Genomic DNA, 72,089 nt, shown 5'->3' with positions numbered 1-72,089 from the left:
TTTGGGGGCAACCCTCACCCACCATGGAGCATCACTTGGTGCATACCTATCCTCGCAGGAGAGCACATCTATCTAAGAGAGTTGTCTAAGAAACTTGCACTATAGATGGCCATTAAATCTCATGGAGCACACAACTTGACTGCACGTGTTACAATCGGACTCCAATCGGAGCAGTACATGTACTCACCGTAAAGTATTGAGCAACACATTGTTGTCAACTTTGGGATGTCTATGGGAGCTCTCTCTAAGATGTGTTTGGCTCAACATTTTGGAATATACCTTGAGATATTTGGGACTCTTCTATTGTTACCTATTACTCCATATTTGGTGCTTGTGCATTCTCTATTGTGCACACGAACTTTGAAGTCGTTGGATGAAGCATTTCCTTTTTAGGTTCTCGAGATTCTTCTGTTGTATATGTCATTTCTGCCACATGGGGAAACTAGCTAGGTGTTTAAGTTTGTCTGACATGGTATAAAATCCAAGCTACCTATCTCAAGATCCATGGGATGATGGTGTGCTTGGAAGAAGATCTGAGATCATAGGGTTTCAAAGGAGGGTGAGATCTAAAGCCAAGAGACGTATGCCTTGGCGATCAAGCCATCCAGCTAGAGATTGACTTTGACAACCAAAAGAGGAGGGTAGCTTTCTCACTTTGTTGAATACAAGGGATTGCAAAGAGAGAACAATCCCCCAGGGATAGAGACACCGACACTTGCATTGAGAAAGCCCAATCTGAAAGCATTCAGAAGCTTGTTCCATGAGTAGAGATGCAGCTGTCCTCATTGCAAATCCCTTGATCACTAGTGACGTTTTAATTCAGTACATGCCACCACAAATATTCCTTCACATATTTGCATCTACAGTTGTCTCTGTGTGCATGTTTGCATCACATTCAGATCGAACATATCTGAAAAGTTTACTTCCCCCCTTGGTCTGATTCCTGCGTGCACTTGCCGTGCCACTTATTCTCTTCATTGTTTATTTATTCTGATGTTTCTATTGTTCCTTTTCATTGCCAAGAAAGAACCTTTTATCTTGCCCTAACGTTCCCTACTGATGCGTAATATAGTATTATGTGTTACTGGTAAGACACAGATCCCTTTAACCCCTCCAGAATTCTATTGCCTTCATAGCTTTTCCAAGTGCAAGTAAGCTATCATTCCCCAATTAAAGGCATCTCTATGTCAATAGGATGTATTTTTTTCCCAAAAACAAAATGTTCTTCCCTGCACTAGCTCATCTAATTTCAACATATCACTGAATAAATCCTGTAAGGGTTTGCTAAACTTCCATATAATATGGCAAATAAAAAATAAATGGTAGTTACAATGATCAAGCATGTAAGCTACAAGGTAGTGCTCAGATTGATCGTCCAATCTAAAAATTATGAGAATTTAGACCCAGAACAATGCCTCAGGCAGCTTTTTCCTTGGGCCTCTCCAGACTAAAAAACAGCTGGAAGACCCAGGATGCGACCAATGATCCAGTTAGAGGTGCAAGCCAATAGACAAATAAATGCTCCAGACTACGATGGCTGTCATTGGCATAAGCCCATCCAAAAGCCTGCAAAAGTATCCACCCACAAGGCATCATGGACATGAATTTTCCATGTACTACACATAAACAACCCAACATCTGCATATTCTCAATACAACAAGCATACATCATAATATTATCTGTTTGTCAGGGTATGAAAAGGTTGGGATAATAAAACTCTTACATTGACAGGGTTCATCGCTGGCCCTGTGTAGCCTGATCCAAGTAAGATCAATGGGACCGTTGACAGTATGATTACCCAGTTCTTTAAGAATGGGCTCTTCGGTCCCTTTAAGATTGCGACTAGAACAACAAAAGTGATTATGAAGGTCAAAATAAATTCTGCCATTATTCCTCTATAGAAATCTACCATCAGCTCAGGCCCACGCAGTAAATGACTGTATGATGGAGGCATCAGTTTTTTTGCTGCTAAAATTCCTCCCACAGCTCCCACAGTCTACAAAAGGTACAAACGAGTCTTTAATAACAAATTCTCTTACATGAGAACTTAGAGAGTTAACATTGTGAATCTATCTGTAATAAGAACTTTCAGCAGGAATTTTAGCACAGAAATTAAGCAATCAGCATTCCCGCAAAGAGAGGCTTCAGAAAGGTGCTCTAAAACTCCAAATACAAAGTGTTATACCCTTTTCATCAAGACAGCATTTAAACCTGTCTTTGGAGTTCTTTTATTTCCTGTTCTTTTATCAAAATGAACTATCTGTTGAGAGCACAGAACTGCATCACACTTTATGTCCAGGCCCTTACCCTATTTAGATATCCAAGTTCTAGGCTTCTTTCCTAGCAAAGAATTCTAATATCATAATGCTTCTTGTTCTTAGCTCACTAATGTTCTAGCTTTCTTCTAGTATTCAATTCCAGCTCTCCCTTCCTTGGCTAGCCATGTAATTTTAAAGTGATTCTAAATCTTACCACTGCTTGATGAGGTGCAATGCAAAGGCAGGAACGTGACTGAAGGTGGTGGTGCCAACGGGTGCTACCGTGGATGGACATATGTACGAGGATGGTTTGCTTGTGCAGGACCAGATCTGGAGGAGCAGGAGCCACTGGTTGAAAAGCTAGGAACCGAAATCGACACCGGATTGTGCTAGAGAGTTTCATCATGGGAGCTACTGAGGCAACGTCATCGACATGTTGGCATTGGGCCGAGATGTGTCAGTGAGAGGGGGTGTTGGAAAGGCCACCTCCGCATCTGTAAGCCCCCAAATGAGGAGAAAGAAAGAAAGAAAGGAAATTTATTAAACTCTTCGGAAGACCGGTGGGTCTATGAGATTGTGAAAATCCTAGTACAAACGAGTTGTGAGGGTGGAGCTACTAAACGAGCATCCACACCAATGCAGAATGCAAAAAATGCAGAGTGGTACAACATAGTGATGTCGGTGGTCGACTATATATCAATCTCATCATCATCATCATCCTCATCATCAGGACATCAGGGTGGATGAGGCAATGGAGGCATGAAATCAGTGATAGAGTGCTATCGGCCACTCACGGGTGCAGCCCTGTGACGTCTCTTGGTCATAGCTCTACGCCTAACAAGGGCTACAGTAAGCCTTGTCGGCCAGGCTCCGACTCTAGAAAGTGAAGATCCAGAGTCATTTAGTGGCTCAAAAACTATGGAAATTGACAACAAGAACGGAGGCGAAGCCGGAGGATGTGGTGGACAACAAGGGGAGGATACTCATACCAATAGATGGAGAGGAGCTCGAAGCATGGAAAGATAGAGATGCCCATGCCCTGGCATTGACCATAGGGACTACAACGGACTCTGTACTTCCTCACATCAAGACGACCGACACGTTAGTGAAGGCGTGGGCCATTCTGAAGCATCTATACGAGACAAATAACACATCCCAAATCTTGCTTCTTCAACCGGGGAGTCATAAAACTTTGTGAAGGTGAAGGACAAATTGGAGTGCTTGGAATCTTCCACGTGCGTGGTTGTTGATACTGACAAGAGGGTGGATTCCATGGAAAGCCCTAGGGTTTCATGTTCAGATGGTTGCTGTAATTCGAGGGCTTCTAGGGTGTGCCCACCTAGAGAGAGGTGTAGTATTGATGTCCTTTCTCATTGCATTTTTGCAGGTTGTTTGGAAGTTTTGCCAAGGCACATTGATAGGGCAAGTTAGGCTGAAGTTAAGCCTAGAAACGGGTTGGATTAAGCTTGGTAAAAGGCCACATTTGGGGCAGTAACAATTAAACATTCCAAGTTTGGGCCAAAAATGCATGCCAACACCCTAAACAAGGTCCGGTCAACCAACCTGACCAAAGTAAGTTTCGGAGCGACCAAAACCAGGAAGGGAGTGGATTGCAAGGCTGGCGAGGTGAAGCTTGGATTGGAGCTTCGCTCTAAGCTTCCATGGTAATGAAGTTTTTTGCTGATGGCGATCTCACACACAGAGAAGAGGCAAAGAAATGGATAGAGGACTATGATGGGAGAGATGAGAAGGAGAAGGAGGTGTGTGTCACTTTCTCATTGCTTTGCATGCAATTGTTTTCTCCCTCATTGTGGCTTTCTTGAAAGTTTGTTGTTCGATTTGAAACATCCCCCCCCTTCCTCTCTCTCTCTCTCTCTCTCTCTCTCTCACCAGGGATTATCGTCGACTAGTCCGTCGCAAGAAGCTAGCCTTCCTGCGCCAGAATGAGGATACACTACTGAACATTCTGTTTAGTAGCAACTCCAAGGATTTCTGGAGGAAATTCCTAGAACGCCGATCCCCCTCCCCCCTCACGAACACTTCCCTCTGGCACACCTACGCACGCACACTCTATGAAATCCCTGATCAGCCCTCTCCCGACCTCTCAGCCACCCCACGCCCCAATTCTTGTATCCTCTTTACAACCCAGGGAGTCACCCACGCAGCGCATAAGCTTCATAATGGTCGAGCTAAGGATCATGAGGGCCTATGCATAGAGTTTGTTGCCTATGGCATCAAAACTCTAGCCCCCATCCTGGCAACGCTGTTCAATGAAGCTGTCTGCCAAGGGTTCCCCAGAGCCTGGACCCTGAACACTATCATACCCATCCACAAAGCAGGAGATCCCATGGATCCATGGAATTACAGGACCATCATGGTTGGACATGTTATGTCCAAGATCTATGCATCAGTGTTAGATGGCGAGGTCAGTGCTCGCGCAGAGATACAGGGGCTCAGGGCTTCCGGATAGGCCGGCTTCAGGACGGATCACTCGACTTACGATCACATTTTTACACTTAGAGGGATCATTGAGGAGGCCAGACACAGGAGACAGAGAGTATATTGTTGCTTTGTGGATTTCCGCAAGGCATTCGACACCGTTCCCCGCGCCCGACTCATCAGACGTCTGCAGGAGTTAGGCTACGACTCGGTGATTATCTGGGCAGTAGTAGCTCTCTATGAGCGGGTGACGGGGCAGGTCAGGATTGGCACCAGCTGGACCCCAGAGATCACGAGCACTATCGAAGTCAAACAAGGATGTCCCTTGTCACCGACTCTATTTGGCCTCTACATCGACGAGCTCGAGACCACCATCAGGACACTCGGAGGTGCAGGCTGCTCTCTTGCGGAGACTGCCATCCAGATTCTCCTATACACAGACGATGTAGTACTACTATCCTCTTCTGCTACTGGTCTTCAGTGACACTTGGATGGACTTCAGGCCTTCTGTGATACACATGACTTGAAGGTCAACCTTGGGAAAACCAAGGTGATGATCTTCAACACTTCTAGACCCGCTATGCACCGAGAGCAGTTCCTCTTCCCCGGCGACCCTGTTGAGATAGTTGACTCCTACACATACTTGGGCGTTGTCTTCTCAGGCCCGATCTTCACGATGCGCCCGGCCATGTAGGCCAGGATCAGCCGGGGATACGCCGCTCTTGCTAGGCTGGAGCGACAGTGCTACCACTCCCACTTCCAGGACCCGCGGACCAAGTCTCTCCTTTTTGATTCTTTGGTCCGCCCAGCAGGCATGTATGGTAGCCCTTGGTGGGGAGTCGACCTTTTAGACACAGAGTGGGCTCGAGTTGAGCGCCTGCAGATACTGATGTTTGCTCGGATGATCCGTAGCAAACCATCAGTAACACACCAGATCATTCTAGCAGAGTTCGGCGCCTCACCCCTACAGCTTGATGAGGCTTTTCAGGCTATCACCTACCTCCACAGAGTCAGGGATTTTGGCTCCTCCACTGACGGTCACCTCCGCCTACCTTGGTTAGCCCTATTCTCCTCTATGGCCTTATCCGCCGTTGATGGGGACCAGCGATGCTGGTATAGTCGTCTTTCCAGTTGGTTTACCCGACTGGGCCTCGACTTAGACCGGTTGCCTCCTTTTCAGTATAGCCTCGACGCTTCACCATCTCCTCTCTCCCCCACGGACCAGGAGATCAACCGGCTCATTCGGGCGGATCTGCTCCAGCTCCACACCTGGCGGACATGGTTTCTTCACTCCGAGCTTCCTGTGAAGCTCGACTTCTACCGTCGACACTGCCTCCAGATCTCACAAGAGGGCTTCATCACACCTCCGGGTTACACACAACTTCATCTAACATGCGCTTCGGATCTCCCTCGGTCAGTTTAGGGTCTCGTCACACCGATTACGGATCGAGAGTGGACGCGCAAAGGGTATCCGGCGAGAGGACCGCCTTTGCCCACTTTGCGACTTACAGGAGATCGAGTCGGAGGAGCATTTTGCTTTCAGATGTCCTATCTATTATGCCATTCGAGGCCGATACCACTGCCTCATCCGCAACGGATTCGGCTCCCTCCCACACATGCTACAATTCCCGGATCAGCGGTGCCTAGCCGCTTTCTTACATGAAATGACCCACCACCGAGATACTTCTCTCCGAGCACGACGACACGAGCAGCACACACAGCGTGAGGACACCCAGCGGCCTATCACTGACTTCTTTCAGTCACAGGATACCTCTTCTCAGTCTAGCCGACGACGCGGACGTGAGCGAGAGCCAGAGCCACGACAGCTACGTCAGCGGACAGACTATCACATCCAGGTCCATGACATCTTGTCTCTGCTCTCGGCCCGCCCCACTGGGGTTACCGTTGCCCTCATCCACAGGGCCACCCGCCGCCCCCGACGACAGAGCTCGACTAGGCCGCGTGACGTCACAGGCCAATCATCTATCGCAGGGTTTTTTCCAACTTCCCATTTGATGGCCCCTCTATGATTGGTCTCTGACGATCACCACCTGCACATGTATACTGTATCTCCTCCCTCTGCCCCGTTTTTTTTGTGCCCCCCCTTCTTCTTCTTTGTATCATCTGGAGGTAGACACAAATTTTTTGTATCAGGACTAGACACATAGTCCTTCATAACCTCTTTTTTGTAGAAACGGTTGGTTGGCCCATTTTGAGACCACCACCGTTATGCTCATTGTATCAGTTATCTTTAGTCTCATAGACCTTCACGGTCTCCCGAAGACTTTAATAAACTTTCTTTCTTTCTTTCTCTCTCTCTAACCAACCATACAGGTCGGTTTAGTCGGTCAGGTCAGCAGGGCTCTACCCCCTACAAATAGGGCCCCCTTGTATGATACTTGTCTCATGTATGTTGCCTCAATGACACATATGCCCTCAACATATCCTCTAAAATCTGGTTGACTCTCTCCATCTGACCATCTGTTTCAGGATGATCCCCACTACTCATTCCCAACTCAGTCCTTAGTGTCTCAAATACCGCTGTCCAAAATTGACCGGTAAATCTGACATCTCTGTCTGACACTATGGATCTAGGCAATCCATGCAGACGAAATATATGTCTAATAAACAAATCCGCCACTTGCAAGGCACTAACAGACTCTCTAGTCGGAATGAAGTGAGCCATCTTGGTTAGACGATCAACCACCACAAGGATAGAATCATATCCACTGTCACCACAATGTAAATATCCTAAGTCAAAGTACAGTTGACCATTTATTTGATCATAATTAAAGTGTTTTATATGTGTTAATTATGGTCAAATAGTTCTTTTAATGGTCAAGGGATTGACTATGGTCAAAGATACTTGACTCTATTCAAGTAAACCTGACTTCGGTCAAGGAGACTTGGTTTATTACCAAGAGGGTTAACTGCGGTTAACCAGAGAACTACAGAGCTGACTACGGTCAGAGAGTGTTGACTTCGGTCAACAAGACTTGGCATGCGCCAAGAGGGTTAACCCCGGTTAACCAAGATGTGCCAACTTCGGTTGGAGAGACTTGGCTATAATTAAGGCGCCTCGACCCTTGGTCAAAGCTCCTTAATTATAATCAAGAGTGTTGACTCCGGTTAACTAGAGAATAAATATATATTTTTATATTTGTTTAGGTATGCACATGTGTTCAGTGGGGACGCCCACCGTGACTAGAATTAGTCCACAGTGTGTTATTTGCATGCAAAGCGCTAACAATTAATGGGTGCCATGGTGGTGCGCTTTAATTAATTGTTGCAGGTACTAGGAAGAGTTATTTTTTCCTAAGCGCTATGGGAGCCTGACAAGCATCTAGGAGGCAGTTCGTGTGACCAAGTGCTTTGAAGACTCCAGAGTGGCCCTTAGTGGCACGTAATAGGACTTAGTCTAGATTTTAGACAAGTGACATGTTGCCAATTTGAAATGAGCTTGAAGCTCTTGTAAGGATTCACGTTTTTGGATTTTTGTATGGGCAGCTCTATGCTGAACTGTGTACTCGAAAACCTTCGGGGGGGTCCAGCCCGACGTTTTGTCCTGGGCCGTAGTGCATCTACAGAGAGAGGGAGTGAGAGAGAGCTTATGAAAGTGTAATTGCTGTCTTTTATGAGCTGTAATTGCTGTCTTTTATGAGCGAGTAGGTTACATCCACCTTGTGTCGTAGGCAGCCCCACAATAAAGTCCATGGAAATGCTCTCCCACTTACTTAGTGGTATCTCTAAGGGCTGTAAAAGTCCAGGTGGCTTCACTCGCTCGGCCTTGCTTACCTGACACAAAAAACACCGTGTCACATATTCATGAATATGCTTTTTCATCTTTGGCCAAAAGAAATCTCGCTTCACGAGATCATGTGTCTTCTCGACTCCTGGATGTCCCGCACATGGGCTATCGTGGCACAGTCGAATGACTCTCTGCCTGAGATCATTCTAACTAGGTACTACAACCTTGCCATTTCTTTTCAACATACCATCCCTTATGGTATATCTTGCATATGTTTGGCCTTTTCTCGATGCCAGATCATCCTTTTCTTCCCCGGGTCTAGACACATGAGCTTTAGGCCATAAGCTTTGGACAAACTCGTCCACCTTTTGAGTTTCTCTAATCTAGGTCATTAGAGCACTCTCTAATACCGTAAAACTCATATTGTGCATAATGCGAGACAACGCATCAGCAACCTTATTATCCTTCCCTCTTCGGTACCGAATCGTCAAATTAAACTCATGCATGAGCTCTGCCCACCTAGCTTGGCGGCCCCTCAAGTCAAGTTGTTTACAAAAATGTTTCAGAGTATCATGATCCACATCCACATAAAACTCTGAACCATACAAATAATGCCTCCATGTTTTCAAAGCATGGATAACAGCATATCACTCCAACTCATGAGTTGGCCAATTCCTCTGAGAGGGAGAAAGCTTCTTGCTTTCAAAGGCTACTGGCCTTCCCTCTTGAAGGAGAACTCCTCTTACCGCAATGCCACTTGCATCGGTTTCCAGGAACAACGGTTTCTGGGGATCAACTATTTTTAACAATGGTCCTGTGACCACAGCTTGTTTTATGGTGTTAAAACTTTCTTGTTGACTCTGTCTCCATATAAAAGGTACTTTATCTCAGGTCAGATCAGTCAATGGCGATACTATTTCGGAATATCCTTTGATATGCCTTCGATAAAATTGGACAAATCCCAAGAACGATCGCAAAGCAGTCAGACTCTGAGGGATTGGCCAAGTCAGTATCGCAGCCACTTTCTTTGGATCCATTTCTACCCCCTCTGGAGTAATTATGAATCCCAAATATTCAAGCCTAACCATACACAGTACAGTTTTCTTTTTATTTACATAAAGACTGGCTTTCCTCAAAGTACTGAACACTATTCTTAAGTGTTCACGATGCTCAATAATACTTTTACTGAACACTAGAATATCGTCAATAAAATGTACTGCAAACTTTCCGATATACGGACATAGTAAATCGTTCATAAGCATGACGAATGTAGCTGGAGCATTCGTAAGTCCGAAGGGCATTACCAAAAACTCATAATGACCAAACCTGCTTCTGAAAGCGGTTATATGCACATCCTCGGTCCTAATCCGGATCTGATGGTAGCCACACGTAAGATCTATCTTGCTGAAAATCACGGCTCCATGTAATGCATCTAGCAAATCATCAATCCGAGCCATCGGATACCTGTGCTTAATAGTGATATTATTCAATGCTCTGTAATCTATACAGAGGCGAAACGTATCATCCTTTTTCTTCTTTAATATCACTAGCGAAGCAAAAGGTGAGAAACTTGGTTGAATCTGCCCCAACTTGAGGTATTCTTCCAATTGTCTATGCACCTCCGCCTCTTCAGTAAAACTCATTCTATAGGGAGGTCTATTTACAGGTTCTGCCCCCGGGATCAATTCAATCTTATGTTGAACATTCCGCTCTGGAGGTAACCCATAAGGTAACTCATCCCTGAAACATTCAGAGAACTCCTCTGCTATAAGATTAGCCATCTTGGCCATCTCACCACTTTGCGCAACATCAGTGCTAGCCGAAGAATCATCAACCGGCTCTACCGATGCTGTACAAAGGAATAAAAACTCTTCTTGAGCTTTTCGGATTTCCATCCGGTCCCTGAGGTATATCTTTTTCACCTCGTAAGACATAAAGCACATCATTCATCTTGAATTGATATACGTGCTTTTTCCAATCAATGGCTGGATTCTTCCTAGAATGCCACGCCATACCCAGGGCTATATCTGCATGAGCAAGCTTAGTCATTTTAAAATCAAGCTTCTCAGCATAGTCCTGAATACGAAGCTCCAACTGGGTAACCCTTTGGTCCCATATTTCAGTTGAACTTTCATCTGCCATCCTGATTGTATACGCATAGTCAGATGGGCTAATCTTTAACTTCAGCCTTTTCACGAGCTTGGAGTTAATCACATTGTGCGTTGACGCCGAGTCAAACAACACAATGACATCATGATTGGCCACTTGCCCTTTCATCTTAATTAACTCCGTATCATTAAAGGCTGTATACCCCGTTGCTACGGGCCTAGATAGGATGTTATCAGGTGCACTCGTTACTAGCTTAGCAACAGACACACATAACAAACAAGGTCCTGACCTCTGAGAAGATCCCGCTAGCTGAATCTGCATCTGTTCCGCTCTGGGACTTCCCTCCATTTCCACGTCGCATTTTGAGACTACCATCTCAGCCATCCAACGATCCTTATTTCGTGGACAATCCTTCCACTGATGAGGCTGAAGGCAACTAAAACACAAGCCTTCTCTCCTCGTTTTTTCTCTTTGCTCTAGGTTTGAGGGAGACTTAGACCAAGCCCGGGCTGCTGCCATTGGTGTTACTTTCCTCTTCACTCCAATGGTGGTACTTGATTTAGGAGTTTCAGCTGGTTTCACCTGCTTGGCTTGACCACTCGGCTGAGAACCACTCCCTTTACTAATCCACTTCTTCTTAAACCCATATTTCTTCTGGTACCCATACTAGGTTCTGACCTACACAAACCCACTTGGCCTGCTGCCCTTGGCATCTTCATAGTTCACGGCTATGGCTATTGCATCATCCAACGTGTTCGCATACTTAGCCCGAACTTCCATTTTAATCCGATCATTCAATCCAAATATGAAATCTTTCACTTGGATTTATTGAGGTAGGGGTTCATCAATCTTCATTACGCTCTCTCAAAACTTATCAGTATATTCTGCCACTAACAAATTTCTCTGACGAAGGTTTCTATACTGATCCCAAGCTCGGGATGCTTCGTCAGGAGGTAAGAATTGTTTCCTAAATTCCCTTTTGAACCCCTCCCAGGTAGTGAATGCAATACCATCTTTCTGTTGTTTAATCCACCACCAATCCGCTGCCTCACTAAACATGTGGGTGGCCTCGCGGATTTTCTTGATATCATTTCTGATTTCACAAATGGCGAACGCCTCGTCCCATTTGTGTAACCAGGCCTCAATGACATCAATGACATCAAAACTACGGCCATTCATCAGACCAGAATACTTTTCCAGCCTATAATTGGCAATATTAGGTACTTTAGTCTTCCTAGGCTCGACCGTATGGATACTAGACTCCGGTTCCATTGAAGCCTTTCCTTTCTCATCTCGACAAGGTCTGGCAGACATACTGTGTATCACTCTTCTAAGTTCAGACTGCCCTGCATTTGCCTGTAACTGTTGCGTTAATAACTGATGCAAGGCATCCTCAAGTAATGCAATCCTGCCAGATAAGGTGTGAACTATTGGGCGCGACACCTGCTGAGTCGACCGGACTCCTGACTCTACACGGACCATCCTGGAAGCTCCTTCTTCTGCTTCCATTCAGGCAATGGGTGTTTTGAATTTATTTTTATTTTTTTTATAAACACCGCTAGAACACTGTATTTACAAAATGACAAAATTCAGTGTACTGGCACTCTGACACAATTCCCTATTCTAGGGAATACCTGCAATCCCACATGCACCCTGACTAGGCATTTGACCCATGCATAACCTAAATACCGCTTTTTCCTACACTAGGGAAATTCCTGCAAATCAACTCTGACTGAAGCACACAGGCATAGTCTCAAAGACTGTCCACAAAATCTTTTTTTTTTTTTTTGAAGAAGCAAAAAAAAATTCCCAAGTCTGCTACAACTACTAACACATCTATGGCATCTTCTCCTTCATGCAACCTGGCAACCCACGAAAACCTAATCTGTTTCTAACAAAACAGAAATGACAAAAACAAAGGGGAAAATGGGTAAAGTGCTCCCTGGTCTATGAATTCGATGTTAAGGAATCCCAATCAGATCGTGATTTCTCTCACTCTTGCTTTTTCACCGACCGTCCCAAAATTTGTGTGGCTTATCAACCATCGCATATCCCGCGCCTACACTCTCTGGCTACGTGGCTGACTGGCTCGTAATAAATTTCGACCTGCTTCCCTAACGGACTCATAGCCATAGCCCTCCAAGGTCACGTAGACAGCTCATCGACCGGACCAAATCCGTTCTATGGTGCCTTTGGTAAACCATGTAGCTTCATAGCGATCAGGAGGTTCCGGTCGATCTCTTTGTGAATTAGCCAACGGAAGAACAGCTTGCGAAAGGCGGCTACTCTATCCACTGGTTCCCGTAGGAGTGAGCTAAATTTTAATTCCAAGTTATTTGCGTAGGCCAGGAGAGCATCGATGCTGAGACCCAAATATTCGCCCACGCTTGTGATTCATGCGCAACACCGCTTATCGCATCGAAGGGCTTCACTATTGGCCATCCCGCAAGACTGCCATCGACCCCTCTCTTGGCACTGCACAAATACTACCGTCGACCCCGCCTGTCATAAATTTCATAGCTTGGCGAATTCGGCCGTCCGTGCGCTCTTGCCGCCCAGCCTGAACGCTAACCTCTTCATACGTAATCCCCTCGTCCACCTGAGCTCTGATACCAACTGTTACATACATTTCCTACTTACTTTAGCAGATCACGGGAGTAGCACCACATAATATCCTCCCAGCTAAATCCTGTTGAAGCGTGAGAGCTCTGAGAGAAATCGAAATCTGCAAAATCACGTAAGGTTCATTCTCCTTCTCTCACTAACTCCAACAAGCCCCATCTCCCTATATGGATCTAGATGCCACATGTCATCATCATAGGGCCTTTCCTAATGCATCTTTTCACCCCTCTCTTGGGATACTTTAATTTCCTATGCCCCTAGGCACATTGCTCGCATTAGGCCCTTAGCCTTAGATCCACCTAGTCTAATGCTATCAGCCCTCACCTAGGACCCTGACATTAATTTCCTCTCGATCATTTACATGAAGCGCAAACAGATATATTATAAACATACATCCTTTAAGGGAAATGTCGACTGATTCTTCCGAGGTCATGCTACCCGGCTAGAGCGTAACAGTGGCTGGCCAAGTCGGCCCAACCAGGGCCACCGACCAGGGCCAACCCTGGTCGGTTTATGAGGCCCATGTGGTTGGCCACCAGATAGGGTACCGACCCTGCTGGTCGGTCATCTGAAGGGGCCTGGGCAGAGCCTATAAAAGGCCCACTTCTCCATTCAGCCCAGCATCCAGTGCGAAACTGAAAGCCCCTCTCCAAGGCTGTGTTCAGCACTCAGATCTGGGGCAGTTTGTGAGAGAGAGAGTCCATCAGTTTTCTCCAGCACTCTGCTGTGTTTTGTACTGCTCCCTTGGAGCTATTTTCTGTCCACCATCCGGTGGATAAATATACTCTCTCTCTCTCCGTCTACATTTATTTCTGAGTGTGTGTTACTTGCATCTGTGATCATCTATCTGAGTTGAGTGTGTAAGAGTTGGAGAGATCTTGGGTGGAGGTTTGAGTGATTCATTCCCTCCTATTTTCTGACATGGTATTAGAGCCATAGGCTCTCAACTCTTCTTCATCAAAGCACTCTCTGAAGGAAGGAGTCCCTTGGCAGAAAGGCGATTCTGTTTTCAGCTCAGGCTAGCATAGGAGGTCAGTACATCTTTTTTGCTTCAGTTTTTTTTCAGTTTGCTATTCACCGAGATGGATCAGCGTTTAGAAGCCTCTACACCCACTGCTCGTCCTTCCTCCTCCTCCAGTCATCTTCCTTCTTCATTCATTCCCAATTTTGGTGAAGCTGAAAAGCTCGATGGGACGAACTATCCAATTTGGCACGGAAGCCTTAGCAATGCTAGTTGGCACGACGGCAGATGCTGTGATTCCTCATATCCAGTTGGCAGAGACGTCTTCAGAGGCGTGGGCCATACTGAAGGAGCTGTATGAAACCGATAATACAGCCCGTATCATTACTCTTCAGCATCAACTTTATAATCTTGATATGAATGAGGGTGATAGTGTGCATGACCATCTGACAAAGGTGAAAGTCGTGCCGAACCAGCTCATAGCGGTTGGTCAGAAGGTGGACTCGAGTCAATTGGCGTTGCTCACACTCCACAAGTTGCCACGGAGTTTCAAAAGTTTTGTGACTACGGTCACTGTGGGTCAACGGACTAAGCCAACCACTTTTGAGGAGCTTGGCCCACTCCTGCTTCAGGGGGAGGCTCGAGAGAAACTCTTTACGCAAACCGACGAGAAGGCATTAGTGGCCAAAGACAAGCCTGGAAAAGGCAAGCCAAAGGAGTTCAAGAAGTCAGAGGACGCTGACCCAAAGAAGAAAATGAAGTGCTTTTACTGTGAAAAGCTTGGCCACTCCGCCAAATTGCCGAAAGAAGAAGGCAAATCAGAAGCGGAAGAGAGAAGCCAGGAACAAAGAAGAGCCTAAGAATGATTTTGCCAATGTGACAACTGGGCAGTTGTTTTAAATCAGTGAACATTGTTCAGCGTATGCAGTCAGTTAAGGAAAAGAGGGTTGGTATGTTGACAGCAGTGCTTCAAAGCACATGTCTAACAGAAAGACTTGGTTCAAAACCATGGAAAGTACACACCCGGATTCCAAAGTTTCTATCGGGGATAGCCGGACATGTCCTGTGAAGGGCATTGGTAGCATTCCTTTCATTACAACCATAGGTGAGGAGAAGAATCTCTCTGGAGTACTTTATGTACCCAACCTTTGCAAGAACTTACTGTCTGTAAGTCAGATGGACAAGAACAACATGTCAGTTCTCTTTGAAGACGGCAAGGTCACCGTGACATCCAAAGCAAATGGACAGATGGTGGCCCAAGGAGTTGAAGAAAATGGACTTTACCGCCTCAGTTTAATGTTGGTTCATGAAGACAACGGAAAGTCCAAGCTTTGGCATGAGCGCTTCGGTCACGTCAGCTATGGAACCTTGGCTGAAATGTCAAAATTGAAGATGGTGGATGCACTTCCACCTATTACAGGGAATGATGGTGTCTGTAGGGTAGGGCTTGTCTAGAAAGCAAGCAGCACAGGGACAAGTTCCCACAAGAGGCCTCGTTTCGGGCTAGCAAACCACTTGAGTTGGTTCATGCCGATTGTGGCCCAATGTCTACAGCATCGTGGGTAGGATCCAGGTACGCACTTCTCTTTGTGGATGATTTCAGTAGAATGACCTGGGTGTATTGTTTGGCTAAAAAGTCACAGGCTTTCGAGAAGTTCAAGGACTGGAAGGCCAGAGTTGAAAAGGAGACAAGGGAGGATGTCAAGACGCTCCGTACAGACAGGGGGGGAGAATTAACCACAAATGAGTTCAACACATTTTGTCGCAAGCATGGGATCAAGCGACAACTCACCACAACACATACTTCTCAGCAAAACGGGGTAGCTGAGAGGAAGCATAGAACCACCACGGAGACAGGGCTTGCTATGCTCCGAGACAGGAACCTTTCTAAAGCCTATTGGAGTGAAGCTATCAATACAGCCGTACACATTCTCAACAGGACCAAGACGAAGGCCGTCAAGGACAAGACTCCATATGAGGCATTTTATGGTAAGAAGCCCTCTCTCACTCATCTTCGCATTTTTGGTTCTAACGCATGGGTGCATGTACACAAGGAAGACAGGAACAAGCTTGATTCTCGGAGCAGAAAATGTATCTTTGTTGGGTATAGCGAAGAATCCAAGGCCTATCAACTCTTCGACCCAGTAAAGACGCAGATCCTTATCAGTCGGGATGTTGTCTTCGAGGAAAAGGAACTTGAACCCTAGGAGGAGCCTCAGATTGAGGAGGAGGAGATTGTTCAACCCCCGAACCCACCCCGCCCCGGGTTGACCATCCAAGAGGTGGCGAAATCAGAAGCTAATGTTCCACAAGGTACTGAGGAAGAGCACGCTGTTCCAGAAGCAGTTTCAGTTCCTCCTCCCACTGAGAAGCAGAAGAGGTTGCCCCAATGGTACCTAAGAACATTGGAAGACTCTTGGGTCACCGAAATACTTGAGAGTAGTGTTGGGGTAAGTATGATCAAGGGCTTGCTCTATGGTGCATGTGTGCATCTAGGGGAGTCACATGTGTGTTTGTGTGTGTTGTAAAGGCACATCAAGTGCTATGATGTGTCTAGTGTGTGACCTAAGTGATGATGTAAGACAGGCAATCCCACTGATGTAGGGATTGATTCCCACTGATGTAGGGGCTGATTGCCACTATGTAGGGAAGGTATTACCTTCTCCCCCTTTCTATAAGAGAGAGTCCTCTCTCTCTCAATCATAATAGAGATCTACCATCTTTCTTTCATTGTGCTCTCACACCTCTTGCAAGATGCATCTATTCTATCCTACGGGATCCTACATTTGGTATCAGAGCTCTAGGTTCTAGATCTAGCCTAGCCTAGCATTAGATGCTATCTCTAGCATAAACTACAAGTTTCTTCATCTTCTCCATTTTCCTCTTCTTCCCCAAATCTTTGAGAGCTCTATTTTCTCTGCCTACAAACGACCATTGCCCAAACCCTTTGAGCTGCAAACTCCTCACGTATGAGCGAACTTCCAGCTGCAAGTATTTAGGGAAATTTCGTCTGTATGCGCAATGCCAACACTCACACTCCTCGACGAACTTTCGTGCAATTCCGCCTCTGTACCTACCTATCTGCAAATTCCTCTGAGCCCGTGCTGGACGACACTAAGGGCAAGCTGCTGCTGAAATCTGAGCTCATTTGGACAAGGAATGGAGGCGCAACAGACGAAAAACCAGTCGGTCAACAGACGAAAAACCAGTCGGTCTTCTCAAGCTTGGCTATGGTGACCTGACGCAACATTGCGCCCCTCCTTGCTGGTAGCCCTTCTCTGGTATAAGTCCCTTCTTCCTGCATAAAAATCCCCTTGAATAGAGCTATGAGCTGTGAGAATTGCACCCTCCAAGTTCTGGTCTCTGTTTTGGACAGTTTTGACAATGTTGAGAGTTTGATGCTACATTAGATGCTACTTTAGCATTTCTGATGTTTTAAAGTGTTGAATAGCTTCAGTACAACTGTGGCTACAGCTTTGCTTTAAGTTGCTACACCTGGATTTGCTTGGAATGCTTTCATTTAGCCACCTCTATGAAGCATGCAAATGAAAGCATCATTTCCATTATGTTTTGTAGTATGGAATTTGGTTGCAAGCCTTTGCTACTCTAAATGCTTGTATTTTGAAGCTCTTCAACTCTTTCTAGCCTTGTAAGAGGGTAGACACTGCCCATTTTGGGTTTTAGACCCTCTCATGGCTACCATCTTGAATATGGATAAGTTCAATGGTAAAGGCTTTCACACATGGCAGATGAAGATTAAGTTTGCATTGATGAGGGAAAACCTCTGGGGGCTTGTCAAACCGGCTTCAACTTCTTCTTCAACAGCCTCTAATGCTGGAGAATCCTCAGCTCCGCCGACACGCCCAGCAAGAGATCCTGCTAGAGAGGAGAAAGCCTATGGCATCATTGCTCTTGGCTTAGGAGATGACTATATTCATCACATCTCTGATTTAGAGTCTCCTTCTGAAGCTTGGCAATGACATTATTTTTGGTGCTAGCTCTCACATCTCAAAATTGTCACTTAAGATTGCTTTCTTTGAATTGAAGATGGTTAGTGACACTCCCTTGGCTGCCCATGTCAATTACATGCGGAGTCTCATGACTCAACTTGCTTCTATCAACTCTCCAATCACTACAGATGATGCAATGGCAGTATTGCTCAAAAGTATGCCTGAAGATTATGATCATGTTGTTACCACTCTGAAAAATCTTCCTAATCCTACTCTTGAAGGTCTTATTACTGCTCTTCAAGAAGAAGAAAGGCACATGGAACTCCGGAGAGGCAATGACACAGCCTACCAGAGAGGCAATGACACAGCCTATGCCATAAAAATTCAGAAGGGCAAGTCTTCACCTTGCAAACATTGTGGGAAGACTAATCACCGCTCAAAAGATTGCTTCAAGATCAATCCATGCAAACATTGTGGCAAAACAATCACCATGAAAAGTATTGTAAAGCTAAAGGAAGAAACTACAAAGTCAGAAACTGCCAATCTACTTTCATTTGTGATGAGTCTCCACATGATGAAGACTATGCTTTTTAGGCACTTTGTCTTTTTTGTTTATCATCACTTGGTCAAATTTTGAAGTTCTCTGCCTGGAGTAGTACTCCAAAAAGAATATGTTATGTAAATCACCTCTGGTCACCATATGATGTAGGCCATGTGATATGTGTTTTGACTATCCCATTTCTGTGAACCTCACACCCTTGGGAACCCTTGCTAGCATGAGATCCTAGCCATAGATTAATCCTTGACCACCATGAGATGGCTTGAGAAACTATGAGACTAGATGTATCCTTGACACTGCAAGAGGCAACCCCTTGAGGGGGGGTTTGTTGGGATAAGTATGATCAAGGGCTTGCTCTATGGTGCATGTGTGCATCTAGGGGAGTCACATGTGTGTTTGTGTGTGTTGTAAAGGCACATCAAGTGCTATGATGTGTCTAGTGTAAGTGATGATGTAAGACAAAGGCAATCCCACTGATGTAGGGATTGATTCCCACTGATGTAGGGGCTGATTGCCACTATGTAGGGAAGGTATTACCTTCTCCCCCTTTCTATAAGAGAGAGTCCTCTCTCTCACAATCATAATAGAGATCTACCATCTTTCTTTCATTGTGCTCTCACACCTCTTGCAAGATGCATCTATTCTATCCTACAGGATCCTACAAGTAGCAGTTCCGGATTGCGTCAGTCCCAACGTCTTCAAAAGATCCCATCCGTGAATTTTGTGTTGGTGGCTTAGCTTGAAGAGCCAAGGACCTTCGAGGAGGCGAAGGACAAATCCAGAATGGCAGGCTGCCATGCAGGTAGAGATGGATGCTATCCTAAAGAACAATACCTGGGACTTAGTGGCCAGGCCCCCGCGACGGAAAGTCATCAGCACTAAGTGGGTATACAAACTTAAATACAAATCAGACGGCAACTTGGATAAGTACAAAGTAAGGTTAGTGGTCAAAGGTTTTGCTCAAACTGAAGGCATGGATTTTGATGAAACTTTTGCTCCCACAGCTCGCATGGTTACTATCCGGACAGTGATTGCCCTTGCTGCCCAATTCCAGTGGCCTATTTTTCAAATGGACGTGAAGTCCGCATTCCTTAATGGAAGAAGGGGTTGCGATTGGCACTCATCCTCTATGTTGATGATCTTATCTTGACAGGTGACCATGTCAAGAAGATTTCTCATGTCAAGGAGCTACTCATGTCTGAGTTTGAGATGACTGACCTTGGGTTATTACACTACTTCCTTGGGATAGAAGTAAAGCACGCCAAAGACAGGATCTTCATTTCAGAGGAGAAATATTGCAAAGAACTTCTGAAGAGATTTCAAATGGAGGATTGTAGGATAGCAGTAACTCCCATGGAGGTCGGGCTCAAGCTAAGTGTTCACGACACATCCCAGCCGGTCGATACTCCTTTGTATTGACAATTGGTAGGAAGTTTGCTTTACCTTACCAATACTCGACCTGATATTCGTTATGCAGTTCGACTATTATGCCAGTTCTCTGCTTCTCCCAGGAAGAAACATTGGGATGCAGGTTTACACGTGCTAAGGTATCTAAAGGGTACTTGCACCTATGGGATCATCTATACCAAAGGCATCGAACTAGGCGGGTTCTATGACAGTGATTGGGCGGGTGATGTTGACACCAGAAGATCAACAACAGGGTATTGCTTCTTACTTGCATCTGGTGCCATCTCTTGGCTGAGTAAGAAGCAACCCACAGTGGCCCTTTCATCTACAGACGCAGAGTACAGAGCCGTGTGTACAGCAGCTTGTGAGACACTGTGGTTGAGGTGGATTCTGGAAGACATGGACGTGTGTCAGGAGACCGCAACAGTGCTGATGTGCGACAATCAGAGTTTTGCATAGCCATTGCCAAGAATCCATTGTACCATGCGCGGACCAAGCACATTGAAGTTCATTACCACTTTGTTCGAGAACTCATCATCGACGATGTGATCGAGCTCATGTACTGCCCGACCACCGACAACTTGTCCGACCTCTTCACGAAGGCACTCCCTCGAGAACAAATGGAGCACCTCATCAAACGTATGGGGATTGGCCCATAGTTGTGACATTGAGGGGGGTGTTAGATTCTCACTGTGCCCACCTGTGAGCCCCCGATTTGAGGGGACAAGGGGCAGTGAGAGGTAGGAGGGCTGGGAGAGAGACTCAGGCCAGAACCGGAGGGAGGATACCATGGCAAATATAGGCGACCAGCACATGGGCTGGTCGCAGTCTGCAACAGCAGGAATAAAAGGGGCTCTAGGCCTCACATGGAGGCACCAGGAGCAGCACTGACTGGCTGCCCAGGGCGACCTTATATAAGGGCCTGTGGCTGGCCAAGTCGGCCCAACCAGGGCCACTGACCAGGGCCAACCCTGGTCAGTTTATGAGGCCCATGTGGTCGGCCACCAGACAGGGTACTGACCCTGCTGGTCGGTCATCTGAAGGGGCCTGGGCAGAGCCTATAAAAGGCCCACTTCTCCATTCAGCCCAGCATCCAGTGCGAAACTGAAAGCCCCTCTCGAAGGCTGTGTTCAGCACTCAGATCTGGGGCAGTTTGTGTGAGAGAGAGTCCATCAGTTTTCTCCAGCACTCTGCTGTGTTTTGTACTGCTCCCTTGGAGTTATTTTCTGCCCACCATCCGGTGGATGAATATACTCTCTCTCTCTCTCCGTCTACATTTATTTCTGAGTGTGTGTTACTTGCATCTGTGATCATCTATCTGAGTTGAGTGTGTAAGAGTTGGAGAGATCTTGGGTGGAAGTTTGAGTGATTCATTCCCTCCTATTTTCTAACACTGCCCCCATCCTGGGCATCTACAAGTTCCATTTACAGGCCCGGTTCAATCAATACAGTAGATGCAGTTAGGGTTCTGCATCAGAGCAGTCCCTTTCCTTCTTCAGCACTCAGTTCAGCAGGAAGGATTTGGTCCCTCTATACATTAGCTCCATTCAGCAGGAAGGATTTGGCCAGACATTATTTCAGTATTATTTTCCTCTTTGGAGGCCCATTGTATTCCTCCCTCTGATTCTCACACTCTCTCCACACTTCCACTTCTGTTTTGAGTGCATTATTCTATCAGTTCAGATAGCAGTGAGCAGGAGAGAAAGCGAGTTAGGCTATCTCCCTGTTACATTGGTATCAGAGCTCCAAATTTTCTTTCCTGAGATAAGGAGGGTTAGTTTAGTGACAGCCCCATTGTTTTATGGTATGGACAAGATCTGGAAAGGACACCATGAGTACAAGTGAGAAGTCCAACAATGGTGGGGATGAGGGGTTTGTTTTCCCAGGGTCCACCACCACATAATCCTGCAGAGGCTCCGATGTCTGCCATGATGGCCATGATGCAGACTACGATGCAAATGCAGTAGCAAAAGTCCGAGGGTCTTTAACTGCATGGTTCAGCTCTAGGAGAGGCGGGACCACCAGAGACCACAAGAGAGCAGCTTGGGAGGCGAAAGAATAACGCGATCATGAGGCTTTGTAAGCAAAAGAACTCTGAGATTGAGAGGCTCTTGAATCAAAATAACGCGGAGATCGTGAGGCTCAAGATGCCAAGGAGCTCTGACAGCTCAAGGCCTAGGAAGCCAAGGAACATCAAGATCAGGCACAGTCGGCCAGAGACTGCGAGGCTCGAGAGGCCAGAGAGCTCAGAGAGCATACCGCTTGGGAGAAGGAAGAACAGGAGTGTACTGCTTGGGAGGAGAAGAAAGAACACGATTGGCAACTCCTCATTTCTCTACTCCAACCACATGGAGAGGAAGGAAGGGAGTCCAACATCCCGTCACCTATGAAGCTCAACTTTATTCAGTACAACGGTAAGCAAGAAACTTTAGTCTTGACTACGAACGACAACGAGCGGTGAGTTCTAGCATCAATACACCTCACAAGCAAGGCGGTCACTTGGTGGGCTCAAGTGGTGGTAGGACCACTATGATGCAGATGAGGAGATACCTCTTTATGGACGGACGGAGTTCATGAAAGATATTAGAGAACAGTTCCTACCACCTCAATACTTGGACAGCTTCAGAGTCAGTTCTATGAGCTACGCCAGGGGGACACAGAGATGGTGAATGGTTACACCAACTTCACTCAGGTGTTCATATGGTTGCGATTGGAGGAAATCAGAGGCTGAGCAAGTTTCTCCATGGGCTGCGTTCAGACATCCAGTAGTATGTTCGTAGTTTCAGGCCACGGGATTGTGAGAGTACATATGAGCTTGCTCGGAATTTCAAGCTCATGCACAAGGGTGAAGGATCCAAGCAGGTCAACAGTAAGAAGTCCCAAGATTCCACGCCAAGTGATGGTGGGAATGGGCAATAGAAGAAGAGCTGGAAGACTAAGGATAGCACCAGCTATGGTGGGTACTTGGATGCAGCAACACGAGCAACCTATGCCAAAGAGAGCCGATGCTTCCATTATCATGCTACAGGTCACAAGAAAGAAGATTGCCCACACTACTAGAAGCTTCGAGCAACTTCAACTCCTATGTGGACAGCCTCATTGGTCATCGACTAGCTTGAAGATAAGCAGAAGGGAAGGCCTCGTCAGTGTCTCAACGTGTTTCAGTTTTATGGCCAGATTGGTGGTCAAAAGATCCTCATCCTTGCAGATTCGGGAAGCTCCAAGGACATCCTTTCCACCAAAGCAGCTAAGAAGGCCCAGTTGCTCTTACGCCGACCGATTCCATTGCCTTGAGGAATGGCGCATTTTCGAGGCAGCAGATAGAGAGCAACATGCAGGTCTCTTCAGCCACTCTGAAGATCTCAAGGTGGGTAGACAATCGGCCACTCAAGGTCCCACCTACACAGGCAGCCGATATCATCTTGGGGACATGATGGTTGGGCCTGTTTGAAGTTCGACTAGATTATCAGAACCAAGGCTTGGATGTCAAGATCCCAGGCCATGGATCCAAGTTCATTTCTTGGCTTAGAGGTGTTCCACCTTGACCTTTGATTTCAGTAGTTTAGAGGGCTCGAGAGTCACGACCCAACAAGATAGTACTACAGCAGGACCAGGATGTCTCCCTCACGATGAATCTTCCTCCGTCCCTCGTCCCTATCACCAATATGCACAGAATATAATCACATTGAGCATCTTCTTGGGTCATTACCCTGCAGTAAGTATCCTTACCAAAAGTTGAGGAAGAGTGTTGGATTCAGTTCCGTCAGGACATGACTCATGAGCCACGTATTCACTTCCATCAGATCAGGAACCATGAGCCACGTAAATGGATGTTGCAGAAGTCCTTTTTACAAGTTATTTACGCCCTTCAGTATCTCAGGTGGCTCTCTCCAAACACTAGATCGAATTTCAAGAGAAGGAGATGTCACGGGCATCCACAACCCGTGGCATGTTGCCTACAAGCTGCAACGCCAACAAATACAGCCAGGCACCCTCCGAAGACAGCACAGGTAAAAAATGCAGGCTTGACTTTCTTGTCAAAAACTCAATGCGTTGACTTTTTTGCCAACGTTGAATTTTGACTGACGTGGTCAACTGTCAGGCATTGACCAGCCCACCAGGGTCGATCAATCTGCCCTAAAAGCCTATATAACGCAGCCCCCTTAGCCTCATTCTTCATCCACTTCCAGGACAGTTTGGGCTTCAGTCCTCAGCAGCCTACAGGGATCAGCAGCAGTTCAGGTCAGCAGCAGATCTGCCCCCATCCTGGGCATCTACAGGTTCCATCTACAGGCCCGGTTCAGTCCGGACAGCAGCTGCAGTTAGCGTTCTGCATCAGAGCAGTCCCTTTCCTCCTTCAGCACTCAGTTCAGCAGGGAGGGTTTGGTCCCTCTACACACTAGCTCCATTCCTCTTTTGTAGTGAGGGTTCATCCCCTCCATACAGTACTTAGTCCCTTCAAAGTTCAAGTTCCACTTGTGTTTTGAGTGCATTATTCTATCAGTTCAGATAGTAGTGAGCAGGATAGAGAGTGAGTTAGGCTCTCTTCCTGTTACATGTGTACAGTTGGGAGATCTTCTCAAGGAGGCATCACTGGAGCAGACTCTTCTTGCGCCCGCCCTCCTCTTCTTGCCCACCCACCCTACCTTCTCTTCTTTCCCACCCAACCTCCCTTTCACAAGAGCAAGCTTTCCTAGTTCGACAGAAATGATTAACATATACCTTCATAAGGCTAGAATATATCCAAACGTTCAATTTTATGAATCAAGCAAAAGAACAAAGGAAAAAAGGGAGTTTGTAATCGACTTTAAATAAAATTAAGAGTACATGAGAAAAATAGAAACAAAAAGAACTTAGTTAGCAAATCTGACTCCACAACACCATAGTCAGGCAGGGACAGAGCAAGAAAAGAAGCAACCAGATTCATCAAAGATGAATGCTTTGGCAAGCTACTTAGTGCAGAGGAGCAACAATGGCATGACAACGATATCCCCTCAATATTAAGAGTGTTGCTGCCTTCACACAGGCCACAACATTAGGACGGCATTTTGCTACTGTTACAAAATGGAAAGTGCAAGACAAAGCCGTGTGATTTGAACAAAAAGAAGATAAACCTACTGTAACTAATCATCACCTTCAGTAATTATCCAAACATCAACCAGGTTTCATGTGCTTTCAAATGACTAATTTTCCGGGAAATAGAATCCCGAGATTCAGTGATATTGAAGCAGACGTAAACAAAGAAGGTAATGCTAATAGACTTAAAAATAAAATGTCGACAGACCTGGGCTGGGAATCGGATTGCCATAGAGAACACTGAATCCTTGCTCACGCCAACAGAGTAAAATGCAAGAACTGGAGTAGGATTCCACAGCGCCCCTCCCAAAGACGCCCCAAGCCAACCAAACAGGAATATATTCAAGGCCAGCAGCCCGACAGTGAGGGGAAACTCATATCCTTTCAGGTCAAAAGAAGAAGCAATAAACACTGCAGCAGGCCGCATGAAGGCGATATAAACGACCCATAAGAAGGTGATGGCTGCGTCACAAACGGCCAGCTTGGCAAGACCCATACTGGTAATCAGACGGGCAGAAATGTTTCAACGATGCGATCCGCTCGAGCTCTGAAGTTAAAATTCAAAGAGAAGCGGAGTTAAAATTTGAGGGGCGCACAATTATGGAGATGGAGACGTGGAATGCAATCAAAAATCGGAGAGCTCTTGATCGAATTCATGACCACAAACCGTACGAAGAGCGAAACCTGCAAACACGAACCTTGAGCAGGTTGAAGAAAGTACCTGTCTGATCTAAAAGAATCCGATTCTTGCATGCATGCTTGTCGAGAAAAAAGCGTGCATGAACTGAAAAAGTAGAGGAGAGACGACTCTTGGGCAGGCAAACAGCTTCAAGCAGTGCTGAGCTAACACGAGAGTGATGGAGATGGAGATGGAGCATGAGCATCTTTCTCACTGTGTTCGATTATCATGCTCTTGATGCCGCTTTGAATGTATGGAGACATCCTGGCCGCCCACGCGCATCCCATCCAACGGCGGACATCGCTCCCGGTATCCTCTGCCAATAGAGTTGTGTATAGTACATTAATTATTAAAAGCTCGTCCAAAGTAATAGGAACGCATTATGCAAATAGGTCCCCCCTATCGAAAAAACATATTAGAGCATGAGAGATGAATGGAGGGAGCGATACTCTGGCACGTGTCCTTTCTGGACTTTTCTTCACCGCCTTGCTATAGCATGTAAGACCTGCGCCCTAAAATTGCTTCTGTAGATTCTGCAAGCGTGAGATTGACATGCCATCCTCACATTGTCGTTTAATAGCCTCGCGATTCACATCCCCCGTCCCGTCCTCATCACATTGGTTCGATTTGTGCTTGTCGTTAGAAAGAGTGAGGGAGGGATGAGAGGCGCCAATAGTAGCAGGGAGGAGAGAAACATGACCACCAAGGGGAGGGAGGAAAGAAGTAGCAGGGAGAGAGAGAGAGAGAGAGAGAGAGAGAGAGAGAGTAGGCTGGAGAGCAGGTTTGGGGAGAGGAGGGAGATGAGGCGACAAGAGGAGGAAGATGAGCCGCGAGCAAGACGCACGGAGATGAGGCGGGAGGCAGTAATGCAAGTTGCAAGCTGGTCGTGGAGATCACAAAGAGGGCTTAATTTGTTGCATTAGCTTCTACTGCGGACTCTCCATAAGGACCGATTGGGCCATGGATATACAATTCTCTCATCACCTTCTGTAACGGCTTTATACAATGCGCTTCTTGCTTGCATTGAGGAAGCTCAAACAGATGAGAATTCTTCACGAAAGCGCTGATTGCATGGAATTCAGTCCCAAGCAAGATCAGTGTGCTGCAAACTAAATTATATGAGGAGAGGAGTGAACATAGAGGAAACTTTGCTGGATGGTGGTGCATTTTAACCTTAGGTTAATATGGTTGATTTTTGGAGGGGAGGGGAACTAAATAGGGACGCGCAATTGATCCAATGCAATATCTGAATGCGGAGTGAATTGAAGCACAAAATTACCAAGCTACTGCAACAAATCCAGTGCAAATCTGATGTGGGAATGCAAAGATACAGAAATTTTTAATAAAGTAGACCCATTAGACCACGAGATAGCAATTAGTTAATTAGTGTGTGTTTTTTTTTTGGGGGGGGGGGAGGGGGGGGGCTCCTTAAGTTGTGTATGTTTCATTATGCAATTGAAATTATGGTGGAGACGGGCAATGGGCTTGAAAAACGTGGTGCTGCGGAGATGGAGGCGGTGCAAACGGTTGAAGCATGGGAGGATGAGATTGAAGAGCATGGCGAGGCGTTGCGGTGTGGAGGCTTCGAAGGATGATGAAGATGATGTGGATGTAGAGCGGTTACTGAGGGAGATCGATACGGCAGTCATTGTGGGTGATGTTGTGAAGTTGCATAGGTAAGTGTGGGAGCACTTTTGTTTTGCATGAGCTTATGTATAGCTCATCTTACTTGTGTTGTATCGGTTTTGCAATGAGAAGACAAAGCGTGCGAGGTTAGGTGCGAAAAAGAATGGAGAAGAGAAGGTTTTTAAGCTAAGTGTTACAATTGGGTTAGGAGGCGGTGATATAGATACAAGGTTCGCTTGCCAACATAGAGAGATTTTTACAGGAGGCTTGCATGTCGGGTTTCTGTGTGGTCGAGAGGGGGTGCATTTTCAAATAGTCATCTGGATTTGTGCTCGAAGCATCACAATGATGAATAGACTCATTCAAAAATTTCTCGGTTAGCACGTGAAGAGACCTAAGGGTGGATTGATAATGTGTAAAGCTCTCAAGCAATGGAACATGCACACCTATCACAGGATGTGGGTTACTATTTTAAAGGACTATGGGCAGACGAGATTAAAAACAGTGTGTGTTTGAGTAGCGGGAACATCTTCGATCGTTCATTTATGTTTTGGGAGTTCAAATTGGGTTGCATAATTGGTATGCCTTTCAGCAAATGCTTATTGAGGATGTTGCAGTTGGGGCAGTACTATCCCTCAGTGGCTTGGGTGATTCCTTCTCAAGGGAAAGGGATGGACGTTAAGAGATCTCAGTGCCTTTGGAAAGCAATGACTTCGCCTTGCACTTTGACTGCCAGCGATGTGAGCTATATTTTCTTCTAATGTGAATCTCCATCCACCAACATGCGAGTAGATCACCAAGTGAAAGGTGTTCTTGAAGGGCCAAGATACTTCAAAATGCCCGTATCTCCATCTCGATGGATTGAATGTCACACTGGCCGTATTGATGTCCCAAATGCAGGTTTTTTATTTTGTGCTGAGAGCCCATTGACTACAAAGAGAAGCGAGAGCGTCGGTATGCAAAAAGAAATGGATAGTGTGGCTGATGAACCAAGGCATCGACCTAGGAAGGAACCCGTCTTCAGTGAATCTTCTAGCAGCAGTACTTCTCACCATTTGCCAGACTTTTTGCCCTTGTTCACCAAGCATCGCAATGGCATACATATTGCCTAACTTTTGTGAATGTTGTGGCTAGAAAGCCCGTTTTGGCGATTTTTGATGTAAAAACTTCTATAGTGTAATGGAATAAAGTAACCAAAATTGCCTGCTTACTCAGTGTCATGTAAAATTAATTTTTATGCTTGTGAAGTTAGCGAATAAAATTTATGATCCAATCCATGCGTTAAATCGATGGGTTAATTAAGTGAACTAGAGCTTTTAGGTCCCAAAGAATATAGTTGTGAGAAAATACATACCCCAGATTTAATTTGGGGGCATGGGGAGGGGGAGGGGGGAGTGGGATAAAGGGGGGAGGGCTTGAATTAAATAAGGGGGAAGGGGGAGGGGCAAATAATTGGGGGTTAATTAGATAAGGGGGGGACACGTGAGACATAGGGGGAGGGGGGGAGGGGCATTAAAGAGGGACGGAAGTGTGAGACATAGGGGGAGACATAGGGAAGTGTGAGACATAGGGGGAGGGGGATGAGGGAGAATTTATAATACCCTTATAAGGAAAAGGCTATGTAATAATTTCTTTATAGTTGGTGGTAGGGCTCACTCGTGGTGAGTAAAAGAAGGTCTAGGGTTTGAATCTTTTCTTGAAGTGTGGGGAAGCCTCCCCCCCTTGACATAAGATAAAGCAGCCGCTTTTGACATATGCATAAATAAATTAAGCCATAGAGAAACATAGCTTAATTAAAGCATAAGTAAATTAACCCATAGATAAACATAGATTAATTAAGCCTCCATGTACCAAAACTAATTGAAATTGGTAGGAGAGGTGAAAGTAATAGGAACCCATTATGCAAAAAGGATATGCTCTAAAGAGATGATATTGCCAAACAATCATAAAGCAAATCACGAGTAATATTCTAAAAACACACCATTAGCCCCTAGATTCTAAGTAGCACATATTAAAGTTTAAATTATACCAATCATGACTATTTAATCTAGTGAGAACTAAACCAAGGCGGCACACATGCATTACAATACAAAACCCTATATCATAACCAATTCAAAGATTTTTCGTATAAAATTCTTAAATTTTAGCTAGATCCTCAAAGCTATATCATAACCTATGCAAAGCTCTTCGATGTGCAAGTCATCAGTAGAAGTTGTATCTCAAAGTGAGTAGTTCACCCAAAGAAGTGGATCTATGTCCACCTAATTCACTATGGGTTAAGTTTCTTGGTTTAGATTCCCAACGTAATTCCCACAAAATAATACACATGCTAATAGTATTTCGGACAATCAAGCTACATGAATGTATCTAAGGGGGTGGATGTCATACTTATTTGTCAATCATGATCTCCATCATGATATTGCAAACTAGTTTATAGTGATGGGATGGTGACTTACTACCCTTCTGAAAACAAAGCAAAACTATCTAAAGAATCTAGAGCACCTTCAAGGGAAATCACCCAATAAAGACATCAACAATAATTCGTGGATGCCAACAATAATTCATGAATGTCTCTAAGAGATGTTAGTCTATCCCATAAGTCATGCTATTAAAAAATCAACCAATTTCCAAATAAAGAAATAGACCACATATAGAAAGAGACCTAAGAAAAGTGTTATTTTCGTATAATCATGTAATTTATAACTCACAAAATCACTAAAGCCATAACATTGGTCGTTAATCAATAGTTGGTATTACTTGTAACAAACATATCAATTGCAGGCTCAACTTGATTAGGTTGTACCGATCTTATGGTGTAAAAAGGTGTAATGGTAGTAGGTTTATCATTGTCAAGCTGCATAAATTGAGTTCCCCTTATACTTGGCACATCTATTGTGTCCAGTGTATGCATCCAATTTAGTGGAGCACACCAAAAGTCTTCAGGACCAAAGTATTGGCCCAGTTTGTTGACTGGCACCCTTGTAAGGTATTGAGCTTGAATGGGAGATTCAACATTCTCAGGATTAGTGGATTGGGGTGTCGCTATTTGCCCATTCATCCAATCTGAGAGGTATCTCCATAGAGTAGGATTACCCCGTAAGAGTGTCATGATAAGCATCTTGATCTCAATTGGACAGGAATGAGGCTAATCTTGTGATGTCTCAAGGACCAGTGATAGGTTCCCTGCCTATTAATTTTGACTCTTCTAAGCCATATAAGGACATGTTGTCATCCTCCTTTAGTTGTTGCAAGGCGGGGTCTTCTTCAAACATCCACTGCATTAGTGTGGACCCTTCCCTTGAAGAGCGTGAGGTAATTTCCTCTTCCACCCTTTTGGGCACTTGCAAGGATTTAGAGGCTCTATTGATTATCTCATGTCTTGGATGAATTGTATCAGCACTCTTGCTTGCCTTGAGCCTCTCTCACATTCCTCTTGGCACTTGCATACCAATTTCTACTCCTCGGTGAGACATTGTTTCTCTACCCATGGGTTGGGATATTCATGGTTGACGCCCTTCTTGTTCCCTCATTTGCCTCATGCAGGTGCTTGTTGTTGCTACCATTTGAGAAAGTATCATAAGAGGAAGATGATGTTGCTAGGGAGGCCGTGTCTTCATCCAATCCATCTTGGATGATGGCCTTATTGTGTCCCTTCCCAATCTTTGATGCACGCTTACTCGTGCTGATTCTGTTGCCTCCCTAAGCTGTGATGTGCTAGCTTTATTCCTTTTGGCTTGTTTGCAAAGCTCTTTATTCAGAGCTTTAGCTTGCAACCTCATCATTACATTCAAGGATACTGATGGCACTTGGCCTCTCTCAATGCTTAACAAGTTAAGGCTTGTGGACTTAGATGGCGTTCTCATCACGCAATCCTTCAAAATATGGTCCATACCACACCCAGTGCACAATGGCGGTGGTGTATTAGATGCTGGTGCACATGTGATTGGATGATTAGATTGCCCCTTATATGGACACTCATTGGTTGGGTGTGGCCCTTGACACACATGATATTGAATGGGTTGTGTCTTGGTGCAGTTGTTCCTATCTCCCATTTTTTGAGGAATCGGTGCCGTTTGGTAGATCGGTACAAACTGGTCATCTTGCCTAACATAGTGACATAATGCTAGACCAATTTTCATTGTCACCAGGGTACTCATTTCCACTAAAGGTAGGTTCAAGGTTGACCCAATCACTAGGTAGCTCTTCCACCAATACTTGATTTAGGGGAGTAATTTTTGGTGGTGGTGCTTGATGTCCCAATACTGGCAAGGGTAAGGTGGCTCCTAATTTGCCCTTGATTGGCTAAGGTGGCTCCTTGTATTGCCAATTGTGCCTGATTGGAAGGATTGGGTGGTGCGGGCAATGTTAGTTGCGGCCTTTGTTTGATACTTGGGTTAAGGAATCACCCTAGGATAACGACATTGGAATGTGCCATAATTTCCCCAACAAACATTATGGGCACAATAGAGTGTCGGCCTTGCCCTAAGACGAGGGCACTCCTTAGTGGGATGATATCCATTGTATACCCCACACCATATTCACATGGCCAACTAATGTAGTTAACATTGTAGTAACAATCAATCATACTTTTACTACTATCAATCCCATATCAAATAATTGGAATGAATCTGACAACCAAGAAGACTGGTTCCTTTGTTTCTGCCTTCTCTCTAATCTATGAGCTACTGGATTCTCACGAGAGGAAATTCTTGTTACTCATCATCTAATCGCTCTATGAGATTTGGATGGTTTGGAGTGATGGTTGTTATATGCACATTTTGTTCAGCATGTTCCATTTTGAATATGAGATTAGATTAAACAATAAGGTTGGATTAATTTAGAATTTTTTTAAAGTATGAATTCTCTAGTTCCAAATATGTTTTTTGTTGTAAAGAGGATGTTTTTGTCAATAAATGCTTTATCCTAAAATTGAATACCTAAGACAAACAGAGAAAAAGGGGAGAGAGAAAAAGTTTAGAGTATTTAGAAAAAGAGATAAAATTATGAGAAGAGTGCATGGGTAACAAACCATGAGACTTCACTGTCTAGATATCCCAAGTCAATTCCCCCGCCCATGTACCAGCAGAGGCAACCATTGTCTCTACTTGCACCACCAAATCAATATAATCAAGGCCAGCTAGCCATACAAGGAGCCCCCCAACCAACCAAGGGCCACTACAAGCTCAAAACTTGCGATTGCCACCACTGGGGTTCTAGGTCCACAACCCCTACCACTTACTCCATAGGCTAGGTGATCATTGAAGAGCCACTGAGAAAGTGGGAGGACCCTAACTATGTCCTACCGACACCTGATCTTCTTATGAAACTCCTCCGTATCTGACAAGTCTAATAAGTCATTATGTCATGCAGGATGAACAATATATTCTGGTGTATCAAACGGCTCCCACAACGTAATGAGCTAGGGACATGAACACTGTGAATCGCAGACCCCGGCTATCCAATGCTACACTTGCCAAGGTCTGCACTGCTATCCGTATAAGGCAGTTGCCAATCAGACCATAGCCTTTTATAAATGCTAGGAGCAACTGCTAAATATCAAGTAAATATATAACTACTAGCAAGCCTCACAAGAGAACTAAAACCTCTATAATGGCAGATATGGAGACAATTCTAATAAACAAGAATACAAATTTGCTAGTACGAAGTTATTTTTTGATCTAAAGAGTTTTTTTAAAACAATGAATGCTTTGCTATAAAATGGATTCATAAACATTGGAGTATGTTTTCCTTGGTATAATGAAACATGGGCCAAGGTCAATCTCTAAAGGAAATTTGTTAGCACATTTGAAGGATGGTTAACAAGCTTGGTGCATAAATAGTGCCCTCGAATGCATGTGTGCTTGTAATCTTTTGGTTCGCTATGTTTCTATGTTGAAATCTCCTTAATTAACAGATGACAAGATGCTTCCATATGCTTTGGGGTATCCCTACAAGGGTTTGCTCAAATGGCACATGGGATTCGCAGATGCTAGCCAATGAATGTACATGTTCTCTTCCCATTGGTTCTTTTTTTTAGATGGTCCATTAAAGAATACGTGTTACTTCCATCTGCGTGTTTGCTCAAATGGCACATGGGGTTCATGTGTTAGGGTGTATGTACGGTTAAATGCACTTTTAAGTATTGGTAGCAAACTTTTTCCAGTGGCATGTGGGGCTCACAAGTGGTGTTGTGCTTGGTTTTCTTCTAGTAAATTTTTTGAAACTATGTTTCCATGTTGAAGTCTCCTTTAATAACATGTAAGAAGATGCCCATGTCTTCCATCTGCTTTGGGGTATCCCTACAAGGATTTACTCAAATGGCAAATGGGATTTGCAAGTGCTAGCCAATGAATGTGTTTGTTCTCTTCCCATTAGTTCTTTTCTTTTAAATGGTTTATTAAAGAATGCTTGTTAGTCCCATCTGCTTTGGGGTATTCCCAAAAGGGTTTGCTCAAATGGCACATGGGATTTATGCATTATGGTATATGTATGGTTAAATATACTTTTAAGTACTAGTAGAGGTTGTGGCACGTGGCACTCCCAAGTGGTGATGTGCTTGGTTTTCTTCCAATCGCTTTTTGAAGCTATGTTTATGTGCTAATATGTCCTTAAATAACACATAAAAAGAGGCTTGCATCTTCCATTTGCTTTGCAAAGTTTGCTCAAATGGCACATGGGATTTGCAGGTGTGGGTCAATGTGTTCTCTTCCCAGTAGTTCTTTTCTTTCAGATGGTTTGTTAAAGAATACATGTTAGTTCCATCTTCTTTTGGGAATTTCCAGAAGGGTTTGCTCAAATCGCATATGGCTTTCATGTGTTAGGGTATATGTACGGTTAAATGTACTTTTCAAAACTGGTAGGAAATCTTTGTGAGTAGCACATGAGGCTTGCAAGTGGTGATGTGCTTGGTTTTCTTTTAATATTTTTTCAAAAGTACTCTTATGCCCAAGAAAATGTGTGTGTATTTCATCTAAGTGTTACTGTCTATGTATGGTTAAGGGGTGGTGTTGATTTTTTTCAATTGATTTTTTAAAGTGCTCTGTTCCAGAGGTTGGACAATAAATGACTCTACACTCTTTTAGTAATTTTCCTCTTACAAAAAAAGGGGAGTGGGGAACATTAACGAATGCATGTCACTTCCATCTGCTCTAGAGCATTCTCGAAAGGATTTGCTTCGATGGCACATGGAATTCAAAGGCTATAGTATATGTATAGTGATTATGTGCATCCTTTGTTAGAAGTGTGTGGAATTTGTCAATGACTAATGGTTGACTGCTTGTAAGAGCTTACTAGAACGACTTGTGGGGTTCACATTTGTTGTTTGGTTAGCACGTTTTTTTACTAGGATGATGGATAACACATGATATAGTGTGAGTTTACTTCATGTATTGATTTGTGTTTTTTTTCTCCACAGGGTAAAAATGAAATGCTGCAAAGTCTCATTCAGAGGTCCATGGGTGCACAATGCCAATGTACAGTTATTGTGATGGCCCTTTATTTCATCAAAGACTTGCTCTACTTATGGTACCTACCTAGAAAGGACATATTGTCATTCCACCATGATGAAGTCCCATGGGGCATAGAAACATCGCCATACTAACTGCAATTTGGGGATCGTTGCATGGGTTGATGTACATTATTCATATTTGAGCTGGTGTGGTCCTTACTTTGTGCATTGTCCTCAAAACCTTTTTTGCAATATTGTACCGAAAGAGAGATTGAGGTTTTTCAATGGCATTGAATGTGTGCTAGTCCTAGGTTTCCATAGCATGGACCAAACAAAAAAATGACCAAGGGGAGCAAGCATAGAGCCGGATGTGTTGATGGGAGCAATTTATGTGTACGTATGGACAATGGGAATAAAACAAGAGAATGAACAAAAAATATATAGCTAAATACAATGAGAGGTGATCTTAGCCATCTCAAAAATGGATGCAAGCATGATTCACAAGGTCGGTCTCGATGACAAATTATTAGATGCCTTCAAGCATGTCATTATGGAGAAAATTAGTGACTGAGAGGATATGTTACCCATCCATGCTCAACTAGGAAATATAGCGCATGATGTGTGGTCATCAGAGATAGTTAGACGAATCATGACAATTGTAGGAAACATTAAATGCCACAAAACCATTTCTAGCAGCATTACAATTTCAAGTGAAAGCAAGAAGTGTGGGAGGAAACATGGGCAAAGTAGAAGGCACAAATAACTCAACCCAAGTTAATTGCATGGACCAAGCAAAAAAATGGCCCAAGGGGAGCAAGTACAGAGCCAGATGCGTCGATTGGAGTAGCTGCCAATTTAAGTGCAACTTTTGTTAATACAAGGTTATCAACAAGCAGCTATGTCGTTTGGTTGTAGGAAGATAAGTATGAGGTGCTTACTAACAATAGGATTGGTTCTAGGACTGAAGACATTTTCTTAGCTAGGATACAAGGAGTCGCAGGTCTAGATCTAGGCAAGTATTTTGTAGCCAAATATTTTAAGGGCACCGTAGAAATGAAGTTGACAAAATCCTTGGAAAAAGGATCTTTGCAATTGAAACATTGTGTGTTAGTACGAGCATTTTTTTTGATGATGGGTCCTCCGCATTGGGTATTTATGCCTTATGCTAATGGAGGGATGTTATGTGAGTTATTTTACATTGTGCATAAAGACTCAATTATAAATCAACTGCACTCTGATAGACTTCAGCAAATTGTGGCTTTTGTACCAGATCTTGCCTAGGCTCTTTGCCTGGGGTTGAAAGCTCTTTTTTCTTTCCCCCCAAAAATGAGGGTTTGTATTAAAAACTTAAGAAAATGATAAGTTCTCTCCCCTGGAGAGCAACAAAACTAGGAAGAAGTGGCTTTTAAGAACATTAATAGTACAATGGCAGAGCTCAATTCTCAGTATCCTGTGTCTCTTCTTTTGGGCCTACATGGGTGATAACTTTAAAAACAATTGTGCCCATCACGATCTCCTCTGCACTTCTTGGTACCATCTTTGAGCTATGCAGTAGTCTCCGCAGCCCTCTGTAGGGATTTCAAAAATATTTCTTTTGATAAATTTTCATTTCGAATTCTGAATGAGACACTTACAGGAGCGAGAGATAGGTCTCTTAAAAAGCGGAATCTATGGGATGGGGGGAGTTGTTGAACATGGTGGGGCGAGATAAGTTGAAGCGACGAGAGGGGGATGGAGGAGGGTCCGGTCTGCCATCTGGGTAGGAGGTGAAACTGACTGGGGTGCATCAGTGCAACTAGGCAGAGAAGATCAGATAGGAGGAGAAGATCCAACAAAAGGACTAGGGGGGACGTCATCTACCTAGCTACCCTGTGGAAGCCACATATCTCTATTCGAACAAATGGTTGGATACAAGCTTCCTAGAAACAGAGCAAAAATTGTATGGTGCCAAGGCTTTACAGCACGATCGAATGGCATGCCACAAGTTCCACAGTCACAGGGTTACCCACATGGCATCCCAACTCCGTGATCACAATAAGCCATAACTCGAGGATGGGTAAAAAAATGGATCCGGGGTTATGTTGTCTCTGTGCCAACATGGACTTAGGTAGCACAGAATGTGTGTGTAGAGTCAAATACAGACCTCCTATGACTACTTGACCTCAGCACATGCTTAGCAGAGCACGAACTATTAACTCACTCGAATCCAAAAAGAAGAAGAGCTCGATTGCCAAGAAAATCTTGAAGACATGCAACAGTCTTTGGCAACACGCACATTCAACATTGAAGAGCTTACAAGGGACTGCTGAATCTTAAAGGACCAACTTGCTATCACTAAAGAGGTGAGCACTTCTGAAGGAGAAGTCTTGGACCAATGGTTCAATACCACTGAAGTCATTCCTCAACAAGCACAGGTCACCTTGCAAATGAAAAAGCTTAAGGAGGCATATACATCCATCTACCATAAGGAGAAAATGGATGAGATGCAATCCCAAAAGATAATAATCTCAAAGCTTGAACTCCATTTGCTAGTGCAAAACAATGAGGCAATGGAATACACCACCAATGAAGTCCCACTACAATGCACAATAGTGGTGTACCAAGAGCTTATGGTGGCTACCGGAAGATCACCTTAAAGCACGAATAGGTACATGGGAAGTATAGATGAGCAAACTAATGGAGCAATTAGGTGAATATATCACATTATGGAATAGGCCCAACATACAAGATGCATTAAGACGAATGAAGTAGGCAAATGCATCACTAAAACATGCCGAAGTACAAGGATTGATCAAAAATTGGAAAAATCCACGAGCTTACACATCATGAATATTATCTTTGTTTAATTTATTAAGAATAAGGAGAACTATAGCAATGCCGTGTAAAAGAGACGTACAACTACATCATATATGCTCATGGTTAAAAAAGGTGGATAATCACTATAAGCAGTATTATGGTCAAGATTTTAAGATATTCTTAATATGGATATAAATTATATAGTTATGGTTATATGATAAAAATAACGATGCTTAAGAAGAGTCATAAAATAAGCTTATCTTCAAACCTCAGAAAAGTGGAGCACAAAATGTAACTCAAAATATGTACAATGTAGCAAAAGTTCATTATTACAATAGATTGATGGTTTAGCACATTTGAAGTCTTGCTCGACTTCATAGATATAATAGATACAATCCACAAGGATTCATCTAAATTTTAAAATTTCCAAGAGCTAGCGCATCATAAATATCACTTATTTTGACTTTCTCAAGAGTAGGGAGAACCATAGCAATGTTGCGCAAAACACACATACAATTATGATATTAAGATATTCCTAATGTGGATATAAATTATTACTTATTGTAGGTGGATGTTAAGAACAAGCAATAAGAAGAGTCATAAATAACCCACATGTAAACCTAAGCATGAAATGTCACACAACGTGTGTACATTAATGCAATAGACTAGTGGGTTAGCACATTTGAAGTCTTGCTCTTCGTAGATCCCAACTGTCATGAGAGATGGCATACTAATAAGCAATGAAATGTCACACAACGTGTGTACATTAATGCAATAGACTAGTGGGTTAGCAGATTTGAAGTCTTGCTCTTCTTAGATCCCAACCATCATGAGAGATGGCATACTAATAAGCACCATTGGATGGAGAGCCAAGTATTTACGTGGAAGTCAAGACAAAGTTCTTATGGCCAAGCATCACGGCCACGTTATGGTAAGTGACCCGTGCTTAATCAAGTGATTTGCTTTCTTGGTCTACTTCATAGATATAAATGCCCACCTCTGGAGTATCCTTGTCCATGTTCTTTTTGTTCTCAAAACGGTGCATCAAATACTCTTGATACATGAAACCACGATACTTAGCGGGTTGCCCTATCTTGGTGGTGAACTCAGGCATGGGACTCATGTAAGTCTGGGCACCGGGGGTGCAGAAATAGCCCATCGAGTAGCGAGTACCGGCTTTGTTGTTCATCACGCGGTGAGTAACGCTCTTGTATTTTGCATTGCTCCAAATCTTTGTAACAGAATCAACAACAAAGACGGACAGAGTCAAGCAACAAAACAGAGTAGCAGCTTGTTTGGAATCCTAGTACTTAGGAGAAACTAGAAACCACACCTGCAACATGTCGCCGATGTTGACGATAAGAGCCCCCTTTATGGGCTCAACAGTAATCCACTGATCATCTTTGAGAACCTGCAGCCCGCTTAGCTCGTTCTGTGCGAGCAAGGTTAGCACGTTCCCGTCTTTGTGGGTTGACGAGCCAAAGGCTGGAGCTCCAGAAGGCGGATAGTGGAATAAGCTCAACGCGTTAGTTTTTTCCTTGTAGTAGTCGTGAACGAAGTTCGTCGGAAGCCCCAAGCTCTCCGAAACAAGGCCCATAAGGAAGATGGATTCCTTCTCTATCTCTTGCAGAAACTTCTCAATAATCGGCCTGGACAAAAATAGTTGGGTTGCTAGCTATTGATTAACTTGACTTCCCACAACACGCAATGGCATGCAATGCGTGAAACAATACGAGCTCAAGCCAAATCTCATTAGTGTGCACAGCGTGGAACACCAATGGCATGCAATGCGTGAAACAATACGAGCTCAAGCCAAAATCTCATTAGTGTGCACAGCGTGCAACACTGACCTGTATTCCTCTGGTTTCTCGGGCCAAACATTGTACTGAGAATATCGGTGAACAAGTTCCTGGGAAGTGCTGCCTTCATGAAAGAAAAGGACGTGCTCCTTTGGGTCAAGGACACCCCTAGTGAGATCATCATTTACAAATCCAGTGGCAACAGGTGAGGCACCGGGAGCCGGCCGAGCCTTCAATTTCTCTTCGAGAGGGAGTTCAAAGAAGCTTTTGGAAGTGGAGAAAACTTCTTCCAAAAGCTCGAGCGAGAGGCCATGGTTGATCACCTGAAAGAAGCCCCAATCCGCCGAGGCGTTGCCGATGAGGGAAATCACTGTTTGGCGAGTGTCAAGGGAGGTGGGGTTTTGGAAGAGAGGAGACAGGTCAATGACAGGGATGCTGGAAGGGGAATGGTGTGGTAGATGGGGTGTTGTAGGGAGCATGCTCTTCTTGAGGCGGGCAACGTCAACGTCGTCATTGTTGGTGTTGAGAGAGGTGGGAGAAACAAGGTGGACTGCCTGAGCGACCATGGTTGGTTGGTTGCTTGGGTGATGTCTCTACTTGGGCGAATTTCGCAAACGAGAAATGCCTATCTTATTAATGGAGGAGCGCAGATTCTCAGCCTTGTTTTGTGGCATCTTGCAGCGCCCAATACGACGGTCTTCTTCCCTTCAAGTTACATTTTCTCTTTGGTGAATGCTTGTTTATGGACAGACTTGCTGAGTCCTGAGAGCAAATGTCATGTCTTTGAAAACAAGGTGGCAAAGCCACGGAGACGGAGGCCTGCAAATGGAAATTGAAGTTTTAGATTCATGGCATTTAGTGCAAGAGTCTATGTGGATATGATATGTAAGTAATGGAGTCCATTATGTTATTATTCTCGCTTTGATTTATGTTATTTAGGAATACATCTTCTAAGAGGTTCAAGAAAGTACTTATATTGATACTTGGTGGTTTGTAGATGGCGACAATCATATAATCTACTTCTTGCTTTGAAACATGAGTTTCTATGATCTCTATTCCTATTTGATTGTAAAACATAAGCAACCCTTGAACAAGAAGAAGCAAAAGGTAAGTTTTTCCTGTGCCTTCTTCTCCGATAAGGAAAAGGTGGAAATTTTCTTCTGAGCATATTCATTTTCGTAAAAGCAGGTCATCAAATATATGTCTTTGCTCTTTATTAAGACTTCTAATTTGCATGAAGTATTCTTCGTTAGGCAAAAGTATGAGTTTCTTTGTCGGTATTACAAAATTGTCGATTCGTGGAGTTTTTGTAAGGATTGGCATATCCAACCCAACATCCTCTGCATCTCATTTGGCGTTTTTAGATTCTATGTATTGTCTATCCCGCTTGGACCACTTGGGTCATCAATGCATTCATCTTTATTCAAGAGTTTATCATAGTTGAAGTTAAACATGTTTCTGTTGTGTAGTACCTTCATATCATAAGCATCTTTCCAAGAACCAAATTTCTTAAGATGTTGACACTCATCATCTTTGAATGGACGATAGATTAGAAGTTGTTCCCTGCTTTGCGAAGCTTTTCTTTATAATTTGGTGAAGTTCGAAGAGACTCAAAGTCCCTCTAGCCTATGTGAGAATCAAAATGCTTTCTATGTTTGTGTTGTTCATAACAACCCTTGCCACAAGGTTTGTGTAACACATCATGCCTTTGTGCAAGCGAACCTGTGGGTAAGCTCCCATTTCACAATGTCCATGTATGACAAACATTGGTTTCCATTCTTTCTAGGGGAGAGAAAGAAAATTATGGGAAAATTGAGTTCCTCCTTATGCTTGTCTTGGAATATTCCTAAAGGCCTTTGTCCCTCAGAAGGGGCAATGAAGTTGATTGTTGTTTCATACTCTAGTACCTTCTCTACCGAATTAAGGTTGTGTACTAAAGTGTTGTCTCTCCTTCATTGTTCTCTTCAACTTCCAGTGTTCCTCCATAATCCTTCTTTTGATGTGTCTTTTGTTTCTCCTTGAACGTGTGAAGTTATTGTACCATTCATTGTTTAGAGTAATGTTGTTACTTTTGTAAAGAGAAGTTTGCATTATTTTTTTCATTGCATACATCAAAAGCAATGGTTGAACATGACCAATCATGTAACTTGTTTTGTACTACATTATCTTTTTAATCCAATGAACATGTTGGCATATTTGTCCATGAAACATGGCAAAAGGTTTTGTACTCTAGAAGTGTCTATCATAACATCAACTATGCTACTTTTCACACCAAATTTTCCATCGAAAGCGAGTTCCCTTATATGTGTGAAAGCTATTGTTGGAGACACAAATCTTTCCTCTATTTCGGTTAATATAGAAACTTCTAGTATTTCATTATTTGTTTATATTTGAGTAGGTGTGAAATATTTGGGCATCATATTGCTCTCAGTGGCATATCGGTAATCCTTGCAAATATGAAATGATCTAGTTTGGAATACATGATTGGACTTTCCCAACACTCTTGAATCCACTGGTATGTTTCTTTCTTCAAGAAAATGGTTTGCTTTTTAAAATGCAAGTGCTCACATGAGAAGCATTCCAAAAGAAGGAGTATCCTTAATTGCCTCTAAATATATCACAATGCCATTCGATGGCTTATCAAAGAGAGTTGAGCATTCGTTCTTGTCTAATTTCTCATAACAACAATGGACCTTTACCTTTCTTGGCCTTGCTTCGGTTTTTCTTATCCATGTTGTATTTCACATGCAAGAGAACTTCAAGATTCATTGCAATTTCTTTGGAGTGCATGTAATGATACATCATTGGGCTCCCAAATATTCTTTCTTATTTCTCTATCTTTTTATATAATTGTGTGTAAGAACATGTCAAGAGAAGGGTATGAGTCCTTAAAAGAAGTGACTATATCTTTCAAGCTTCTTTTTGGACCTTCCACAATTGTTTTGCTCAAAGATGATTCCAACTGCGAATATCCAAAATTTGTTTGCAAAAGGTACATGGAAAGGTAAACATGTCTAGAAAATGTATGACATTTACTTTTGAAGAGGAATTTCTCATGTACATGTAATTGTTTATTTCAATTTTGAGGTTAAATATCTCCACTACACTTTTATATAAAAGGAGAAAATATGATTGTTTTGTTCTCAAGCAATTCCAAGTACTCTTCCACTCTTGAAGTGTTGGGGTACAATTTGGAAATGTAGTTACTCTCCATCCATGAATCATTGGTCACTACACCTTCAGCAATAATATTTCCAATATCATTTTTCATTCTATGAAGTACAACATCCCTAATGACTTCCTTTGCGACATGGAAATTCAAAGAGTATGTTAAACAAAGGAAACTGCACTTATTAGTTGGATACATACTCAAAAAAGAGGAATGCAAGTCAAAGTGATTAGTTGTAGTAGAAAGGTCCATTATGGAGATTGGTCTATCATCCATAGAGTTCAAAGCTTTACTTATTCGCAAAGGAAGATAGCTTTACATTTTCCCAACTATAAATTGCAAACATAGATAACAGGAAAGGTCTTTTTAGTGTGGGTTAAAAGAAGTTAAATTGGATATAACATTAGAATCACACTTGAAATAATCCCATTGTCTTGAAATACGATACTGGAAATATCCTTATGGAGCAACACATGCTACCATAGCATGAGCATGACATTAAGAATTTTTGAATTCAAAAACATATGAATTACAACATTCAGCCTGCCTCCATAGGCATGCAATTAAAGAATTCCTTAATTGAAAACCATTTAATAACAATATTGATTCTTTTATTCAAAAAACCAGTGAATGATCAAAGAAAACTCAGCATAATATAATGTTATTGTTGAGATAACAACATGAAGTATTAAGGTACAATGTGTTGCAACAATAAACAAAATGTGAGTGTATAGGAAGATGGAATTTCAATGAGTTTATAACGTATTGCTGTGCAGAAATCAGTAGATTTTTTGAATATGCAAAGATGAAATATTGTTACCATAATATGGAAAGATCAAAGAGATCAATTACATGACTGCTACACCAATGGTACCAGGAAATACTTTCTTAGGAAATCTTTAAAACTTTCAAGAACATTTCATGCAAATAAGAAGTGGAAATGAGAAAGTTCTCATTGGTAAACATTACATATAAGAGCATTACTCAAACTCAATTTTTGCAACAATGAATTTCTCCACTATAGCGTCTTTTGAGAGTAATTTTAGCTCCCTCGAGAGTAGTTATCACACCCTTGATCTTGGAGATATTTTGAAGGGTTGTATGCTTGTCACAACTAATACAAAACGCCTTATCCAACTATCTTGAAATGTTGCTTTCCTTGCAAAGAACTGACTCATACAATGTGAAATTAATAGAGAATTAACACTAAGGATTGTCAAAACCCCAATAACCTACAACATTTTGAGTCATACTTTTAGGCTAGCATACACTCTGAACAATTTTGTTCCAAACTAAAAAACAATGCTATTACATACGTGCAATTAAGTAAGTTTAAGGGATTTTCTAAATTCATGTACCTAATCTCCATAACCTATTTTTTGAATGTGTATTAAGAACACTTTTGACAGCTTTGCTAATAGACTTAGATCTTTGATATCATGGCATACAACATGTTGAGAGCAATGGGTTGAGTATTATGCTTGAGCCTAACATTCCTCAATAAAATTTGGCATTCAACCAAAGTCTTGAAATAGCCTAGAGGGTGGAAGCACATTAAGCTGCTCAAAAAAGCATGTCCATGGACAATGCTAAGAAGCACAATTGAATAGCATGTTTTGGCTTTGTTTGTAAGTGAGCATAATGTTAATTGGTAGTTACACTCAGCCCATGTGTAAAGTGTCTTGTAGTTATAGTCTCTCTCTCTCTCTCTCTCTCTCTCTCTCTCTCTCTCGTTCGTGTTCTTGTTCTCACTCTCACATGCACAAAAGTGTAGTCTTTATCCTGCTTGCTCCATCACCAGCTCTCTCTCTAATAGAGGTGCAATCTTCCTCCTTGTTCCATCGCCAAAATTTGTTGCCCTCCCTCTCACTCACTCTGTTGCTGCTGCATGTGACATTGCATTGCCTAGACTTCCTCTCTCTCACACACACTCACACAGGTGCAAGCTTCCTTCTTCGTGCTCCATCGCCAAGAATCTTTGTTGAGTTGGAGTATTATCTGGTGTGGACTCTCTCTCTCTCCAATAACACAAATCATTTCAGACTACATTCTGCAATCTAGTCAAGATCTCCTTACAATCAAGCTTTCTTAAAGCATTGCTGAGTATGCTTAGCACAATCACCAGATCTTGCTGCTTCCACTTCATTTTTTTTTAAAGACTTTGACAAAATATGAAGAGGGGAGAGGAGAAGAGTGGATATGAGGAGAGAGGGGCACAGCTAGAGAGCACACCACAAATGACTAACTATACGCTAGATTTAGTTGAAAATGTAGAATATGTACAATCCCATTTAGGGTTAGGGCATCTAAGTCTTTCCTTCATAGCACTCTATATATGTTAGTGCTATGCAAATGTAATCACATGATGTTGACCGTAGTCTCTCAACACCTTCCCTCAAGATCAATATCATGAAGTAGGCCTTCCCTCAAGATGATGATTCTAGGAAATCGAAGAAGGACTGAACATTACATTCCATCACACCCCTTTAATGGGAATGTCCTTTCTCTTTGTCAAACCAAGAGCTTGTCAGTGTTTCTCGAAAAGCCCTTTACCGAGTGGTTTGGTAAAGATGTTTGCAACATTCTCTTTGCTATCACAATGCTGTAGTGTGATGTCACCAAGTAACACTCTTTCTATGATGGAGTGCTCTCTGACATCAATGTGCTTCGTCCTGGAGTGATATAATGGATTCTTGGCCAATGCTTGAGCCGATTGATTATCACATTATATTGTTATTGACTTTGATTGATCAAAGTCATTTATTTTTAACAAAAGTCTTCTGAGCCATATAGCCTCAACATGCACCTGTAGTGAGTGCTCTATATACTGCTTCAGTCAAAGACAAAGAAAACAATTGACTGTTTGTTTGACAACCATGATATAGCACCTTGACCAAGGAAAAATGCATATACTTGTGTGGATCTTTTGGTCTCATGATCTCTGGCATAATCACTATCACATTATCCATGCAACCTTGGATGACTTCCTTTACATTCTATCCCAAACTTTCTTGTACCTCTTATGTATCTCAAGACTCTTTAGCTGCATTCTAGTGAGATTGCTGTTTTGGATTTGACATAAATTATGCTAGTGAACTTATAGCATAACAAATATCTAGCCGTGTGATAGTCAAATACCTATATAAGAGATCCGATGAGCTACCTGTAGTACTGTCATTGATTGTAGGCTTTTATGAATCCTTTGTAAGTTTCAAACTCTGTTCCATGGGAGTGGTTGCAATCTTGCAATCTACCATATGAAACTTTTTTAGGAGACTTTCAACATATTTGAGCTGACTTATGAAGGTGGTGTCTAAATCTCTCTAGAACTCAATTCCAAGACGATAGTGCATAAGTCCAAGATCTTTCATGTCAAACTATATAGATAAGTCTTGTTTTAGCTTTTTGATGAAGCTATCCTGGATGCCAGTCACAATCAGATTATCTATGTACAAAAGTGCAATAGTGATGTCTTCCTCTTGAAATTTGTAGTAGAGAGTATGATCTACATTGGACTTCATGTATCCCAAATCAGTAAAATACTTGTCGATTCTATTGTACCAACTTTTGGGTGCTTGCTTTAAGCCGTAGAGACTTTTCTTGAGAGGAAAAACCTGATTCTCCTTTCCTGGTTCAACATAACCTGCTGGTTGTTGCATGTAGACTTCCTCGTCTTGGTAATCATTGAGAAATGCATTCTTGACATCGAGTTTGTACACATTCCATCTACTGAGTGTCGCTATTGATATCAAGAACTGTATGGAATCCATCTTTGCTATTGGAGCATAAGTGTCATCATAATCTTAACCATATTGCTATGTAAATCCTTTTGCAACTAGTTTGGCTTTGTATCTTTGAATGCTTCCATCTGCATTGTACTTCACTTTGTATACCTATTTGCTTGCTATGGCCTTCTTTCTTGGTGGAAGGTTGCATAATTCCCAAGTATTATTCTTGTACAAAGCTTCCATTTCTTCATTCATAGTAGTTTGCCATTTTGGCTGTGTCTACTGCATCTTCGAAGTACACTATCTCTTCTGTAGCCCCATGATGGTAGTCATAAGAGCATAGTTGGTGGTTTCAACATGAATTGCTTTGCCTTTCTGAGCATATGTCAATCTGGCTGGAGGTTTGCTTTCCCTATTAGACCATCAAAGTTGATGTGGTTCATCTTGGGGTGCTTTTGGGAATTCTCGCTCTTCTTCATCAACCTTTTCCGTAGATGACTGAGTAATCGGTGCATCTATCTCTTGTGTATTTGAGGTTTTCCATTCTGATTCCTTATCAAAATTTACATCTCTGGAGATAATGACCTTGTAGTTGATGGGATCATACTTGTATGCTTTGCTGTCTTCACTGTAGCCAACCATGATGCATTTGCATGACTTTGCATCCAATGTCCTACAATGGTCGTCATGTATGTGGGCATATGCTATGTAACCAAATATGTGGAGATGCCCAATGTGTGGCTTGTGTCCAGTGAATGCTTCAAAAGGTGTCATACCCTGAATCGGTTGGGTTGGAAGCTGATTAAGCAAGTAGTTTGCAGTGGCTATTGCTTCTGCCCAATACTGATTTAGAAGATGCTTCTCACTAAGCATTGCTCTAGCACTGTCTGCTAAAGTATCATTCTTCCTTTTAGCTCGTCTTTGAATGCCGTGACTTCTACAAAAGTTCATGAATGCTTAAAGACATGTATTCATCTCCTCTGTCTGATCTCATAACTTTGATCTTTCCACCTGTCTGGTTTTCTACCATGGCTTTGAATTCTTGAAATTTGGAAAATACTTCAGATTTCTCTTATAGAAAGTAGACCCAAAAATATCTATTGTAGTCATCGATAAAAGTCAAGTAGTAAAGTGAACCATTGATGCTACGGGTCTGGGCATAACCCCATACATCTGTATGAATTAAATCAAGCATACCTGAGGTGCTTCTGCCAAAGTTGGTTCGCTTTTGTTTGCCGAAGTAGCATGCTTTGCAAACTTTTCCAAGAAACTATAGCTTAGGAATCCCAATTTCCATGTTTTGATTCTTGAGCTCTATCAAGCTTTTGAAATTGACATGTCTATATCTCTTGTGCCATTTTGTGGATAGTGGCATCTGTTGCGGTTGAGTTGACATGGCATGAAAATCTGGTACTGTAGCTAGCATTATAAACAAGCATCCTTCCTTGACTACTTTTCCTACTAGCTAAAATCCTCTAGATTTGTCTCTGATAGTGTATTCATCTCCATCGAAGATGACTCGGTAGTTGTGTTCTGTAATTTGACCTACTGACAAGAGGTTCTTGTTGAGCTTCGGTCATTAGACCTACTGACAAGAGGTTCTTGCCAAGCTTCGGAACATAGAGTACATCTTTCACCAATCCTTTATTGGAATGGCCACCGCCCCATCTATAAGCCCCCATATGAGGAGAGCATGGGGGAGGTGAACCTAGGTAGAAAAGATAAGGGAGGGGGCTGCTACATGTGCAACACCTCACAGGGAAAGGACAGCACATTAGCCTATCAAAGGCACCTCAAGGGCTGTCTGTACGGGTTGGAACAGGCCCCGAATAGTGGTAGACAGGTGGCGCAACTGTACGACATTAGTACGACTGCATGGGGGGGTCTATGGCAAGCATAAGACCTACAAATAGCCCTACAATAGGCATAGGAATGGGCAAAGGAAGCAACCCAAAAGGGGCTACCAAAGGCCCTTATATATAGGGCTAGTTGGACTAGCCAACCAAGTCGGCCCCAATAAGCAGACTGGTCGGTCAGGATGAGGCTGGCTAGTCGGTCCATTCAAGGGGGCCTTGTGCCCTATAAAAGGAGGGCTTCTATGCCCTCATTCTATATCACTTGGAGCAATCCTCAGACAACACACAGGAGCAGCAAAGGGGGAGCCTAAGGCCTATATTCAGGAAGACAAGGTGACCTAGGAGAAGTTGCAGACTCTGAGCTAGAGTGGCAGCCACCTAGGCTGGCTTTCGGGCAGCAAGATGGAAGGGATGTAGACAAAGAGTCTACATATACTCAAGGTGGAGCACGTGGGCTCAGAGATCTAGAAGTGCTAGGCTTGTAGTAGAAGGACCTTTTGGTATTGTATCCTGTCCTAGTTTTTGGACACACGAAAATATAAAGTGTTGCTTTTATATTTGTCTCTGAGCATTGTCTATTTATTGGCTTGCACATCTATGCACATAAGTTAAGAAGTTTGTGATTCCACACGCCACATGCACATTGTGTGAGCTCCTGGGCAATACTACCAGTCTTCCACCATGCATACCCTCTGTTGGGTAATTTCTAACATGGTGTCAGAGCCCAAGTAGGAGGCTCATAGATGTGGGAGTATGAAGGAAGGGACCTTGCTAAAGGACGACCCTGATGGAGAAGCTGTAGAAAATCGACTTCCATGACTAGAGGATTGTGCCCTTGCGAGAAGGAGGGTGACTCAGGTTCAATCAAGTGCGTTCAGAGTTTTGGTCTACTAAAATTTGAGTTTGGTTGATTTTGCTGTGTCGTATAAACAACAGAGATGTCAACCTCTACAGCCTCTTCAGCCGCTACTCTCCCTTCCTCCTCCCCTAGTTTTCTCTCATTCACTATCCCTTACTTCTGAGAGTTTGGGAAATTAGACGAGACCAACTACCCAATCTAGAAGGTGAAAATCCAAAGCCATTTAGTGGCTTGGAAGTTGTGGAAGCTGACAACTAGAGTGGAGGCGAAGTCGAAGGACATGGTGGATAGGCAAGGGAAGATAGTCATGGCAGTAGATAGAGAGGAGCTCCAAGCTTGGGAAGATAGAGATGCCCATGCATTGGCATTAATCATAGGGACTACGGCGGACTCTGTTCTTCCACATATCTAGATGGCCGAGATGTCGGTAGAGGCGTGGGTCACTTTGAAGGATCTATACAAGATGGACAACACCTCTTGGATTAAAGGAAGGAGTCCAACTCAGATTCAAAGGGAGAGGCCAAAGCGAATGTGGTAATCGAAGAGTTGTTCCTGGTGACATCACTGAGTGTTACTGGGGTCAGATATGTTGACCAAGAAATCATAGTAAGGATGTATGACATAGAGATGTGGGTCAACGAGGAGTTAGATGCCTTTATGAAGGTGAAGGACAGCATGGAACGCTTGGTACCTTCCAGGTGAAGGACAACATGGAGCACTTGGTACCTTCCAAGTACGTGGATGTTGACACTAACACGAGGGTGGATTCCATGGAGGGCCCTTGGGTCTCATGGTCAGATGGATGCTCTATTTCAAAAGAAGACAATACAGGATTACACAGGCTCTTGGTGGGTGCCTCGATAAGGTACAAGGTTTGCTTTCAGAGCAAACACATAGGCAGTACAACAGTTTGGTATGTACTTGATATTTTGCATTTGAGCCTTTATAGCATGCTGTGGAGAGATGTGTTCTTCATTTTTATTAGGAGATACGAGATTGGAAGGAATTGGCCTTCTTCAAAGGCAGAAGGGGAAGTATTGGTGCTTCTTCAAATCTCAGACGCAGATTGCTAGAAGGTGATAGACAAAGAGTATTGAAGCTAGTTCAGTCAATGCTTTCTCACACAACTTTTATGTGGCTTCCCTTGCTAGTTCAGACAGTACTCTCTCATATAACTTTTATGTGGCTTACCTTAGATCTTGGGGGATCCCAAATTTTTTATTCAAGCTCAAAGCTTCTCCTAAATATATGAGGAAGAGCATTAAATTTATGGAAGCCCCTAGGCTCAAAAAGGCACAAGAGGATGGCCAGGAAAGGCCCATTGTTTGCATTGTTTTAGATCCCTAGGCTTGGTCGACGAGGCTTAGGAGAAGTAGATGTTTGACCCCCTACATAGTCAAGTAATTACAGATTTGTCTCCAAACAATTATTGTGCAGGGATGAGTACATATGAAGCTTCCCAATGACGATAGATTTTAAACCTCACTTGGGTTTATGGAATTCGTTCGAGGAAGGTAGAACGTATAGGTTACGTGGGTGCAGAGATTGTAGTGACTAGGTGCTTGCTTGATACCATATGGACTTATTTTTTGCTGGACTCATACTAGGTAGATTATGCATAGAGCTTGTATATTAGCAAATAAGTTAGCAATTATCTTTTGATTCACAATAGTTTGAGGTCAATTTATCACTGAAATTGCAACTTGTTAATAGAAGCTTATCACTTGCTTTTCATTATTACTCTTGGATGGAATAGAATTTATGTTGTCATTCGGTGGTGGTTAAGATTGAAAGTTGTGATATGTGACATGTCAAAGATTAATTCACTACTCTGACATGAGATATACCTTTGTAAGACTACAATAAGTCCAATCATACAAATTTAGAATTTTTGTTCTTCTAAAGATCAAAAATCTACAAAGAAAATAAAAGAGAAAATGAAAGAGAAGAAAAAAGAGGTAAACAAAAACTTTTAAGAAAAGCAAAAGGAAGACATACTTAGCAAGCAAAGCAACACTTATGTCGTCATCAGTGCCCAAGCATAAGCACTACTGTGACATGAGAAATGACAAGGCATCCTCATACATTTGCTAAAGTACAATGCAAATAAAAACCTTCATATCACAAAAGCATATCATAGATGTAGTGTGTAAATGTAAATGCCATCTATGGTGCCTGTGATTCTGTGGCTATGTTACAGTTAGTCAATTGTATAGAATTCTGAGTCAACATCTGTGTCTCTGCCTACTCATTGGGAGCGAGCCTGAGTGCAACTATGGGGGTGCTTTATGGACCACAATCTTGGTTATGGTGGAAGAGGCTATTTTTTATTGCAAAAACATGAGAGGAGAAGGTGATACAGAGGGGTTGAAGTCCTAAGTATGTAGCAGCTTGCTGAGTAATAGTGACAATCCATTTGTGCTCTTGAGGTTTCCCATGCTCTTGAGCAATCAGTGACAATCCATTTGTGCAGTCTGCAAATACTTAATAGCAAACAGAAATTTGTTACAAGCCATCAAGCTCCAATGAGAGGACACCATCCTATCATACTAACAAGCCAGAAACAAAGTACAATATCCATGACACAAAAAAATGGTGCGTCAGCTCTATTAGATGGCCAAATAGTGTGCATTGCCTTAAATACAAATTAAAGCATCTCTGCTTGCCAAAAAGAGTAAAATGGAATTGCCAAACATTTTATCATATGGTATGTTTGTTGCTTATGGATATTGTAAGAGTAAGGTGTCCATAGATATCTCAAACCATCAGACAAAATTTCAGCCATAATCACAACCCAACAAAATCTTGACATCATCTGCATTTTGCTTTTGTCAGGTTCAAACTTGATGTAAGCATTTTGCTTTTGTCAAGTCCCAACCAGCCCCCAATGCTTGTGAAGGAGCAGCAACATAAGGCAAGCAGTCCACTTCATCTAGCTCTAAATCAAAGCTCACCCTGCAAGCAACTCATAATTTACAGCAAAGCATAACTTCAACTTTACAACAATAGCAGCCTAGAGAGAATTCACACGACTGGGCAACATAACACGGGATATTCACTCCAAAACTAAGATATTGCAGTCCATATATTGTTTCTCATCACTCCAAATCAACACATAGAAATCCAAAGAGAATTCATACATGATTAGGCAACATAAGGGTGGCCAAATTTGAGCCCATATAAGGCTGGCCAAAACTGAGATACATGATTGGGCAACATAAGGCTAGCCACCAAAACTAAGATACACGATTGGGCAACATAAAGCTACAAAGCCATGTGAAGGACCTGCAAAGAATTTCAAAGAGTATACAAAGAGCCAATTCAAGGGAAAGGGGGGGCATTTGTTGCAGATTGATTGTGTGCCCTCATTGCTTCAAGTCGATGGGCACAAGCCATGAGTTGGTCTGCACAATACATGTAGAGAGACTTGTATCTGCATATGTATGGAAAGACGACACCCCTCATTTGCACCTTGAAGTTGGATTGCTGCATCTCTCATGCCTTTCTGGCTGCTTTGGCATGCCTCTGCTCAACTCTCTTATTTTCCTTGGCCATCCTTTGCTGCACTGAATCTAACCCCCTTAGATCTTTCTGCCTCCTCTTCTCCTCCTTTGTTCTCTCCAATTCCAATTTCTTAGCATTTTTGGCCTGCATGGTGTCGATGTACTGATCAGATGTGAGAATTAGAATGATTGTAATCCACAAATGCCTCTCCCCTCACCCTTGCAATAGTCACATTTTCACAATGGCTTCTTAGAAGGTCCACAACTCGTGCATCCAGGTTCTCAACCTCTTGTTGAGGTGCTACCGTGCCCATGCTACTAAGGGTTTCCACTTTTGCTCCCTCTTAGTCCCCATTCCGTGATGTCAATGAAACTTGACTCATGTCATAGTCTATCCACTCCTGGGGTTCCTCAATTTCTAGTTGCTCCTCTAAAGCTGTCTCTGATGGCAAATTAGTCTCGGTGACTGTGACCTTGATGTTCCTACATGGTAGTTGCTCAAAGCATATGGATTTTCTATTGAGGGGCCATATCCCAGTAGCACAAAAACCTGCCTTTATGTTTGATTCTGTGAGAGTGGTGGCTAGTGCCCGGGATGATATGCCAACAAGGTCTGATTTTGAAACTTGGGGGAAAATTTTATGATAACCAAACAGATCTTTTTATATACCTAGATGAATCCAGGAACATTCCCAAACTCATCCTCTAAAAACACAACATAGTGGAGTTTCAATCTCATGATAGTCACTCACAAGGTTGAAAACCATAAACTCCATCATGCATAGTAGGGACTAGCTACTATGACATCGCCACTGACGTCATCAGCACCCAACAGTGGGTGTAGACCATAGTATAAAAATATGCTCTCACACAGACAACCACACACCCACACATACTTGAGCATCCATTTATACAAAGTCTTCGTACTGAGTTTCTGTCGGCACTCCGAAGGTGAAGGGCAGACTCAGCCATGATGAAGGCTAGCACTAAAGGAGAAGGCTAGCACTAAACAGATCTTTCCTTGTTGAAGTTGCTCTTAAAAGATTTGAAGATTGACACATCAAGGGGCTAGAGCTCGTGGGAAGTATGTGCTGGCAATGTCACAATATCAATCCCCCATTCTACAGCATTGGCCACAACATCCAATCCGGTGTGGCTCCCATGTCCATCAATTATGACCAAGTGTCTGTTTGTTGGTGTGACTCCATTTGGAATAGAGGCCTTGAAGTACTCAATCCATGCAGTGAATAGTTGGCCTGTCATCCAAGCCTTGTTTTGCATTGACATGATAGCTCCTCCCTCCTCACATTGCTCACATTGGCTTAGCTAATTATGCATTGCTCTCTTTCCTTTGAATATGTAATATCCTAAAAGAGAAAAGCCAGCCGCATTAACACAACAAAGAATTCTACACCATTCCCCTGAATCGGGCCTTAACCCATATACTTGCCTTGACCCTTTCCTACTAGCAAGCACTTTCATTCCTCTATCTTTAGATCTTTGCACCCCCGTCTCACCAACATTCCATATGTTTTGAGGTGAGTATTGGTGTAGATTATACATTGTCTCCAGGTTGTCATGGAAAGAATAAAAAATGTCAGGACGGAGGCTCACAACTCTTGAGTGATCAAGTGGCTCTTCCACTCAGAATGTCAACTTTGTATGCCTCTTCGGGAATCCATCCCACCAACTCTTGCCGGGAACTCCATTTGTGAATGGGATGTGCCGGGTTTAACATATGGTGGCAACTTTTAGGCTCAAGTCATAGACTGTGATGCCTCAACCAACCTTTGCATTCCAAAGCACCATTCCACCAATGCCTTCTCCTCCTCATTTGTTAATACAGGTGCTGGTTCCTTTTGTTTCTTGGTGGTCCTTCCTTCTAACCACGCAGATAGGGCACTCCAACTCATGCCCCATCGTTTCGAGCAGGCACGCATTCTTGTGTGCATCCATGGCATCATACCCTCTTCAGTCTTCTTCTCTTGGCGCAAGGCAAGCTTTTAGGCTGACCAGCAACCAATGGTTGTGAGGGGGTAACATTGGTTGTGGGATGACCAGCCCCCAATGGCCGTGAAGGAGCAGCAATGGTTCTGGGATCACCATCCACCACCAAGAGCTGTGAGGAGGCAGCAATGGTTGTGGGATCACCATCCACCAATGGTAGAGGGGGAGAAGCAATGGAGGTGGGGCTAGTACCAAACAAAAGCTGTAGGGGGGGCTGAGCATTTACAATTGTCCTTTTGAGTTGAGAACTCTGACTCTTGCTTCCTTTGACTGCAAGTCACTTGCTTCTTTGGGTTTGCATGGCTACGAACACAATGTGTGTTGAGAAACACAGGTTTGACAAAGCACTATGGTGCAAACCAGCGTGGTGTTGTGTTCAAAAACATAGGATGGATTATGCTTGGAGACCACACTACTAGAGATGCCTATAAATTAGCTAGTGAGGTAAGTTATCCTTCCATGCACCCAAGCAAGGGTTCTTAGAAAAAAACCACAAGAAAATAGGTACATAAGAAGCCTATAAATCAAATCAAGTTATGGATCTCTCAGCTGCACCTACAAATCAAAGCAACTTGCAGATCCCTCATTTGCATTCAACCAAAGGCAGGCATAATTTACATGAAGGGGGCCAACGTGAACTACTGCCTTCAAAGAATTTGGCATTCCTACCTACAACCCTTTGCATATAGGAATCCCATCACAACCCTCTCCATACAATTATCCCATCATATTTCTATGTAAAATCTGCTACATATAGTAATCCCATCACAATCCAAAGTACAACCCTCTGCATACAGTAGTCGTACACCCCTAAGTACAATCTGTTGTATACAGTAATCCCATCATGATCCTAAGTATAATTGCTATTGAAACAATGATGCAGACTAACAATATCTTCTGATTTCCAAGAAGCTTCTTTTGTACAAGAATAAGAACATTACTACACATATATATGAAAATTGAGCCACTTGCAAAGAAAATAAACATGGAATACCCTAAAAAAATTAGTTTGTGGTTATTTAAAAGACATTATAGAGCACAAGTCAAGGGGCTAGCCTTTTGATCTACTCCAGCAGTGATTCTAGTCATGGACACAAAATTCGCACTTCTTTTGATCTCGGGCTTGGCCTTCAGCAGCGATGGGAGACATGGAAAACTGAGAGATTGTTGAGATCTTCTTCTTCATTTGTTGATGGCGTTTGGCGGTGCATAGCAGCCCTATCCCTCCACAACAGCACACTCTACGTCCTTGGAAGTCAAGCAACACATCAGAGTAGAGAATACCTCTTACAACTGGGTGCCTCTCAATCAGACATTTGATGCACTCACAAGGTGGCTCAAAGCATTGCATCCTTGTAATGACAAATGGGCGTAGGTGGGATGCTTGACGCAGCTAGGATGTATAGTAGTAGGTAGCTTCACTTTCTCTCATTCTTACACTTCTCTCTTTCATTCACAAATGGGCGTAGGTGGGATGATTGACTCAGCTAGGGAAGATCCAAGTGATTGCAATCGATTGGTTGCAGCACGAAGCAATGGTTTGGGTGGTAGATTTTTTGGAGTAAGAATTTGGAGACGTCGATTTATGAAGATGGATCAATGGTGGAAAGAGAGAGTATATCTTCAGTAAAGAGGTGGGTATGGCGATGGTTAAGGGAGCTGGTTCCCACAAAAAAAAGATGGTTAAGGGAGCTGGTATCCATACTGACACCTAATGCTTGACAGAGAAAAGTAAATAGAATGGTGGCTCTACACAATTCTGGAGTTGAGCCAAGACCAGAAGGCAGGCAGGTAAGAGCTCATGCTGTGGTAGAGACCCTCGTCTCAAGTAACAAGATAGCATTGGGTGACGAGTTGGAGGCTTCTGGCTCATGAGATAGAGGCTTTTCGTTGACCTGGTACGTTTTGTGGGTGGCCACATTGATCAAAAGAGTGGGGGCCTTTAGTAGCGGGGGGTGCCCCTTTATCGGTCCTCTTACCCTAGAGGAGGTATAGGAGGATTAGTATGCTTGATGTGTGGGGTGGTTAAAAAGAAAGTGTAAAGGGGATATTTCATGAGGGAGTACATAAAAGAATAATTCATAGTTGGGGAAGTATGCATGTGTGTGTGTGTGTGTGTCCCACCCCAACCCAAAGGGTAAGACCACATGGTGGGAGTAAGCCCAACATGTGGAACTTACCACCTAATAGAATGCTAAGTGACTTCTATGTAGTAGAAATGGATAAGTATTATAATTGTGAAAAACGTTTTTATAAGTAGTTGCATACTCCAAATCCACAAGAGGTTGGATCTAGTGTTTTTGCACAAGAAGACAATAGTTAGAAGTCAAAGGAAAGAGTAGCCATTACTAAACTAAAAACCGATTGTATGGTACTATCCCAACCAAGGGCTAGTTGGGAGATCGATGTGTGTGTCTTGCATGCGATTGTTTTTGGGGCAAAAAATTTCTCGATTATTTTATCAAGATGGGTAAGCATTGATTAGGGACTTCAAATCCAAACCCAAAGACTCTCATTCTTAAATGGATCTTGCAAATTCCACCTTATGATAGTATTAGAATTTAGCTATGCCTTATAATAACTTAGGGGGAATTAGCCTTGTGAAATCCCTCAACTCTCTTGCTATCTAGATGGAGTAAGTCACTTTTAGGGTGGTTTTACTTTGTCTCATAGACCCCTAAGGTCTCCCACAGAGTTAATAGATATTTCTTTCTTTCTTTCTTTTTCTTCTCCCTCCCTCCCTCGCTCACCCCCCCCCCCCTCTCTCTCTCTCTCTCTCTCTCTCTCTCTCGTCGTGGCTAAGCCAAGCTCCATCACTCAGCCTAAGGTGTTAGTGAAGCCACAGTGCCCTACCAAAACCCTAGCCCATTACATTAGCCTGCTTCATTGGCTTGCTCCATCTGTTAGTCTGGCAAACCCTAGCCACCACTGTGTTGGTCCGTCTGCAACATGCAATCAATAGCTCGAAGTTGTTTTATCGCGCAGCTCCAACTAGAAAATTCCACCATAGTCGAGTTAGTTCGCCACGCTTTTGCTGCTTTGCGTAGTTGGTACCAAGCTCCTTGAATAGAGCTCGACCTGCAACTATTGCACCAAGGACTCCATAGCTCAGTGAAGCCCAGCTCACATTAGCCCCAAAATGAATAAATAAAGAAGCCTCTATGCCCACTCACCTCAAAATGGCTTGAAACGGGTTGCCCTTCGTGGGGAGTTCTTGGACGACCCCTCCATGGTTCACAAACTTTGTGCAAGAGCCTTTTGTAGCAAGTTGAACCATCCAGAGATCGCTAGCAACTTGGTCTTGGCAGTGCTAAACTATTGATTCCACTCAATTTCTCAAGACAGTGTTGTAGACCAAGTCTAACAGAACATGACGGAATCCTGCTCTGGTAACGGAATTGGACGCTGATCTTTTGATGGAATCACAGTTGAAACTTTGATATGGCCAAAACAAAAGTCAAGTCTTTTGCACAAGTTGTGAGACCTTTTACAAGGGCTCTCCAATGGCAAACTGAACAAGGCAGGGTGAACTCCAGCATACAATGATTCCACAAGAACAAATTGACAACCTTCAAAGGGAGAGCCGTGAATTCAAATGCAGATGGAGAGTGTACTCAAGTGCCTAGCCACACTCGAGACCCAATTGGAGAAGCAATCTAACCAAAAATACATTCAAGAAGCTGTAAACCAATGTGTGAGTGATCCTCCTTTGCATGTATTTCCAAGCTTGATAATTTGATTTCACACGAGGTCAAATCAAATCTCGACAAACATGTGGATTTAGTGTTGGAGGAGAAGGCTAGAGAAAAACTTGCACTTAATGTGCACATTGGGGATTTGTCGGAGCATTGGCGAAGCGAGGATTTCAAAGTTCTTTTACCATTTGAGTAATGTCTTCAAAATATAGCGAACTCCATGCCCATGCTCACTTGGGATGCTTCAGCAGTTCAGAGGATTACCAAAAAGCGAGCGAAGAAAAGCGAGCAGCCCCAAATAAGCGAGCAAGATTAAATAGGTTTCAAGCGAGCGAGAACCTCATCCAGCATCTTATTCCTCTCAATATCATTGGAACAATTGATGTGATCATAAGCAAATTAAACATATTCCAACAATGAAGGCATGCCTGAAACTCACAATTAACTTCTCTTTCATCCCATACTATCAATTTGAGTCGTTGTGGAGAGGTAGAGACACAACAATACATAAAATTTGCGATAAAAAAAGCAAACACTACTCAGATTGAACATCCACACAGCAAGATAATGATAGATCACAATGTAGAATATATGACTGAAAATATGTAAACATGATCATGTGCTACATATACATATAATGTCTTTTATGCTTGCAGAAGATCATCCATACATTCGATTCAAAAACATGGAAACAGAACTAACTATGTCAAAAGAAAAAAAACACATTTTCATCATAAGGATTAATTTTGCTTAGTGAAAATACCTATGTAATCTGGACAATACCATGCTGTAAAAAACTTAGGGAGCCAAAAAAGGATTTTAGCCCTCCATATTTCTATTATGACCAATGTCTGAATGATAGTTCTATCGGAACTAGAAATGAATGCATCTAACCACTATGTTGAGTGCTCATCCAGTATCCTGTAGACTATTATGTTAAACTCAATACGTGACCACAAACTCAAGCATAAGAGGAGCATGATTCAAGTGAAATAATTGGCAAAGACACTCGGTAACTAGTATCCTACTGCATCTAACAGAAAATATGCACCAGGCGTTAACAAGCTTTTATTTCCACCCGTATAAGCAAACTCGTATCTTGTAGTATGAAAAACTTTAAGGAAAACATTGCACTTAATGCATCAGTTAAGCCAGTGACTACTCATCATGCACAATCAAGCAATCATCAAGGAAAGTCTAGTCAAGCAAGTTGAAGCAAAAAACCAAATATCTATTCGGATCTATGCCGTGGTGTATCCGCCAACCATGAGTAGCAAAAGAACCTATGAAAAAAGCAAAATAGGGATTATGCCACTCTACCATTATCACTTCCATGCTACAAATAAGGGAATACCATAAAATCTTTATGAACATTATCATGTTCAATATAAGGATAGGAGCTAGCTCAATGGGTAGTCTTAAACAAATATAAATACTATTATTTTGTTGATGTAACTGTGGTAAGATATTTTTCCCACTTTGCTGACCATGCTGAAGACGTGCTTCCCCAGTCAAATGCTTTCTTTCTATTATAACTCCTTATCGTAAGTATGCAAAAGCGTTTTTTTTAACACAAAGTAAAACTTGATTATACATATAGATGGGAATCAAGTCACCATTGTAAGTATGTATTTAGTAATTAAGTTGAAAATATTCCCTTAGAAAAATAGCTCAATCAACATAGTACCCATATTATATATCCAAAATTTACAAGATCTCATTCATACCATTAGATTGTTTTCATCACTTGTCATCAGTACTAGAACCTCAATTGGCATTATGTATTTGGGTCAAAATAGTTTTTAGTATAGGATATAATGGAGCAATACATTTATGTAATATCTAGTGATCATAGTTTCTAATATAGGATAAAATGGAGCATAGAGTAATGTTGTCATTCAAAAATGATAATATACCTTCTTTGACCATATACAAGTATCATGCATTCATAAAAAAAGTTAGTCATAAACTGCAATATAATGTGCCCATAATGCATGTACATTAAATCTTCACATGTTAGAATGTGAGAAAGGGAATAATTTAACTATGAAATCAGGGATCAATGTAGGAAATGGTCTTCTATGCACACATATATGCTAAGGGTCCATCTAATACAATATTGGAAATTGATGTGAGTATAAGTGTATGCATCCATCGGTGATGTATATGAGTGTATGCATCCATTTGTGATGTATATTGTTGTACTAATCCATGGTGCTTTACAGCTTGAGTTGTTTGTAGCACAATTAATCACAACAATTTTGTATTTTTTTAAAGAAAAATGGAGAAAAATAGAAAAATGCCATAAACAATTCATGCTGCAAAACACACACAAAAAAATGGCATTTGTAGCATTAATCCAAGCATTTCCTACAAGCAATCTCCATCCCTCCCTTTCCTGCTTACTCTTTCGGCCACCTCCACCCTCTTGTTGCCCTTCAAGACTGCCTCTTGCCTCCTCGCCTCCTTGCTTCCTCACCTCCTCACCTCCTTGCTTCTTTGCCTTCTCACCTCCTTGCATCATGCTTGTTGCTGGCAATTCCAAGGCTATCCCTCCCCTCATTGGCCAGCTCCTCTACTCATCACGTCATCCTTCTCCTCATTTTGGTGTCTCCAATGAATAGCTTGGGGGTCTTGTTTTTGGAGGGGGGAAGCATAAGAATGGCAACACCTTAATGCGCTGTCATTTTTCGTGCTTTTGCCACCCAAAAACAAGACCTGCAAAGCCCTTGCTTAAGCTTGAATGAGCCTTTTGATTTTGGGCGTGTTAAGCCATTTTTTACCATTATACCCCCAAAATCAAGAGGCTCATTCAAGCTTAAGCAAGGGCTTTGCAAGCATTGCAAGTCCAGTAAATGAAATCAATCAGATTAGGAATTGGCAAACTCAATTTGGGAATGGTCAGAAATACTTTGTCTTTGAATAATGCCTTGGATCATGGGATGGGGTCCCATGAACCTGCTGCCTATGACGACGAATGATTCTGCCCTCGATTAAAGGTGACGTGTGTAGTAGTAAAAGGATAGCCCTCATGGAATCTCTAAGGGGTCTTGATTTTGGCCATGATTTGCACATTCTAGCACTTGAGCCATATATCAATTTCCAACACTTGAGTCATATAGTGGCTTTGCCCACGCAACGTTTCCAGCTGCAATCCAAGCATCAAGCAATCTCATATTCTGTATCCAGAGACATCATGAGGGGTAGAGCCTCTTTTTGGTAGTCTCACTAGCAATATGTATTGAAAAACAAATGTATTCAATTATTATATTCTTCCTTGCTATATGAATGCTCTTAATGCATCCAAATTGTAGAACTACTTCAATACTACTTCTTAGTTATATTGTATAATAACCTCCATATGTATGCTCGTGAGACAACAAAAAAGAGACCTGGCAACCCAAAAATGATAGTGCATTGATGCGCTGCCATTTTTGGGCTACTAGGCCTCTTTTTTAATGTTTCCTGAACATAAGAACAAGCACTTATGTTCCTTACCTTTCTTTCCAATGGGGGTCTTGATTTTGGGGGTGTATGCCAAAAATTGAAAAACAACATTATTTGATGCATATAGTTTTATTAAATCGATAAAATAAGCATGAAAACATCTAAATTGGCTCTTGCTATTTGATTTGATCTATGACATGACCCCATTTGGATTTGTAATTCCAAAGATATGGGGTCTTACTTTTAGGGCTTGAATGCCTAAAATAGGCAGCGCGTCAATGCGCTGCCTATTTCATACATTAGGCCTCAAAAATAGGACTCCATGTAGGACCAAATGAGGTCCTACTTTTGAGGCCTAAATGCATGAAATAGGCAGCACATTGATAAGCTACCTATTTCAAGAATTCAGGTCCTAAAAGTAGGACCATCTTTGGACTTACAAATCCCAATGGGATCATGTCCTATATCAAATCGAACGGCAAGAGCCAATTTAGATGGTTTTCATGCCTGATTTCTCCATCAATCAAAACTGTATGCATAAATATATACATCAAGATATGCATCAATATATGCATCAATATATACATATGTATGTATGTATATATATATATATATATATATATATATAGATACATACATACATACATACATACATGTGTGTGTGTATACACACACACACACACACACACACATATATATACACATATAGATATATATGTATGTATATACATACATATATACATACTTACATACATACAGCAAAATGGGGGTCTTGATTTTGGGGGGGGTATGCCAAAAATTGATAAACAACATTATTTGATGAATATAGTTTTAGTTGATGGAGAAAATGAACATGAAAACCATCTAAATTGAATCTTGCCATTCAATTTGATATATGACATGACCCCATTCGGATATGCAAGTCCAAAGATACGGGGTGCTACTTTTAGGGTCTAAATGCCTAAAATAGGCAACGCGTTAATGCACTGCCTATTTCATGCAATTAGGCCTCAAAAGTAGGACCCCATTGGCAACACAATGGGGTCCTACTTTTGAGGCCTAAATGCATGAAATAGGCAGCGCGTTAACGCGCTGTCTATTTCAGGCATTCAGGCCTTAAAAGTAGGACCCCGTATCTTTGGACTTACAAATCCAAATGGGGTCATGTCATATATCAAATCAAACGGCAAGAGATGATTTTCATGTCCATTTTCTCCATATATCAAAATTGTATGCATCAATATATACATCAATATATACAAATATGCATCAACATATACATACATACATACATACATACATACATATATATATATATATATATGTATGTATGTATGTATGTATGTATGTATGTACATGCATATATATACATACATACATACATACAAACATAAAAAGTAAGACCCCATTGGTTTCCCATGTCATGCATTTTGTTGTCTCTTGAGCATAACAACAAGCACTTGTGTTCTTTACCTTTCTTTGCAATGGGGGTCTTGATTTTGGGGGGTATGCCAAAAATTGATCAACAACATTATTTGATGAATATAGTTTTAGTTGATGGAGAAAATGGACATGAAAACCATCTAAATTGGATCTTGCCATTTGATTTGATATATGACATGACCCCATTTGGATATGCAAGTCCAAAGATACGGGGTCCTACTTTTAGGGCCTGAATGCCTAAAATAGGCAGCGCGTTAACGCGCTGCCTATTTTAGGCATTCAGGCCCTAAAAGTAGGACCCCGTATCTTTGGACTTACAAACCAAACGGGAGCATGTCATATATCAAATCGAACGACAAGAACCAATTTAGATGGTTTTCATGTCCATTTTCTCCATATATCAAAATTGTATGCATCAATATATACATATATGCATCAACATATACATATACATACATACACACACACACACACACACACACACACACACACACACACACATATAGATATATATGTATGTATATACATACATATATACATACTTACATACATACAGCAAAATTAGGACCCCGTTGGTTACCTATTTCATGCATTTTGTTGTCTCATGAGCATAAGAACAAGCACTTGTGTTCCTTACCTTTCTTTGCAATGGGGGTCTTGATTTTGGGGGGGGTATGCCAAAAATTGATAAACAACATTATTTGATGAATATAGTTTTAGTTGATGGAGAAAATGGACATGATAACCATCTAAATTGGATCTTGCCATTGGATTTGATATATGACATGACCCCATTCGGATATGCTAGTCCAAAGATACGGGGTGCTACTTTTAGGGCGTGAATGCCTAAAATAGGCAGCGCGTTAACGCGCTGCCTATTTCATGCATTTAGGCCTCAAAAGTAGGACCCCATTGTGTTGCCAATGGGGTCCTACTTTTGAGGCCTAAATGCATGAAATAGGCAGCGCGTTAACGCGCTGCCTATTTTAGGCATTCAGGCCCTAAAAGTAGGACCCCGTATCTTTGGACTTACAAATCCAAATGGGGTCATGTCATATATCAAATCAAACGGCAAGAGCCAATTTAGATGATTTTCATGTCCATTTTCTCCATTTATCAAAATTGTATGCATCAACATATACATCAATATATACATATATGCATCCACATATACATACATACATATATATATATATATATATATATATGTATGTATGTATGTATGTATGTATGTACATGCATATATATACATACATACATACATACAAACATCAAAAGTAAGACCCCATTGGTTTCCCATTTCATGTATTTTGTTGTCTCATGAGCATAGGAACAAGCACTTGTGTTCTTTACCTTTCTTTGCAATGGGGGTCTTGATTTTGGGGGGGTATGCCAAAAATTGATCAACAACATTATTTGATGAATATAGTTTTAGTTGATGGAGAAAATGGACATGAAAACCATCTAAATTGGATCTTTCCATTCGATTTGATATATGACATGACCCCATTTGGATATGCAAGTCCAAAGATACGGGGTGCTACTTTTAGGGTCTGAATGCCTAAAATAGGCAGCGCGTTAACGCGCTGCCTATTTCATGCATTTAGGCCTCAAAAGTAGGACCCCATTGCCAACACAATGGGGTCCTACTTTTGAGGCCTAAATGCATGAAATAGGCAGCGCGTTAACACGCTCCCTATTTTAGGCATTCAGGCCCTAAAAGTAGGACCCCGTATCTTTGGACTTACAAATCCAAATGGGGTCATGTCATATATCAAATCAAACGGCAAGAGCCAATTTAGATGATTTTCATGTCCATTTTCTCCATTTATCAAAATTGTATGCATCAACATATACATCAATATATACATATATGCATCCACATATACATACATACATATATATATATATATATATATGTATGTATGTATGTATGTACATGCATATATATACATACATACATACATACAAACATCAAAAGTAAGACCCCATTGGTTTCCCATGTCATGCATTTTGTTGTCTCATGAGCATAAGAACAAGCACTTGTGTTCTTTACCTTTCTTTGCAATGGGGGTCTTGATTTTCGGGGGGTATGCCAAAAATTGATCAACAACATTATTTGATGAATATAGTTTTAGTTGATGGAGAAAATGGACATGAAAAACCATCTAAAGTGGATCTTGCCGTTCGATTTGATATATGACATGACCCCATTTGGATATGCAAGTCCAAAGATACGGGGTGCTACTTTTAGGGTCTGAATGCCTAAAATAGGCAGCGCGTTAACGCGCTGCCTATTTCATGCATTTAGGCCTCAAAAGTAGGACCCCATTGGCAACCCAATGGGGTCCTACTTTTGAGGCCTAAATGCATGAAATAGGCAGCGCGTTAACGCGCTGCCTATTTTAGGCTTTCAGACCCTAAAAGTAGGACGCCGTATCTTTGGACTTACAAATCCAAATGGGGTCATGTCATATATCAAATCAAACGGCAAGAGCCAATTTAGATGATTTTCATGTCCATTTTCTCCATATATCAAAATTATATGCATCAACATATACATCAATATATACATATATGCATCAACATATACATACATACATACATACATATATATATATATATATATATATATATATATATGTATGTATGTATGTATGTATGTATGTATGTATGTACATGCATATATATACCTACATACATACATACAAACATCAAAAGTAAGACCCCATTGGTTTCCCATGTCATCCATTTTGTTGTCTCATGAGCATAAGAACAAGCACTTGTGTTCTTTACCTTTCTTTGCAATGGGGGTCTTGATTTTGGGGGGGTATGCCAAAAATTGATCAACAACATTATTTGATGAATATAGTTTTAGTTGATGGAGAAAATGGACATGAAAACCATCTAAAGTGGATCTTGCCGTTTGATTTGATATATGACATGACCCCATTGGGATATGCAAGTCCAAAGATACGGGGTACTACTTTTAGGGCCTGAATGCCTAAAATAGGCAGCGCGTTAACGCGTTGTCTATTTCATGCATTTAGGCCTCAAAACTAGGACCCCATTGTGTTGCCAATGGGGTCCTACTTTTGAGGCCTAAATGCATGAAATAGGTAGCGCATTAACGCGCTACCTATTTTAGGCATTCAGGCCCTAAAAGTAGGACCCCATATCTTTGGACTTACAAATCCAAATAGGATCATGTCATATATCAAATCAAACAACAAGAACCAATTTAGATGGTTTTCATGTCCATTTTCTCCATATATCAAAATTGTATGCATCAATATATACATCAATATATACATATATGCATCAACATATACATATACATATATATATATACATACATACATACATACATACACACACACACACACACACATACATACATACATACATACATTTATACATACATACAAACATCAAAAGTAAGACCCCATTGGTTGCCTATGTCATGCATTTTGTTGTCTCATGAGCATAAGAACAAGCACTTGTGTTCCTTACCTTTCTTTGCAATGGGGGTCTTGATTTTGGTGGGGTATGCCAAAAATTGATCAACAACATTATTTGATGCATATAGTTTTAGTAGTTTTAGTACACATACATACATACATACATACATATGTGTGTGTGTGTGTACATACATACATGGATGCATGTATGCATGCATACATACATACATACATACATACATATTGATGCATATAGTTTTACTAGATGGGGAAAATAGGCCCTACTCTGATTTTTGTGGAGAGACACAACTAGACAAATAGAGCAAGTCCAAGGGGTCGCTGGGGACACCTCCCGGCAAATGGAGATGCCCGGTATGCAATTTTAGCACCAATTTTGGGATGTAAGCTGCATAGTCATGTCCAAAAAAAGTTGTCAATTCTTGCATTAAATGTAGGGTGGTGAATATATCCTATTCTGTCATGGGGCTGGAGAAGACGGAGGCAAAAAATTGAACCTCCAAAAAGACTTCTTTTACCAGTCTATGGGGACCGCGGCTCTTACTAGTGTTGAGAGTGGACAAGACAGCTACCGTTGGTGTGATATGGGAATCTCCCAATCTGCAATTTTAGCACCAATTTTGGGATGTAAACTACATAGTCAGGTCCAAAAAAGTTGTGTCAATTCTTGCATTAAATGTAGGGTGATGAATATATCCTATTTCATCAGGGGGCCTGCAGAAGACGGGGGGAAAAAATTGAACCTCCAAAAAGACTTCTTTTACCGGTCTATGGGGCCTAGCTCTTACTAGCATTGAGAGTGGACAAGATAGCTACTGCTGGTGTGATATGGGAATCTCCAAGTCTCAAGTTTTGGGGTACATGAAATTAGATCATGCTAACGGTAACTCTAAGAGGTTCCAAAGGCAGGAAACATTCTTCATCATAGCTAACTCAAATGCAAGGCAGTGAAAATGCTAGGAGAGTTGCTAGGTAGCATTGATTTTGGGAAGGGATATGATGATACTTTGTTGTGTTATGTAGGATATTAATTTCCATTAAATTTGGGACACGTTAGATATAACTTCATAAAATCCTAAGTCATGAAATTAATACATTACAAGTTCAAGCATAAATAATAGTTGTGAAGTTAATGCATTAAATATTCAAGCCTAAAGAAGAATTAATCAAGACCTAATGCACCGTACCAAAGACTTTGGCCTTACCCTCATTCCATAGACTTGCCAATGTAAGGCCAAAATTTTCATTCTTAAGAATATGTGGAAAGACCTTACATTTGGCCCACTTTTGGCGAAAAAATTTCATTCTAAAGAATAGGTGGAGTGAAATTGTGTTTGATAAATACAAATCAATGCTCAAGTTTGGACATTATTAAATAAAGGTATCCTTTTGAAGATATTGAAACACATGAGAGAATAATATTGAAGATACATGAATTTTTAGACATACTATTAAAGACAAATGAACATATAATGGATGAAATCCTATTGATGATACATGAATTTTCAATAGAACTGTTATTCAAAAGATTTGATGGATTGAATGTAGCTTTAATACATTATCCCTTTTACAAGGGTGTTTGAGTTTAAGGCTTGAAACATAAGAATGAATTTGTGTTGAAGCCTAGTGGTTTGTTAAGGATATGTGAAACTTGAAGTAAAAGTACTTACAATGGAAGGGATTATATCAAGATCCTATTAAGGACATGTGAACATATAGTAGAATAATTCTACATAAAATCAGTGGATCAAACTTAATGGCTCAAAAGCAAAAAGGGATGATGGTGCAACCTAGGGGCTACTCTACGGCACTATGGCAGCAATCTTTGTAGTTACTATCAAAGGTAGTGTAACCTTTTTGTCAAGGAAAGAGACGCGAACCACTCCACATGACCTAGATCTGTATGACCTAGGTTGCACCGACTTGTTTCTTTCATGGATAAAAAGTGACCCTTAGGTGATGCTATAGCACTCCCTTTTTTGGTCCATTATTATAGCACAATTGGGACCTTTTGACCTAATACTAGCTACCCATCAAATATTTGTTGTAGATGTTAGGGGGAATTACCAAACTACTAGTGGTAGTTTTATCACCACCATTAGTAATTTTATTTGAGTGTTCCTTAATGGTAGTTCTCCTACTACTACATACAATATTACCAATAGTAGTCCTAATCCCAATGATAGTACACATAATATTATTACGACCATCCAACTTTAATAATCATTATATCTATGAATGCATATATATAGGTCTATCTATATCTATACCTATTTATTCGTCATCCAATACGTTTGCATTTATTTTTGGTGCTTTGCTTACTTTGAAACTAAAGATAATGTGATTTCATTATTGTTTGCATTCTTGTCAAACATGAGGAGCTGGAATGCATAAGAGTTGGGAGGCACATTATAATTTCGAGATAATTTCTGTGCAGATTTGAGCCATTGAATAGCCTATTGATTCTGATTGTTTTCTTTCTTATTAAATCCTTAATTTGGTTATTTCACACCGAACATCGCCATATCAATTCTTTTTTTTTTTTGTTCTAGTAATGTCCTATCGTAGCATAGTCTAGGGTTGATCAAACAAGATAAATGGGTGCTCACATTTAATATATTTTTGAGAGTCAGAGGATAGTGGCTGTAGACTACAAAATCATCACTTTGAATAAATTTGGCAAGATTCTTCTGATAGAAGGAATAATAATAGTAAGAATGGTCTTGTATTAAGAGGCGATGATATCTAAAGTGATCTACAAATACTAAGAATGGTCTTATATTAAGAGGTGATGATATCTCAAGTGTTATACAAATCGTAACAATGGTTTTGTATTAAAAGGTGATGATATCTCAAGTGTTCTATAAATAGTAAGAATGGTTCAAGTGTTCTACAAAAGTATTAGGTACCTCTTAGTGGCTGAAGGGAAGGAGTGATGATATCTCAAGTGTTCTACAAATAGTAAGAATGGTCTTGTATTAAGAGGTGATGATATCTCAAGTGTTCTACAAATAGTAATAATGGTTTTGTATTAGGAGGTGATGATATCTCAAGTGTTCTATAAAACTATTAGATACCTCTTAGTGGTTGAAGGGAAGGGGTTGGAAGTATGGGCAAAATCTCTAGGAACTACAGGATGGTTGCAAGAACAATTTTGAATGTTATAAATGACACTTGGGTTTTTCAACATACGGGTGAACTATTTTTAAACATTTTCTTTCATGGTTGATAACACTTTTAATAAGAAGAACCATTTTGAATGTCATAAGTGTTGATGCAATCCCATGCTATGAAGTCTACAGACAGTTTTTTTTCCCCACATATGGGTGAAGTGATGTTTACGTTACTAAGTTCAACATATCAAGCAATGCATTTGTTTTGATTATTAAAGGAGTTTGATAATAAGACCCATTTCAAATGCAAAAGAATTGTTGTATCAGTAATGGAATCCGCTTTGGAGTGGAAATTCGGTTTCTTTCAAACCACATACTATTGTTGCATAATGTGAGTATGGCTCCAATTGGAAGTTAAGGTAGACTATAATTCGCAATATTGGTATAGTTACACATAGTAACATAAGTTTTATTTTCGACAATCTTTCCAAATAGTGGTTTCCACAAAGCTATGTTGAATACCTCGATAAGGAAATTGTGGAAAAGCTCGCTCGCTTTTTTGGGCCTGCTCGCTTTTCCTCGCTCGCTCTATCGACTGCCTCAGCAGTTCAGACACTTCAACGCACACCACAAAATCATGCCATCATCACATTCAAGACTCTAGAGGATAGGTTGGCAATTCTTTGCCAAACCAAAGCATTGAAAGGAACCAAGATATGGATAGCAGAAGATCTTACTCCTCAATAGCTTAAGATGAAGGCTAGTGAACTCCAAAAAGTATGAGAGGCTCGAAAGAATGGAAAATGGGCAATATATCATGAAGGCATAGCAATCATTAAAGAATTTAAATCTAAATCGAGCTACTTTTTGCACTCCTTGGGAGTTGCCATGTGCCCTCCCTCAGCAAATGTACTAAATAATTCTTTTGTTGTCCCATAGACCGATTGGTCTTCTATGGAGATTAATAGATTCTCTCTCTCTCTCTCTCTCTCTCTCTCTCTCTCTCTTCCCTCCCCCTATCTCTCTCATGCATAATGCAGAGATTGACTATAGTATGCACAATGGACGTCCAACCAACCCATCCTAGCTCTACTTAGGGGAGATCATCCAAGTTGATGTGTCGCTCTTGATATGGCCCATCAAATGCACAAAATCATGGACACCACACCCTCTACCAACAGCGAGACATGACTTGACACATATAGATAGGAGACATCTTTGCCTCCTATCAAAGAGCTGCCATAGCACCTTGATATATATTTAGAGAACTAGTTTTGAATGTTTGACCTTTTGAGATAATTAGCATAGCACTCAACAAGGTCCCACAATAGCCCTTTGCCTCTACCCACAATATCTTGTACAGGTTCCCTTTTGATTACACTTTGTCTCATAGGCCCACAAGGCCTCTCAAAGATCTTTGTACATATTTCTTTCTTTCTTTCTTTACTATTTTCATGCTATTCTTTTCTTAGTGGCTCCTCATAAGCAACATTTTCTTTGGATGCCTCATGCTTGTTCTACAGGTTTGAGCAAAATTCTTCTTAGTGTTTCGTGTGCTCTTGTTCATGGGAGATTCTCCCTTTCCCTAAGTACCCTAGGCTAATTATGCCCCAATTGAAAAAGGGGGCTCCTATTAAAGGCGAGGGGAGTCCACCTAGACAATGGAGAGATAATTTAGGTAAAAAGCTTTCTATTGAGAAATTTTGAGTTTTGGATCTACATCCCATGTTCATATCCTAGACAAGAAGAGGAAATAGCTAGACTCAAAAGTCAAGAGAATGTATATTCACCATGATACAAGTGATAGAGAAAATTATGGTGAGCAAAGATGTCACTTTCAATGACAAAGAACCCATGAAAACACTCCCTGATAATCTAGATAAAGAGCCCAAGTCAAAAGATAAGGGCAAGGATGTCTATGCAGCTCTCTTTTCACATACAAAGGGGGATGCACACGCTCAAGTCTGTCTATGTCACTTGCCTCTTGGACCAACTTTTTGCCCAAACAGTCTATCCAAAAAGTGCACGGATTCAAAGTCACAGGCATTCCCAAGCATGGTGACACTAGGGTAAGAAAATGTTCTCCATGCATCTAGAAATCAAATCTAGGCACATGTTGGATACACAACTCTAGTACCACATGTTGCAAATCCTTGCATGTTTTAGGACACAGTTAAGCATCTGAAGTGAATGGAAATCATGCAATTACACATTGAACCCATTAAAAGGAATCAAATTTGGGACCTTGTTGCATGACCAATGAAAAGGGAGGTCATAGATACCAAGTGGATTTATAAGGCCAAGCATAAGTCCA

At 42.0% G+C, this 72,089-nt stretch overlaps 2 protein-coding genes and 1 pseudogene across 2 annotated transcripts; all 3 read right to left on the bottom strand.

Annotated features, from left to right (window-relative positions):
- Window positions 1–1,280: 1,280 nt before the first annotated feature.
- LOC147901421 (aquaporin SIP1-2-like) lies at window positions 1,281–26,018 on the bottom strand. Its single transcript, XM_087376082.1, has 4 exons — window positions 25,851–26,018; window positions 25,338–25,676; window positions 1,724–1,996; window positions 1,281–1,566 (listed from the first exon to the last, which is right to left on the bottom strand). The coding sequence occupies exons 2-4, from the start codon at window positions 25,623–25,625 to the stop codon at window positions 1,417–1,419; spliced, it is 711 nt and encodes a 236-aa protein (XP_087232208.1). The 5' UTR covers window positions 25,626–25,676; window positions 25,851–26,018; the 3' UTR covers window positions 1,281–1,416.
- A 12,449-nt stretch (window positions 26,019–38,467) lies between these two features.
- LOC147901420 (flavonol synthase/flavanone 3-hydroxylase-like) lies at window positions 38,468–40,042 on the bottom strand. The gene is made up of 3 exons (XM_087376484.1): window positions 39,528–40,042; window positions 39,011–39,326; window positions 38,468–38,908 (listed from the first exon to the last, which is right to left on the bottom strand). Exons 1-3 carry the CDS (start codon window positions 40,040–40,042, stop codon window positions 38,624–38,626), a joined length of 1,116 nt encoding a protein of 371 aa, XP_087232610.1. The 3' UTR covers window positions 38,468–38,623.
- Window positions 40,043–53,596: 13,554 nt separating this feature from the next.
- LOC147901419 (MFS-type transporter clz9-like) lies at window positions 53,597–54,073 on the bottom strand (annotated as a pseudogene).
- Between the last annotated feature and the right edge of the window lie 18,016 nt (window positions 54,074–72,089).

Source organism: Dipteris shenzhenensis, chromosome 6, assembly GCF_047967505.1.
Source record: "Dipteris shenzhenensis isolate YYH24624 ecotype China chromosome 6, Dip_SZ_1.0, whole genome shotgun sequence".
Classification (NCBI taxonomy): domain Eukaryota; kingdom Viridiplantae; phylum Streptophyta; class Polypodiopsida; order Gleicheniales; family Dipteridaceae; genus Dipteris; species Dipteris shenzhenensis.
The sequence above is the reverse complement of the archived record's forward strand: the minus strand, read 5'-3'. Positions and strand labels throughout refer to the sequence as shown.

Coding starts and splice junctions, on each gene's coding strand:
- LOC147901421 (XM_087376082.1), bottom strand. CDS start 25,625: ATGGGTCTTGCCAAGCTGGCCGTTTGTGACGCAGCCATCACCTTCTTA. Junction 1,997..25,337: donor CAATCCGATTCCCAGCCCAG/GTCTGTCGACAT, acceptor TACCTTTTGTAG/ACTGTGGGAGCTGTGGGAGG. Junction 1,567..1,723: donor CAGCGATGAACCCTGTCAAT/GTAAGAGTTTTA, acceptor ATACTTTTGCAG/GCTTTTGGATGGGCTTATGC.
- LOC147901420 (XM_087376484.1), bottom strand. CDS start 40,042: ATGGTCGCTCAGGCAGTCCACCTTGTTTCTCCCACCTCTCTCAACACC. Junction 39,327..39,527: donor GAGAAACCAGAGGAATACAG/GTCAGTGTTGCA, acceptor ATTTTTGTCCAG/GCCGATTATTGAGAAGTTTC. Junction 38,909..39,010: donor ACATCGGCGACATGTTGCAG/GTGTGGTTTCTA, acceptor TCTGTTACAAAG/ATTTGGAGCAATGCAAAATA.